At 40.8% G+C, this 62,582-nt stretch overlaps 2 protein-coding genes across 11 annotated transcripts in view; both read left to right on the forward strand.

Annotated features, from left to right (window-relative positions):
• The window catches only part of dtnbb (dystrobrevin, beta b), a 38,474-nt gene extending 34,622 nt beyond the window's left edge, over positions 1 to 3,852 (forward strand). For all 5 annotated transcript variants that reach the window (XM_080413714.1, XM_080413713.1, XM_080413717.1 and 2 more), the window contains 4 exons: positions 335 to 424; positions 706 to 753; positions 1,116 to 1,142; positions 1,586 to 3,852. In XM_080413714.1, the coding sequence (XP_080269840.1) occupies positions 335 to 424; positions 706 to 753; positions 1,116 to 1,129 (152 nt within the window). In that variant the 3' untranslated portion in view covers positions 1,130 to 1,142; positions 1,586 to 3,852. The remainder of the gene's footprint in view (positions 1 to 334; positions 425 to 705; positions 754 to 1,115; positions 1,143 to 1,585) is intronic.
• Positions 3,853 to 7,860: 4,008 nt separating this feature from the next.
• LOC308075068 (DNA (cytosine-5)-methyltransferase 3A-like) lies at positions 7,861 to 59,573 on the forward strand. 6 transcript variants are annotated; one of them, XM_080414663.1, is made up of 24 exons: positions 7,861 to 7,984; positions 9,532 to 9,729; positions 11,458 to 11,650; positions 16,360 to 16,470; positions 21,730 to 22,084; positions 28,786 to 28,832; positions 30,693 to 30,839; positions 39,152 to 39,640; positions 40,235 to 40,393; positions 40,597 to 40,704; positions 43,462 to 43,618; positions 44,110 to 44,256; positions 45,065 to 45,109; positions 45,466 to 45,545; positions 46,344 to 46,456; positions 47,604 to 47,787; positions 48,030 to 48,114; positions 49,619 to 49,764; positions 50,081 to 50,162; positions 51,245 to 51,393; positions 51,830 to 51,930; positions 52,904 to 52,973; positions 54,980 to 55,098; positions 55,730 to 59,573. In XM_080414663.1, exons 3-24 carry the CDS (start codon positions 11,570 to 11,572, stop codon positions 55,893 to 55,895), a joined length of 3,141 nt encoding a protein of 1,046 aa, XP_080270789.1. In that variant the 5' UTR covers positions 7,861 to 7,984; positions 9,532 to 9,729; positions 11,458 to 11,569; the 3' UTR covers positions 55,896 to 59,573. The 6 variants fall into 6 exon arrangements, with proteins under 6 accessions (XP_080270789.1, XP_080270791.1, XP_080270787.1 ...); XM_080414665.1 differs by having other exon boundaries at positions 51,830 to 51,915; XM_080414661.1 differs by having other exon boundaries at positions 7,863 to 7,984; positions 50,081 to 50,171.
• Positions 59,574 to 62,582: the final 3,009 nt, after the last annotated feature.

Here is a 62,582-nt window from a genome sequence, read left to right on the forward strand (position 1 = left end):
TTCCCTTTAACTCTAGCATCCCTAATCTGCCCTACAGTGTCCTATACAAATAACTGCATAATAACACAACAAAACAATTAACCCTAGCGTGAATTTCAGTGAAAGTTGCTGATCTACAAGTTTACAGCGCATTGCATTGTGAGCTTGTAGATCAGCTATTTTCGGCAAAAGGATTTGGTGTAGAGGGATACTAGCGGACCTCCTTACCAAATGTTTACATGTTACAGGCTCTAGGCCTAATAGTAACATCAATACAAGTAAAATGTATAGATAAACAGATATCTGCTATTTTGGAATGAAATCCAGGCGTTGAACATATCTCCCTCTGTTCCAGGTGTGCCAAGAAATCTTCGGAATGATCTGTTAGTTGCTGCTGATTCAATCACAAATACCATGTCATCGCTGGTCAAAGAACTCCATTCAGGTTAGTCTAGATGTTGTCCTTTATTAGTGTTAGCTAGTTGCTTTAATCTTAACCACTTTATACCTGGTATCCCAGTTTTAGATTGTATTTTTTTTGTCTCTGCCCATGTTTGAGTTTGAGGTTTTTTGTTTTGTTTTATTCTGCGTTTGCTTTTTTAGTCTGTTAACTATTTATATGATTAGGTTTTCTTTTTGTCAGATTCTTAGCCTGTTTGTGTTAAAGTGTTTTAACGTGGGTGCTAAAAGCAACCCTAACTGAAGTTTTGGGTTTTGGGTTTAAAGTTGATGTAGATGAAGAAGAGGCCAGCATGCGGAACGGTGGGGACCGAGGTAAGTCAGTCTGCAGATTTGCCAGACTAGATGCATGTACTATACAGCTGTATACCTGCTAGTTACTTTGTAGTTTTCTTAGCCCTTCTCACTCAGATTGGTTGATTAGGGTTCATGCCGCTTGCTTGCATCTTGCATTTTGTAAGTCACTCTAGATCTGCAAAATGCCTAAATTGTATAATTAGTTTCTTTTCTCTAAGTTACAACCATTCTAACCTTTAAAATGAGTCACATTTGATGAATGTCTCGTAATGTGAACTATGAAATCTGTGCATTTTGTTTTCTACATTTTTGTTTCATTTTCTCTCCAATGAAAATGAGTCATAGTATGTCTCTGAATATTTTCCTTCTCTGTTTTCCAGCCGAGGCAGATTGAACAAAGACAAAAAGTATGCACTGCATTTCTATTTTATATCATTAATAGCATTTTAAAAGTTTAGATATACTGTAATTGTTACTACTGATCAGGAATTTGTCTTGATGACTGATGCAAAGGCATTGACGGCTAACAGAGTTTCAAAGTACTCTTTTAAGTACTGTCCTATATATACAGTATATACATGTACGTATGTAAGTGTATGTATGTACTGTATGTATATGTATGTACAGCATGTGAGTATACAGATCCTAATGGTAAGACCAACAAATGTAAAAGGTCGTTCTTCGTCCATGACACGGTCTGAACACTTTTTGGTTCCGACCCACTGGTTGACAAACATGTTTTGAAAGGTCAACAACAGCTGTGTCTAGGGTTTAGATTAAACAGTCTGTAGTGCACAGAGTGACCGTCATGAGCACTAAACACAATCGTCTCTGTGCAATGTACCCATAGGCACAGTCACGGTATACAAGCACTGAGAGAAAAGAGAACTCCATTCCATCCTATGAGGAAATCCAGACCTCTACTGGAAAGAATCAGCATCAACAACAACAACAATCCCCTCTGGCGTTAGCACATAGAGTAATGCATGCTGTAACCTTTACAGGATATCACTATGTGAATTGAAACTGTTTCTTCACACCTTGCAAGGGAGCAAGATGTGTATAATTAGCGAGTGTGTATGTCGTTCTGTATACAAAAAAGAAAAAAAGATGAAAAAAAATCAACTGCTCTAAGTACCTAACAATTTCCCTCATGACTGCTAAGAATGGCTTGCTGTGCTTTCCTCTCCACCCCCAACCCTAAACTCTGTTTGATTGAAGCAGATCATTCTGTATAATAATGTAAAACATACACATGACTTTGGGACAAAGTCTTAGCTTTTTTGTATAATTAGCGTTAGTATTTGTTTCCTTTTTTTCTCCATTTGGGTTTCTTTGCATGACGTTGCACTCATGTCTGGATTTGTCACTGTTATGCCAGCTCTTTGTGGGGTTTATTGTGACTTGCTGGGGTTTCGGAAGTTGTCTAGCCCCAGAATTCACACAGTATGTTTACATGCACATTCATATTCTGGTATTACGGGGGAATGTCAAGAGGCGCATGTATGCACCACATCAAAGAACATCCATTTACAATAAGCTATAATCTTGTATCCCAATGATGAGAAAGATCTAAGATTTGTCATTATCCAGAAAACGATCTGAGGTGCGTAATCCCATCTGTGGCTTGTGTTAATTGAATTTCCTAATAATCTGCTTATTTCACAGATACTGGTTTATTTGTGGTGGATTTGAGGGAGATTAAGTTCATGGGCCTCAGGCAGGGCAACTCTGCTACATTCACCCTACCTCTGATGACCACCCTATTCGGAAACCTGATCCAGGTCACAGAACTAATGTAACCACCTGGATTCTAACCTGGGTCAGACATCTAGTGCTCATCCAAATGGGAATCCCCCACCGCATGGCCATGCGTATCCCAAAAAAGACCTTAGCCGTGATACAATAGTAATCCAGAATACTGTGTGCATGTGAATGTACTCGCTGAGTCACATACTGTACTGCTGCTGCTACTGTGAGCTCAGTGAGCCATCCTTGCAAATAAGAGGGCTGTTGGATCAGAGAAACAGAGGGGCTACTATCAACTCAATAACACGCTGACTCTCATCGTTTTGTCTCTGTGAAAATCTGAATGGACTTAAAAAACCTTGTAGAAGCACCTGTTGCGCATTTTAAAACTTGCAATGCAAGGTTCTTCCATCTGAATGCACTGACTAGTGGGTAGGTGGTATTTATTGTTTAATGAAAAGGTGGCAAAACACCTCAGGATGTTTAGATTAATATTATGAATTAGGCATTGAAATCTTCTGTTGAGAATTACAAAATGGGGACACATACAGTATGTGAGTAAGTGAGAAAATAAGTAAGTAGGAAAATGCATTTGATAGCTTTATTTAGTTAATAAAGAAGTGGAATATACGTATGTTTATGTGCAATGAAGGTAGGTGCTCAGGGATTGTAGTATTATTGTAGGTGAAAGGTCATGATTATGACCTTTAGTTAGTGGAAGTCATTGTCTACAGACTGGCTTTGCTCTGTTAAGAGGTCACAGGGCCAGTGTTAATACTGAAGGAAGGGTTTCATTCCAAAATGCGATATGTCCATTTTGAGTCAATCTAAAGCCAGTAATGACACAATCTTTTAAACAACAATCAAAGGTCTTCAGGTACTCAGTAATATTCCTTGGCGATATCTTACTTTGATATGAACACAAATAGGTTAAGACACAGGTTTATATCCCATTTTGGAATGAAACTCTCGAGATGTCTAGAGGGAAGTAACAGCAAGTAGCTAAAGGTTTAGGAATGTAGATTATTAAAGGGAGCAAACTTTCTGAAGTGCTTTTTGGTGCTGCATGTCAGTGGATACACAGTCTGTGTCTGTGAATTAGTGTGTCTGCCTTGAGGGGTGTTGGTCAGTCACTACAGGGACAGCTGTCGACATACACAGGATATTTACTTGAATCAGGAGGCGATCAGGTCTTAGTTACTTTTATTTGTCTTCTGGTGGAGATTTTAGACATTCTGGGTGGCCATCTCAAATACGCTATATCTGGCTATAGTAATGGTGACGATTTTCAGTGCAATCTGTCTAGTTTGTAAGGAAGTAATAATACTGTGTTGGACAAATCCATAAGGTTAGGGATGGTATATATATATATATATATATATATATATATATATATATATATATATATATATATATATATATATATATATATATGTGTGTGTGTGTGTGTGTGTGTGTGTGTGTGTGTGTGTGTGTGTGTGTGTGTGTGTGTGCGTGTGCGTGTGCGTGTAAAACCTGTATGTGAAATCTGCATCGTACTGTACCAACAACTGGGCAAAACAAACCAAGCTGTACTTGAGTCCTGAAGTTAGAAAAGCGTGAACTCTTATGTGAGATTTGTACAGTAAGCCTATCTTATAAGCTAAGTAAAAAGGTCTCAACAACCTATTACACTGTGTCGACAAAAAGAACAAAAAGACGCTCCTCAAATATTGTTGTTCTAAATGTTATGTTTTTCATCTTTTTTTTCCTTCTGAATGCTATTATCCTAGCTATTCATCTGATTTGTTAGTGGAGTTTGATCACTGTAATGATTTTGTCAAAGCACAGATTAACGTGCACACTTTGCACGCACACTGAGGAGTTGCCTATATACACAGTAAAATCCTCAGTGTTAATTTAACCACTTGGACCCTATCGTCCCTATTCTGGGGCAAACATTTGAAAATAGCCGATCTACAAGCGCACAACGAGTCGCAGCGTTGCGTGTTATGAGCTTGTAGATTGATTATTTTCAGCAAATAGATTTGGTTTAGAGGGAAATATTATGAGCCCTGGGACCCTGGTCCACAAAGCAGATAGGGTGTAAGTGGTTAACCACTTTAACCATGGCAGTTTTTTTAATTGGGCTGAAGTGGTTAACTCGGCTCCATTTGATTAGATTTATACAATTTCAGAGTTAAATTAACACTGAGTCTATAAAAGCAGGTGTAAAAAAGTACTGCTTCATAAAGCATGGAGCTCATCGTGACCAACACTGTCAAAAAAAGGCTCTACTGTCTATTCAACCTTGAACATCCAAAAATAGATTAAATGCTGAGGTAAGATTTTTATTTCTTTTATTTTTTAGAGAAGTTAATTTATTGTCTTCCCCTTCATGCTGGCCACACCTAGGAATGCAATGTCAAACTGATCTTTTTCTTTTTTTTTAGGTTGTGCCTATAGGTGTTCTGTAAAGTGCTGTATAAAAGTAAACATTCTGCAAATAAGATGATCTATCAGCCTTTATGTAGAAGTTTTAGTCTGTGACCTTGTGGAGATTTTTACGTTTTTAATTTATTGCCTTCAAGAGGGGAAGGAGGGAGAGAAGTGGTAAACCTTTTTTTGTTCTGCCTTTACATTTGTGCCAAACTGTTTGCAGACTTTGTGTGTCATTCAGATTACGTGTCACAGTATATCCGTATTACTATGTTGTTGTCGCCCATTGTTGATCACGAAAAATGCCTGTCGCTTTATCTCTCCACACTGAACCCTTTTTTTTCTCTTTTCTTTCTTTTTTTCAAAATTCCAGCATTCAAATAGCAACCAAGTAGTTAAAACATTCCAAATCTACTGACAGTCAGTCAGTGATGTCATTCTAGCCCTTGAGGAGGCAATACGGTATACACCATCTGACCAATCTCGGGGCAATCTGGGAACCCAGAGCCAAGATGAGAATGAAAAACAGCGCCCTCTGCTGTTTGTACTATCTCGCAGAGCAGAATCTGTTCTTGAGAGATTAATCTCGGGGTAAATACAAACACATAGACAGCCAATCATCACACCAGAGAGGGGCATCCATTGTGGTCCTTTGTTTTTGTTTGCAGAGAGACAAAATGTGCAAGCTCAACAACCTCAACAGCGCTCCTGTGTTGTTGTTGTTATTTATCTATGTACTGTATGTGTTACATTGTTATGCTTCTGGTATACACATTCGTTTTCATGTTAATTTTACAGATATTAAGATAGTTATATGTCACACAGCCACTGTCTTTTGTAAATAAATAAATAAATAAATTGTGAAATATATATTAAAAAGATTTAAAATATGATGCGTGTTTGTGTCTTTATTTAGATTATAGGTTTTTAGTTCATGGTTGCTGTTCTATACTTAACCATCATACTCAAATTATTTTGCAAATCAAGAGAGACAGGCTAAGAAGATTATTCAAAATAAAGAGGACACCTATATAGAATTCATAACTTAGTTATTAGCACAATTAGTTCTTAATGCTGGCATGCCATAGAAAACTATAAGAAATAAATTCCTCAATGTAATTTTTTCAATACTGATTTGTGCAAAAACATTTGCACAAAGGAGCCATAATACCCTCTAAGTCTAAAAAAACACGCATTAATTTGCTGTACAATACCCCCCCCCACACACACACACACACACGCACACGCACACGCACACGCACACGCACGCACACATTCCATCTATTCACTATCTGCTTCTTACCCATCTTTAGACAGAACAGAAACAGGCTTTTGTCAGTTCAGCTACAAACGTGCATTCGCTTCATATTGGCTGAGAAGACAAAACACAGGAAAGATGAAGTCAGCTCATTTTGAACCTCAGCATCCCCCCGTTGAGAAGCCTGGGGAAAGCTGTGCGTGTGTGTGTGTGTGTGTGTGTGTGTGTGTGTGTGTGTGTGTGTGTGTGTGTGTGTGTGTGTGTGTGTGTGTGTGTGTGTGTGTGTGTGTGTGTGTGTGTGTGTGTGTGAGAGAGAGAGAGAGAGAGAGAGAGAGAGTCTCCACTTCCTGGTAATGCATTAGTCTATAGGTTGTGTCATCCTTCTAGTACTGTCCTAACATGAACCACAAGACCCAATGACTCCACAGACAATGGAGAGAGACTGAGAGAGAAAGACAGAGGCAGAGGGTCAAGAGTCTCCACCTACCATTAATGAATTAGTCTAACTGTAGGTTGTGTCATCCTTCTAGAACTGTCCTCACATGAACCACAAGGCCAATGATAGCACAGATAATGGAGAGAGAGAGAGAGAGAGAGAGAGAGAGAGAGAGCAGATGAGAGATGAAAAATCTACATGACATCATAATCTCAATGTACACTAACAAGTTATGATTTGCAAGACTTATTTTCCCAAATACGGGTGGTTGGACAGGGATGTATAGCCTTGAGTCCTACCCTCTTCAACATATCGATTCATTTGTTGTTGAATCTATTATCTAAGACAAAAAAGTGAGGGCCTTTTACGTCATCAAAAAAAGGAACATCAAGTTGGACATCCCAATTCCAATCTGGCTCAAAATATTGGACTCCGTTATAGAACCAATTTCCCTTAATGGTTGCAAGGTCCAGGGTCCACTTCCCAACCAAGATTTTGCAAAAATCCCTTTTTAGGTGACGTACTGTAAGCGTGCATACAAAGTTTAATGCTAATCAGACCAGTGGTTTGCGAGATTAGCTACGGACAGACAGACAGACACCGTGATAGCCTTTCAGAGAGTTATGCTGTAAAAGGTGCTTCATAAACAAATATTGCACACACACACACACACACACACACACACACACACACACACACACACACACACACACACACACACACACACACACACACACACACACACACACACACACACACACACACACACACACACACACACACACACACACACACACACACACACACACCTCTGTTATCTTCCAAAGTCCCTTGTCAAGCCTCACAGGGAAATGCTCTCTTTGTACTAAGGCTATGGGGTCTTGGCCATGGATGTGGGCACTACTGAATCTAACCCTGACCTGAAATCCAAATGGCATCATGTCGCCGCCTAGTGGTCATGTATGGAATACATGTAGGTTAACAAATACAACTGTAGCAGTGTGGTCACGTTTGATGTAGGGGGTTTTGAAATGACAGCCTACCCTGCCTGTCTGCTGTTCCTGTTTCACCTAAACACGTGTTTAGGTTTCCTATGTTCGTAAGAAATGGAAAGGAGTCATTTTGTATACGTTTTGTCTCCAGCCAGGCCAAGACACATTCTACACAGGTAGAATGTAGAACTAGAGGTCCATAAATAATATAACCCTTGGCCTTTTTAGTACTCAATGAAGATGCTTGATCATACACACAATGACACAAACATGACAGACCTAGCCTGAAGAAAGAAAGAAGAAACGCGGCCATGCAACAGCATCATTTGGACCTCCAGGAGTTTCAACAATATGGGCTTTAAACAATTTAGCCAAAAACACAAGTAAACCTATTTGGTGAGTTTGTTTTTGAAATATTCAAATCGCAATCAGATCCAATTACTAAAATAAAAGGCTCTCCGTTATTTTCCACATGTTAACTTGGCAAAGTGTCACTCACTATACAATGCTTACAGTAGTTATAGGCGACTTGCTCAGTAAAAAGCAGATCTACAAGCTCACCATGTATCACGAATGTGACACGTGGTGAGCATGTATATCTGTTATTTATCAGTGGTGTAAAGTATCTAAGTGCATTTACTCAAGTACTGTACTTATATAGTACAATTTTGAGGTATTTTTACTTTACTGGAGTATTTCCAATTTTCAGTAATTTTATTTCTACTCCACTACATCGCAGAGGCAAATATTACACTTTTACTCCACTACAATTATTTGAAAACTTTAGTTACTAGTTACTTTGTAGATTTTGATTATTATTACAAAACAATAACATACATTAACCACTTCAGGCCTATATACATTTCGGCCATTTGAAAATAGCCGATCTACATGTCTGTGTTATGTAGATCTTGTAGATCTGCATAACGAGAACTTACTTTTGGTAAGTACATTTTGATACCAATACTTTTACTCAAGTACATTTTTGAATTCCGGACTTTACTTACAGTGTATTTATTCATTGCCTATTGATACTTTTACTTTTTTAAGAAAAAAATGTGAGTACTTTTTCCACCGCTGTTTACAGCATGCAACCATATGCAACACACCACCAGCGCAAGTCCATGAGCCAGAGCCCCAAAATTGAGCAATGATTATCGAAAGAGTGGGCAAAACCATACCTATATTAAATTGTTTATAGGGTCAATATAAGTAAATAAATATATGATAACCTTTCCACACTCCACAGGAGCAGCTTTTTCATATTTATCACACATTTTGTTATTTTCCCCATACGTGCATGACAGGTGAAAAAATGACAAAATTTAAAAAATAGTTATCATAATGAAACTTCCCCAGTTGATTACTTACATGAAGACAATGATTTATCGTATTACAAGTTTTCTGAAATTGTATATTTAAATATGCAAATTAGGCATTTAGTCCATGAGCCAGAGCCCCAAAATTGAGCCAGATATTGAATATTCCCTCGTTAAAAACCTTTGACTCCAACATCTTAACAAAATTAAATAAGAATGTTGACTCTGGCTTTGTCCAATGTTCCAATGTTGATTCTGGAAAGTTATGCAAATTCGGGCATATTTTCCTAATGCCCAATTTGCATATTTAAATATACAATTTCAGAAAACTTGTAATACGATACATCATTGTCTTCATGTAAGTAATCAACTGGGGAAGTTTCATTATGATAACTATTTTTAAAATGTTGTCATCTTTTCACCTGTCATGTACGTATGGGGAAAATAACAAAATGTATGATAAATATGAAAAAGCTGCTCCTGTGGATCATATATTTATTTACTTATATTGACCCATATAAACAATTTAATATAGGTATGGCTTTGCCCACTCTTTCGATAATGAAATCTTGTCTGGCTCATGGACTATTATATCAGGGCTTAACTCAAACAGACTGCCTTTAGGACCTGGTGGAGAAGCTCTCCGAGCAGACAGTCCTCGGGCCCCTGCAGTGAGGAGCGGAGCATCTGGAGGAGCGTCGGCCGGGCTGTGGGGAAGGAGGAGGTGGAGGAGGACGGCTAGAGAGGAAAGGAGAGGCTCTCCGGCGGCAGCACAAGCGAGACAAAAAGGGTCAGGCAGGCCTGGGACTTGGCAAAACCAGGGTAACGACTGAACACACCGTGACTCACTCGTTTAGAACCGTTAACCCCGGCACTTAGAACTGGCCGTTGAGCGAGAGTAAAAAACCTCTATCGGAACATAATGTGACTGAAAGAGCCTCTGAGAGCGGAAGGAAGACGCTCGGGGGTGGAAGAGGAAATGGAAATAGACAGCGATTAGGTTATGGTTGGTGCTTTTTTTTTTTTTGCAGATGTGCTGATGATTTCTCTCATCAAGTTCAAGTGCACATCGGCCAACCGATGTGCTCTTGAACTTGATGAGAGAATTTTACAGCAGGGGGGGCCAGGATTATAATAACCCGCCTCATCATGAATATAACGGGGTTTTATCCTTCAGTGGCCGTGATGGCCTGTAAAAGAGGTATATAATCCCTCTTGGGGTCATTATTATGTAGACTTTCCCCTGCAAAAGAGACATCTAAAACTTTGGCATTTTTTAATGCATAACGTATTGAATAATATGATTCAGATGATTTGATCGCAGTCGTTATAAGCGACTCGTTTTTTATTTTAGCCTGATGTGCATGAAAATGCGTGACACTAGTAAAATGCCTGTGTGGCCTATAATAAATTATTTCCCCCCCCCAAGATAACACGTTCAGGTTATAATAACCTGCAATAATTCTCAGGGATGAGATTAACACTCCAATTGCCTGATCCTAAATACATCAAAAACCAATTGGCAATAATCCCGGTGTAGCTTTTAAAGGAAATTAAATAGGCCTACAGACTTGGTTTCTGAAATATGTTTTACATTACAGTATGCGCATGGTGGGTTCCTTCCTACCAAAGTGCGTTACACTTCAGTTAAACCTGGCGAGTTATGACAAATGGTGCTGTTTAACGACGGGTTATCAATGAAAAAAAAAAGCAATTACAGTACAATATTGCCATCCAAATTGTGTTTGCATATTATGCCCTGTCGTCGCCTGGTGAACGCAGCAGGGCCATTTCTTGCTGTAGTGTATATCTGAATCCATGTGGCCTATAGGCCCTATGCTATAGTAGCCATAGTATTCTATAGCACCCTTTAAGACCCGCAATAGACCAGTGGTTCTCAATCTGTGGGATCGGGACCCCCAGGGGGTCCCCATGATGACAGTACAGTGACAATTTAAGGACTTTAAAGACGTTTTTAATACATAAAAAAGGACATTTCTGCATCAAAAGTAATCAACAAACTATATTATATAAACTGGTCAGACATTGGCCAAATTGTCAAATAATATAAGAAAGAGGCAAACATTTTAATATCTGTGGAACCAAGTCAAACTAAATGTAATGCCTCAACTCCTACATTCCAAGTGCTTATCAGGGTGGGGGTCCCCAGTTCACATATTATTTTGGGGGGTCGCGGCCTGAAAAGGTTGAGGACCACTGCAATAGACCAAGCGCATTTTCAAATATATGCAAGTTTTGGCTATACTATTAGATATTTTTTAAAGAATATGCAGTAGCCTATTCATGATTCATTATAGATCTTGTTTTTTGAAAATTTGTATTATGTTTCAAAACATGCAATGCAAAACTGTTACTGAAAGCCAATCATTGCAATACTGAACACTCCATGGCATGTAGACTAGCCTACTCCTCAAAGCATGCCAGTAACTTAATACTAAACCTTGTATCTGTAATGCCTCACTTATTAAAATGCTGGTTGTCAGATTATTCACCATATAGTCCTAATCAGGCCTGTTTTTCATTTTACAGGAGAGCAGCAAGAAGGATCATCAATTCAATTTTTTTTTGTTTTGTTCTCGTTTTGAGTTAAATTTCCATCAGAAGATTCCGTCATTCACACTGACCACAAGATTATTTTACAATGCCGTCCAACATTGGTACCAACATGCCCACCACCACATATAAAAGTGCAGATTACGGGGACTCGCCTGGACACAGAATGGTAAGAGAACAAAATGGCCATGTGGCAGCGATTCCCAACCTGTGATCATCGTGATACAGATAGATAGCAATTTAAAGTATACTACAACAATAGTTCCATTGATCCAAGCCGGAACATGATTGATTGATCATTAAAATATCCCTGATCCCTGGGCCCTGATTTAGAAAAGGTTGGGAACCACTTATGTAAAGTATTTGAGTACATTTTGTTTTTTTCACATTGTCATGACTATAGTTTTAGGTGGATCACATTGTCATGACTATAGTTTTAGGTGGATCACATTGTCATGACTATAGTTTTAGGTGGATCACATTGTCATGACTATAGTTTTAGGTGGATCACATTCTCATGACTATAGTTTTAGGTGGATCACATTGTCATGACTATAGTTTTAGGTGGATCACATTGTCATGACTATAGTTTTAGGTGGATCACATTCTCATGACTATAGTTTTAGGTGGATCACATTGTCATGACTATAGTTTTAGGTGGATCACATTGTCATGACTATATAGTTTTAGGTGGATCACATTGTCATGACTATAGTTTTAGGTGGATCACATTGTCATGACTATAGTTTTAGGTGGATCACATTGTCATGACTATAGTTTTAGGTGGATCACATTGTCATGACTATAGTTTTAGGTGGATCACATTGTCATGACTATAGTTTTAGGTGGATCACATTGTCATGACTATAGTTTTAGGTGGATCACATTGTCATGACTATAGTTTTAGGTGGATCACATTGTCATGACTATAGTTTTAGGTGGATCACGTTGTCATGACTATAGTTTTAGGTGGATCACATTCTCATGACTATAGTTTTAGGTGGATCACATTGTCATGACTATAGTTTTAGGTGGATCACATTGTCATGACTATAGTTTTAGGTGGATCACATTGTCATGACTATAGTTTTAGGTGGATCTGATTTTAAAAAAAGTATTTGGGTCCAGTGACAATGACTCAACCGCTCCATATCAACACCTACGCAATGCAATCCTTCCCCATGTCAGCTATTTTATGAATGGACTGATCACTTCAGCAATCAGTTAATTTCATGCCTTATTGATTCCGTGCAACCCACAGACCCACAGGAGAAGACTTTGGTAGCATTGATCCCTCTGTCCTTTTATTGAACTTAGGTCTCGCTACTCACCTTGGTGCACGGCCTGTAATACAGTCTGTCCCCCTAATCAATGTTACTGTTACATTTAGTCGCTGTCGGGCAGAAACCTTGTATCTTCATATTTCAACTTTTTAAATCAATGCCCTACTAAAGTGTATCTACTAGCTCACAACGTGTTGCTATTTTTGAATTGTTTTTTAAAGTGAAAGTATTTCAGTGGGTTTTATGAATATTGAACCAATGAAACGTATTAACAAGAGCTTGTGATTAAATAATAACTACATTGGATTCCACTGGAACACAGGTTCTTTTTTTAATTTCCTGAAAAGTGACGGTTTTTGGACATACAAGGTCTCCACCTGGCTGCCTGTGTGTGGTGATTAATGCACAGTACCGTAGGTGACGCCTGGTCTTTGGTAATGGTGGTTGATGACGTGGGCGTTGGCTTGATGTAGGTTGTGTGCGAAGCGGAATGGCTCTATGTCTGCTTTTTACTGGTGGGGGGTTGTTGGGGAGCCGGGGGGGGGGGGGGTCTGTCCTCTTCCTCTACTACGCTACGCAGCACTGCCCCTAGTCCTGTTGCCTAGCAACAGGCATTGCCTTAAATAACCGTCCGCCTAGACGAAAATAGTGCAATGATATTGATGGCATTGTGGAGTTCACTCCAGGCAACAACAAATTGTTTTACAGGCTGCTTAAAAATATTTTTTTTGGGGATGAATTCATGTGGGTAATACTTTAGATGTAGTATTTCCACTCTTTGTGTGTGTGTGGGTGGGACGTAGGGTCCCTCAATAGTGTGCTGTAGTCAGTCCACTGGTTTTCAGACGTTTTATGCCCAAGGCACACCAATGGGCAAGTCAAAAACCTTAAGGCACACCTGTAATCACGGTGAAATGAGCAGATCTACAAGCTTCTTCACGATATGATGGATTTTGAGCTTATAGATCTGCTATTTTTGCTATTGTTAAAATGTGTGGGAAAAATAAATGAATTTATTTAAAATTAAATGTAAAGTTTTCACCTATAATGACATGCCCAAAATAGGAAGGCCAGGTTGAAAGTGGTTAAAATATATATTTTTCGGTAAAGTAGTGAAGTGGATAAGTAGCTGCCCAGTGCCCACTACCGCGGAGTCCGTAAATTATTAAACCATTCACAACTTGTTGTATAGTTATAATAATATGTGGTTGTCACACAATTGCAAGGCACGCCTGGACTTGTCTCTCGCCACACCAGTGTGCCTCAGGGGGTCGGGGTCATACCTATGTTCCCCGGACCTATGTTCCCCCACTAAGGTTATGGTTAGGGTTAGGTTTAGGTTAGGTCCTACAGTATATTCCCCGCTCTCCTAGGACATAGAACATAGAACCTGGGGAACATAGAACCTGGGGAACATAGGTACGGTCCCGTGCCTCAGCACACCGCTTGGTAGTCTGTTCAGAAAGAGTGTCAAGAAATGGTGTTAAAGGGAAAGACCACTTTGGTAGAGGTTTGGGTTGTGTAGTTACCTTGCCATGATGTAACTCCAAAGGTGGGCAAGAAATAAATAATAATTGCTCCATTGATTAGAAATTGATAATTCAAAATATGCTCCTCATTGACTTACATTGTACGGTAAAACAGCTCTCAAAGTCACTCTTTTAGCACATAAACGAACGCAAACAAAGTTGATTCAGACAATATAGAACATCACCAAATGTTTAAATAAAAATGTCAACTTCCTGTTGATTTTGCCATTTTTAATAAGTAGAAAACCTGGACTGGATCCGCGGATCCGGATCCAGATCTTCAAATAGTAAAATCAACAGGAAGTTGAAATTTCTATTAAAAAAACAAACAGTACTGGGTTTGGTGATGTTTTATATTGCCTGAATCAGCTATGTTTGGGTTCATGTATGTGCTAAAAGGGTGACTTTGAGAGCTGTTTTACCGTACAATGTAAGTCAATGAGGAGCATATTTTGAATTATCAATTTCTAATCAATGGAGCAATTATTTTAGATTTCTTGCCCACCTTTGGGGTTACATCATGGCAAGGTAACTACACAACCCAAACCTCTACCAAAGTGGTCTTACCCTTTAATCGATGTGAGGATAGAAAATAAGTGGAAGACGTTTGCATCTTGGATTTTAGAAGATAATTTTTTGTCTTTTTGTACGTTTATCCCATTTTCAAATTCTAGAATGGGTATATTTTGGAGAGTAGCTAACATAATACTGTAGTGGGTGTAAACAATACATTTATGAGAGTGTAACTCTGTCGCTATAAAGCCACAACTCAATAATCACAGCTCAGATTACTCCTGTCCCAACAGAAGGCAGTTTGTCATTCTGGAATGTTGAGGATGGGTGTATTTTCTCCATTCCCCAGCCGGAACTTTCGGGACATAACAGCCTGACCTTTGAAATTCCTAGCTATTTTTATTGACATCATTTCCCCTTTCAGCCATTAGTATAGAGTTTGGGAATCTGTGCCTACAAGGATTTTCATGATATATCAAAATAAAAATATGCCATTTCATTTGGCTTTTTTGTGTGACTATTTTCCAATCCTGCCACCATTTTGCCTGAACAGCAGCAGGGCTTCAACCGAGTTACCTGCATTCGTTATTATTTCTAATTTATTAATTTAGATCATAGAATTATTGTAAAATGAGGTGATACAGTACAAAATGATCGTAAATGCTAATCAAGTCATCTGAATCCCAAAACAGACATCTTGAAATTGCTTAATATGCTCATCTTCAGTCAAAACACAACTTTTTATAAAAGGATAATGCAAACGTTTTGGTGAAGTTTTACAGTAAATAGCACAATAGACATTTTTACATGAAACATAAATAAAATGTTGACTGACCCCTAATAGCAGCAAACCAGCAGGCAGACTCCATATAGCATAGTAGAATAACTGTCAGTAAAGATATTGTGTTATTATTGAGGGCATCACCCCTCTGTACGGGGATTGCAATCTCATTTACATTCAGGCGTGGTGTTGCTGGTGGCCCTATTCAGTGAATACTGAAACCCCGGAACATATACATTAGTATCATCTTTTCTTCCATCAACCCCAGCGGATGCTTTGTTTGGGTGGACATGGGCTTTGTTCAGTTGGTGGGGAGACAGTTTTATTAATCAAAGAGAAAATTGCAGTGTAGGGGGTTGGGGGGGTAGCAGACGTCTTTGTAACGGTGTCAAGAAGGGGATCCTCTGTGTAAGGTCAGCTCTGCGTCTGCAGAGCTTTCACTTCAGCCTGCCTCAAGGAGTGTGTCATTCAATTTGCTAGCCATCTCATTGTCCACTGAGCCCCAAAAGGGGCTCAAGGGCCCTGTTGTAGACTGAGTGTTTGTGTGTGCGTAGGTGGATTGGTGAGTGTACAACAAATGCAATCTGAAGGTGGGCACATCTTTAGTTGGGTTCAAGCAGCCACTCAGCCCCTTGCATTGATTAACCCACCCCATCAGACCTGTACTGTAATACTGATATATCATTCTGTGCTTTACAGTACTGCATAATTACTACAGCTATTGAAGGATTCTGTGTGTCTCAGTCTAATGCTGGCTCTTTTTGGTTCACAGGGTGAACAATACACAACACTGGACAAGGATCTAATGACAGAAGAGAAGCCGGCCAAATGTAATGCCTCTTATAAAACTGGCAGGCCTGGAAGAAAACGCAAGCAGTTCCCAGTGAGTACCAGTGACTTTATGTGACAAGAATCCTGCAATCGCCCTTACTGTACTTTGCTGACAGTTATTCTACTATGGAGCCTGTCTGCCTGCCGCTTTGCTGACTACTCATATTACAGTTAACAAAAGAAAGAACTATTTCTATACCAAATTTCCCTTTATGGGCCAATGAAGCCTTGAACATGTGCAGTAACGTGAATAATCACTGCATGGCCTATTATGTCATTTCAAGATTAATACGGTTGGTATGCAATATGGGAAGTTCTACGGCTCCTTAACCAAAATGTTTCCTGTGCTGCACCTTGCAGTTCCCCCTTAAGAATAAAATGGAATTATATCTCACATAAGACACCTCCCTCTTTGTGAGTTTCCTGGTCCTACTACTTGCTATACCAGTATCAACTGACACATATTATGCACCTAAAAAGACCAAGCTCATAAATCAACTGTTCATTCTACTGAGTGCCTTATACTTAAAGCCACTGAAGAGTGTCCATAAACTAGATAAAGAACCCCCATGCTTGCAATCTGGGCACCTCTGGGAGTGTTTTCACAGCAGTTAAGGGTGACAGAGGCAGGGCAGAGTTACCACATGCATAAATGCAGGAGACTGGTAGGTGATTTAATCACAAGTCATGAGTCTTCAAAAGCATGCTGTAGGCCTTCCTCAGAGATGTATTGCACAGAGCTGTTGTTAGTATTGTTTGGGATGTTTGTGAAATATTCACAAAAATCTTTAATCAATATCAAACTTTATGATGTAAAAGCAAAGTATTCGAGCAATTATTGTCTCCGCCAGGGTGAAAGGCATGGCCGAGACTATGTTTTGCACCCTGTCCGTCCGTCCGGCCGGCCGTGTGTGTGTGAGCCCCAAAAGAAGTGAGCCCTTCGCCCTTTAAACACATACATTGGCTATTTGAAAATAGCCCGATTGCGGTGAAACTTTGCACACACATTCACACTACGTTTAGGAAAAAATGCCACCCTTTTAACTCCTACAAATTGTGTCCAAACATCATGCAAATCGGTACACAAGTGATCAAGAAGTCTCCGTCCGAATTTTCATATTCCATCCTGATTGGCGCATAACCCAACATTGCTGGCCCACAATAACCTACCTAACCTGGCGGAGACCATTTTCTAGTTAATCTTTTTTAAAGAAACAAAGGGAAGGCAGTCTAGTCGTGAACAAATCTATATATGAATCTAATTTCTAAGTTATTACTTGAAAATAGGGAATACAAAATAATAATTGAGCAATGAAGTAATCAATTAATTCATACATTTTGTAATGAATATTCGTTATTCATTATTTTGGGGTTTGCCTTAAGGTGGCCATAGACTAAATGACTATTGGCTCTGGTCTGATACTTAGTTATGTCAAAGCAGTGATGTGCTGAGTTTGCTGGATTGTGTTTTGACCTGACCTCTGTCTAATTGTCTGTGCTGCCTGATTGACTGGCTGTGAACTCTAACCTCTGGCAGAGGGCCACATGTGGATCAGTGTGTCACTCACTAAATGTGTTGCATAACACTGTTGCGTGTGTGACTGTGCGTGCATGTGTGTGGTGGGGAGGACTATGTTTATGTGGCTTTGTGTGATTGTTATTTGCCAGGACACTGTCTGTGTGTCTGTGTTTGCCTTCTGTGCACAGCTAATCTCGGAAACTGCTGGACTGATCAGTGTCAAACTTTCTCATGCTGTGTCATTTGAAGTTTTATGGGATAAAGAGACAGCCACAATTGATGTTTGAATTTCCTAATTTTTTCAATAAATCTTTACAATGCATTACATAAGTATCATACTCTTATAAAGCTGTTATTTACTGTACATCTATACATATTTGACATTATAAGACATTTTCTTCCCCTTTCTCAGGAATTAGTGGTGTTGTTCTTTATAACTGGCACGACACTGAATGATTTTACAGACATCAAGTGCTACAGCACATACATGTTCTAGGTCTTTAAAACCATGCTAGACCATGCTAAACCATGTAGACCTCGCATCCATTCAGTGTATTTGTGAGATCTACACCTGCCCTGCCGTTTTGCTTCTATCCTTCCTGTTTGCTGAACATCCTCGGTTTGAAGACAGAAAGTCTTTGTCGCCCGTCTGAATTACGGGTGGTTTAGATGTAAGCACTCTCTACCTGTCGACAGGAGATGAAGGATCTAGCGCTACTGTCGACAGCGTGATCTGATCTCGCAAGACATGCTCCACTTTCTGCTTTCACTGACCCAGTAATGGGATTGTCTGGGAAACTGGTTCTTTTTTTTTTCATGGCTATTTTTAGGGCAGGAACAGAGACGCCCTATCAAAACACCCCCCCCATTATTCCCCCCATCTCAAATTTCCTACACTTCAAAGAGTTGGAATTGATCTTTTCTAGGTCGACCCAAAAGAGAGAGAGAGTACATTTGGTGATCAAGGTGAAAGGGTTGTGCAAGTCTTTCTCATTTAAAATATGTTTCCTTTTTTAGTAATAGTATTGTCTCTTGGAGTTGGGTAAACGCTCTTCGTAGAATGAAATATAGTTTCCTGGGCGTTCCAAACTAAACAGACCTTAGGGGGAAAAAAGTCCCTCCTGTCAAATAGCCAGCATTCTTTTCATATTTGTGTCTTGCTGTAACAAAGAAACTACACGGTTACAGGGAGCTCCGTACTGTACTCTGTACACTGTACTGAACTTGTACATTATCCTTTATTTGCCTCTCACTTAATTGGCGTACCGCAGAGCTATGTACACAGCTTTGAAGTTTATGGCTTCCCATAAATGGAGCAAGGTGGGAAATTCCTCAATTCATTGACTAATAAGTGTAAAGTCGAAGGCACAGTTTTTGATTCTCCCCAGACACAGCTATGTAAAAAGAAAATCTCTATGAGATAGTTGCATATCGTTGCTTTCGGGTAGAAACCTTATGTTCAAAGCAGTTACTTTTCAGTAAAGGGAACAAATAGCCTGTGTTCCTATGGATCAAATGTAGTTATTATTTTGTCACAGCTCTTGAAAAAAAAAAAAATTCAGTGGTTATAAAACCCATTGACAGACTTATGTGGTTTCAACCTGGTGCCCCTATTTTGAGCATGACATAGGCGAATATAGCTGCTACTGTACAAGCTCACAATGCATCACGATGCATGCATTGTGAGCTCTTAGATCAGTATATTTCCAACTTTTGAGCGACTTTGTCATATGAGAAAGAATAAAATAGGGCTTAAGTGGTTAAAGGATGACCAATAGCATTAATTTATGAAAGAAAAAGATGAGAGATGGAGATACAAGGATTCTGCCCAACGGCGATGATATACAGTAAATGTACCACTTTCTGTCAAGCTGTCCATTTCCTCTCTCTCACTGTAGCATAAAGGGCTTACCCTGACACATCGTCAATGGGAATTTTCTTTCCCGAGCCACTCTCTCAGATAACATTTTTCTTCAAGGCTTTCTCGATGACACCTTGTAAATCCTGGGTTTGTGTACTACAAAGCCCGCTGCAGTAGATCTAATGATGTGTCATGACCGCTGGCAGCTGCAGCACCACTGCACGTCTTCTTCATTATATCAAACAGTGATTTACTGCTACAGCTATAATGATATGTACACCTGACAGATGGCCAAGGTACAACAAATCCAGCTTTCTCTTCTCCTGCCTTCCTGCAGGTTAAGTTAAAAGCTGAGTACATTAGTGTGGGCAACTCGTTAGAGAGGCCATCAAAGGGGGGCGCCGATAGCTGAGTGGTTAAGGCGTGTACCCCATAGGCTCTGATGCCTGACAGCGAGTCCTGGGTTTGATTCCCGAGTTAGTGTGGGCATCACACTAGTGTGGCCATCAAGTTAGTGTGATAGTTAGTGTGGGCATCACACTAGAGTGGCCATCAAGTTAGTGTGGGCATCATGTTAGTGGGCAGCATGTCAGTGGGCAGCACGTTAGTGTGGCCATCACGTTAGTGTGGGCAACAGGGTAGGGTGGGCAACAGGTTAGTGGGGGCAACAGGGTAGGGTGGGCAACAGGTTAGTGGGGGCAACAGGTTAGTGGGGGCAACAGGTTAGTGGGGGCAACAGGTTAGCGGGGGCAACCGGTTGGGCAACCGGTTAGTGGGGGCAACCGGTTAGTGGGGGCAACAGGTTAGTGTGGGCAACAAGTTATGCCTGATTTACACTCTTGGTTGCAGGTCGGCACACAACTAAGTATAAATCAGGCCTAAGCGTGAGCAGCAGCAAAGTGTGGAAGGGTAGTTACTGTAACTTAACTCTCTCAGTGCCACGCCCCGAGATATCCCGAGTTTTTCCCCGAGTACCCTCCGTGCCAGCACGAGAAATCCCGAGTTTTTACTTTTGACTGTGGTCGCGCTATACTTTTTATTTTTCATGATCACTTTCGCTTCCTGACTCCTTCAGACTCATTGGGTTCCGGTTTCATGACGCAGATTCCGTTTCCGGTTCTAATTTTTTTCCCGCGATCATTTTTGGCCAGAATAGGGAAAGTCACGGTTTTTCACAGGGTATAAAAAACAAACGGAGAGGTCCACGTCTACTCTCTTTGGTCTGGGTGACGATCAGTCATCGTAGTCGTGTATCACATCGTAATTTAGCCCGATCAACGATTGTCAAAAATGTCAACATCCGGTTATGACCGGATATGACGTGAGCCTGTTTGGGAGGGGGCGAGTGAGCCAGCGAGGTCATCAATGTGTCGATTTGTTGCTCTCTACTGGTAGAACTGTATTATGGGTTTAAAAACCCAATCAGATCATTTATTTGAATGAAAAATTACAAAATTAAGAAAGAAAAAAAAACGCAAATTGCTGGCACTGGGGGAGTACTTTATGAAAATACTCTTGGCACTGAAAGAGTTAAAGTATTGCAATTGTGTGTCTTTGCTTTTGTCTTTGAGTGTTTTTCTACATTTACACACTGCTGCTCAACTTATTGTTATGAATGTCAGAATACTATAGTCAAAGTCAGAATATTAATAGTGACTCAGCAGCAGGCTTGACAGTTATTTCCATTTATCACAACAAACAAATTTGCTGGAGCAGTGCTCTTTGGCACTTTTACTGAGCAATTTAGCACAGTTACTGAGCAATTTAGGATTGCATGGGAAGTGGGGAATTCCTTAAAGCAATATTTGGTTAGACTTTTTATTTATAATATAAAAAAGTCAAACTTTATTAATCTACTACATATACAGCATATATGTTAATATATACACCATCTATTATTGAGAAATATCTTCTTTCCCTGGCACTTGCAGGTCGAGGGCTGCAGCTCCTTTGCAGAGAGCAGGGGCCTGGGCAACAGCCATGCAGGGCTGGGTAGGCCGTCCATGGCACAGGTCCACAATGGAGGCGTGGGCGGGCACAGAGACAGGACGTCCGACGCCTGCTTCCCTAAACAGGAGAAAAGGGAAGTGGAGAATGGGCTGCCTAGAGACACTCCCTGCCGGGCAGAGGACGGCTCACAGGGTCAGCGCGGATCAGAGCGCCCTTCCCTGGAGAATGGATTCCTAGTAGCCAGCCGGGAGGAGCAGGATTCTCAAGGGAAGGACGACAGCCTGGCAACCCCGCACAAGAAACGAGGCAGACGGAAACTGGAGCGCCCGACAAAATGTGAGTTATTGGCTTGTTTTCTCAGCTCTGTTGTCTTCTGTCTGACAGTGTTTCCATTGTTAAAGCTACAAATGAATAGGATTTCCAAAATACTATGTATAGACTACATCTGCAGAGACCCTTCCCTCTGCTTGAATTTTCTTATTTTACTTAGTTGAGATGTTTCTGGGCGTCACCCTTTGGACAGTAGGGGTGGACTATGGTGTCAACAATCCAAGGAGGAGGGGCCAACGTTGAATGTTGTGTTTACAAGCCACAATCGACAAATCATACACAGTATAGTTTTAGGGGAGGGTGGGTGATGACAAATGCACAATGATGAACCATGAGCTGCAATTGAACAACAGACCTAGAGATCCTATATAATTGAGGAGACTTACAGTATTTGTGTGTCACGTACAACACCAGCGTTGCAGATCAACTTTCCACTGGGCCAGTATAACATATATATTCACTCATCATGGCATTAATGTTTTTGGATCAGTGCAAAAAAACAAAATCTTATTCGATTTTTCGATTTTTGTAGTAGAGCCATGGTGGGCTGAGTGGTTTCTCTCTCTGTCTCTCGCCATATCTCTGTCTTACATAGTCTCTCTCTTAATGAATCTATCACTCTCTCCATACTCGTCTCTCCTCTCTACTTTCTCCTGGTCAGCCACGTGTTCTCTCTCACTGCCGTGGAGACGCACAGGCTGTGACCTTGATGAGTGGTGCAGTAAATAAAACCCAGGGTAGAGCGAGGCAAGCCGTCTCCTGGCAACGTGCCTCCGTCGTTTGCAGAGTGCAGGGAGTCAGCAGGTCTCTCTTGTGGCCGCCACTTGGTTGCTGTCTGTGTTTGAGTGTGTGTGTGTGTATGTTCATGTGTCTGTGCATCAAATAGGATCGCGGTGGGGTGGGGGCTTCCAGGTGGATGGCACTGTGCCCAGAGCTCTTACACACCAAGTCTGCACTCTGTATTAACCTGATCTATGCATGCTGTGAGTGCTGTGTCTCACTGTCTCACACACACACACACACACACACACACACACACACACACACACACACACACACACACACACACACACACACACACACACACACACACACACACACACACACACACACACACACACACACACACACACACACACACACACACACACACACAGTGCATTGAGCAACTCTAAATTACTTCATTAACCCCAGAGCCCACTGCTCCTTGCAGACCACACTCTAAATTGGCTCCATGCATCCACATGGACACGCCACAGATTTACATATTTACCCAAAATGTAATCAACAGACTCATTAATTACATGTTCACATACAGTATATCACACTGCGCGTTCGTGTACAGTATGCGGGGCGATGTCAGTACAGTCACTAAATTAGTTTGTGTAGAGAGAGAGACAGCTAGCACCCCATGACAGAGAGAGAGTTGAGAGACTGAGGGGGCAGCATGGTGGATCGATAGCCCGCCATGCTGGGTTTCTGTTATCCATCTGGAGGGCACAGGAAGGATTTGAGCGCCGGCTGGAGTGGAACCGAGCGCTAGCAATACGAGAGCTGGAACGCAGTCAAACTGGCAAGGTATACTCTCTGTGGGCAATGCAAGCCAGCTCTCCTCACAAACCCAACGACCTTGGCAAGCCACACGTAAAGTAACTCCCCCCAACCCCCCATACACACACACATACACACTGCCTCAGCGAATTGTTATGTAGTCACTTATTCCCATTGAGCAGGGGGGGGGAGCAGGATAGAGGGATGGAAAAAGAGAGAGGAGGGTCGGACGGTGCAGGCTACACATGGAACAAACTAGAAGAGGCTGTTAAGAGAGCGGTCTATTGTTTGGACAGGCCTGTAGGGTGCTTCAATGACAGCCAGGGGTTGACTGCACAGAATACATGCTATCCAAAAAGTTTCCCCCAGCCTCTTAGAGCTCAAGTGTTATAATGGGGTTTGGTGATACAACTCAATAGATAGCAGCCATGTTTACCCAGACCATGCCAATCGTGCCAATGTGGGACACCGGCCTGCTTTAATAGTTGTATACAGTGTGCCGGTGTTGTCAAATCTCTGAGTTCACACAGTGTTAGAAACAGAATTTGATTACATTCAACCTGGTGTTGTATTTTTTTTATTTTCCAAAATGTTTTAAATAACAGATCTACAAGCATGCTGTGAGCTTGTAGATCTGCTATTTTCGTGGTATGATAAACTATAAAATAGCGCTTAATCGCTTAAATACTGTGAGCCGAGAGTAGCATAGGTGTTTCTTGGGCAGTTTGTGATAAGATGCGATTTTGGCTTCCTTCCTCCTGCTGCTCTAGGGGAAAAGGAAAGACGAAAAAAAAACGTTTCATGAATCATGAATCCTGACTGTTTGATAGTGTTTCAGTTGGGTTGTCTCCATGCTCCCTGGCTAACCTCTCTGCTCCGCTGAACACAGGAAAACAATGATGTTCAAGAATGAATAACATGCCTTTGTTGTTAGGGACCTCCAGAATCATGGCTTGAGTTAATAGGAAATCCCGACATTCTCAGATTTTATTGCGGTAAAGCCTTTTCTTTTTTATTACACTGCGGTTTTGGTGCAAATTTCAGCAGAGCCTGGAATATTTGCTGTTATTTTTGACGGTTTGTACACTCCCGCTAGTTTGTGGTTTTTGTAGCTTCCTGATAGGTGAAGCAGCACATGTTTAAGCGCCTGGCTGATATGTGCAGCCCCCCACTTTTGGATGGTTTATTAAACAATCTAAAACCTCAGATTGAGTCATGCATGGTATTTTTATAGTATTTTGGTGAGCTTTAAAGGTGGAAATCATTTTAACATGTATACAGGATCTTTGTAATATACAAAATGATAGGGTTATGTAGTAGGATGGCCTGTTTGATGGGGTCACAAATATTCACCTTGGCTGGTAGCAGGAATAAAGACCCTCCTACTCTAGTCTGTGCCCCCTCTGCAAGTTCAACACCAGTTCTATAAATAAATAAATCAAACAGACTATATTATAGTCTGTTTGTCAGTGGTTCCCAAACCAACGTTTTAGCTCGAGACCCAAAAGAGAAATTTGACGTCTCAGTGGGTCCCAAACTAGTGAAAATAGTAATTTATTCATTACATTATTTTGAAAAATGTTTGAATTTGTTTTTCATTTATTTGAAATCTTTGAATATCTTTTGAAATAATAATAATAATTCAAATGCAAAATATAGGGATATTTGTTTGGTTATTTTGTTTGGGAAACACTGGACTATAAGAGGCTCATAGCTTGATCCTGGTTTGGGAGATTGGCGTGGAGATTATATTTGGCCCCCAAAGTCACACAAACGAAGCAGTATGTTGTTGCCTTTTCTGCTCAGTGTCAAGGGTGTGTGGGAGGGACCATGCTAATGGCAGCCAGCTGCAGCTCTCGTGAAAAGGGGGATGTAGGGTCAGAGGTGTGATATTTGCCAAAGTAAACCTGGCCCCTCTCCACACTCATCATAACCTGGGCAGCATCTCCAAGCCTTCTGGGTTGCATCAAACCCTCAAATGGCACTCACCACCTAGTGTATACCTGAGTGTGCAATGTGATCCTAAATCCACTGTGATCAAGCAGAGTTTAACGGAGGATTTAGGACAGAGTAGAGGACATTAAGCCTACATAGGCCCTGCACCCGCGTAAGGAGTTTTACCCTGTCGGTTTCTCTTAGTGGAACCCCTTAAGTAACTTTATTTACTTATTTGAAATGTATTTAAACAGGCAGGACCATAAAGAGTAAATTGCTCTGGATTACAGTGTCTGCTATGTGCTTAAATTGTAAAAATAAAATAAAGAGATGCATGGTTAAAGCTACAATCTGGGGTTGAGAATTTCAATAAAGACAGACATTGCACCGGATTAGACACTAGATGCGCCACCATGTTTATTGTTTTGAAAACTTGTTTTGAGTGTCTGAGTGTCAACAATGACGGTCAGATGAAGTCATTGAAATGCGATGGTTGCAATGCTTCTTTGGTAGGCTACTCTGGACTAGAGTATTCTACACGCATCTTACACACAGGATAAATTAACATTCATTTGAATGCATTTCAAAAGATGCAAATGGAAAATGATCTTTGTAAATTAAATGATATCAGAGCATGTTACGAGTATGATTGAACGATGCTGTATCTCAATACAATAGCATATCACGTCAAAAGAAATGTAACTTGAGTCAATATAGAGTAGAATAATCTATATAGTCTAAATGTTGAAAGTTACTCCAAACACTGAATAACACGAATTATGGCACTGGCCCTATAGGTGACTGGAATGCATCACTGGGGGAGACCTACAAGTTCAAAATGCATCATGTGTGACCTTCTATATCAGCTTTCTTCCTCACATGACACAGACATATAGCAAAGCATAAATGTATCATGGATATTTGTTCTCATAGTGTTCTCATGGTGTTACACCAAAATACACAGTATATATCAACATAAATCACCAAACAAACACCATGATACAACGCTGCACATAAAGGCTCACCACATAATCCCCCAATGCATTCCCATAGTTAAAAAATGACAACAAACTCCATGAGCGCATCATGGGATAGCAACATGTAGAGATTCGCCCCCAGGAAAACTTGTCAACACTGACAACACAGCTGTTACCATAGGCAATTTTTAGGGGGGGCATGGGAGGCACTATTACTTGCCCCCCCTGGCGGCCGGACAATATTTTTTTTTACATATATAAACATATATAAAACATAAAAAATATATGTTCATATATTTCCTTTGCCCCCCTGGTGGCAGAGGCAAAAATCGCCTATGGCTGTTACTAATCGACAAATAGACAAGAATTAATAATTCAACCAGATTGGAAATGCTTGTAGGCCTATAAGTGTCATTTAAAGCCTATACCTTGTGTGTTTTACCCAATAGTTCAACTATTTTATTATGATCCAGTAGCACAAGTTACCTACTTTAAATTCCATTATCACTGAGAAATATAATGTTATATGCTGCTGAACTGAATCCAGACCATTGTTTAGTGGCAAGACGTGTTATAGCAATTCAAGATCACTTTAGGATATTGATTGAGTTTACATACGAAATCCTTATTACAAAGTATACAGTAGCTGTCCCACTTTTATGTCCCACATAACGTGAAGTCACCCTACCATTGAGGGGCGAGCCGTAAAAGGTGATAACCCTTTTTTTCTTAATCTTATATGCGAGAACAATGCACTAAAGTCAAATTCCATTAATGGCCAATAAGCAGATTCTGAACGTATTCTACCATTATCAAGTTAATTGTGCAGCCCTCTACTGTAAAGTAACTGCATCATAGCATGATGTTAATAGCCTTAAGGATGACATATAGACTGAGCTTGACCGTCCTGTATAATTGATGTGTGTCTGTTTACTAATTAAAAGGGTGGCTTCCACAGGTTAATGATCTAGAGCAGGGCTACTCAACTTAAGATGGCTAAGGGGCCACTCAGCAAAATACCAAAAGTCCAAGGGGCCGCCATGAAAATTACGGTCCTATTTTGGATTTTGTAACACACAATAAAATGTACATTTTGACATCATATTCAGGGGTGCACATAACTTTCCGTTTTGTCAACGGGGGGGGGGGGGGGGGGGGGGGTTCAGCACGGTGCCCACCGGGACAGTTTTGTCAACGGGGGGGGGGGGGGGGGTGCTGCGCGAGAAAAAAATGATTTTTCGCCGTTTTTTTTTCACTCACGCTGTTTGGTGAACCCCCCAAGGTTGGTGCCCTGTGCTGCGCTGCTTTTATCCGCCAAATTTGGGACGTTCACGGCATATTTTTGCACCATTACGGTACGTTCATCATCGGTGACTGACGAGTGCCTCTAACAGCCGCTGCGTGCAGCGGGCTGCGAGTCGCAGCCTGTCTGTGTGTCAGGATGCGAGGCTCACACAATCACAGCATGCGTCCCCCTGCGCCTATGGCTGTACATGGGGCCGACACGTGCTTTAGCGTGAGTGTGTGAGTGTGGCTTCAGGAAGTAAATCTCCAGGCTTTTATTTTTTAGTTTTGCTAAAAAATAAAAGCTTGGAAATTCCGGTCCCAGCTGTTGGTACGCAAAAGCGCCTCGCGTCGTCTGATGTGGTGCTCATTATTTATTTTGGGTGCGCATGCGCACCTGCGCACCAGTTATGTGCACCCCTGATCATATTCTTTTCACTGTAGTTTTTCACAGTTTATTTTGTGTGTATGTCCAGTGGCATCAGTTCAGCAAAAGCTAAGGTATGGCAAGGTTAGGGTTGCCAACTCCCAGAGATTGAAATAAGGGACACCTATCCTGGGCGGGAAAATGTGGGGGTCAAACCCCCCCAAAAACCCCAAATGCATAGAAAACTATGCATTATACCTGTAACAATTGACGCACCTGTATGTATGTCTGTCTGTTTGTTTTTGAAAAATGTTTTAGCAACCCATACATTTGAACGGAAATGTATATTTTTAAAATGTATATTTTTATTAAAAAAAAAAAAAAAAAAAAAAAAGTTTTTTTTTTTTTTTTTTTTTTTTTGGGGGGTTTGACCATCGGGCCGCCAAGACGCGGCGTGCGGGCCGCATGCGGCCCGCGGGCCGCGTGTTGAGTAGCGCTGATCTAGAGATTAAGTATAATTGATGTGACCTGTAGCTTCTCCAGTCTCTTATGAATGATTCAGATCAACCATTGTCTCACTGTCTTCCCTCTAGATGTGGAACGCAAGGAGGATGACGGAGGAGATGCGGTCAAGAACGAGGTAAGAATTCTCTTTCATTATGTCTTCTTTCCCTGGCTGATGCTAGTGTTAATATGCTGTCAAGGACAAGCCACCTCCGGGGTCTACATCCACCAGACTTCTGTTGTGATGCTAGTGTTAATATGCTGTCAAGGACAAGCCACCTCCAGGGCCAGTGTACACCAGCAATTACTCGTAATCTGTTTGTTTTTTTCCTTTCTCCCAGTCTACTTAGAATCTTTGTGCATGTCTTGTGATGGGTGGGTGAAGACGCAGAGGGCTAAACACACATTAGACAGTTAACAGTATACTTGGCAAAGGATGGTAGGAGGAAACCTACGTTTTTGGCTGACAAAATGACACTAACAGACTGGCATACTGTTATACATCATATCGATTTTTTTATCGATTATCAGTGGGATTTTGTTGAGTGTGGGATTTTTTTATAGTGATACACAGTTGTCTAAATTAATAAACGTTTAAACAGTAAGTCTGTAAACAATTGAGAATGTCAGTTGAAAATAACAGTTCCGTTTAATACTAAACATCAATGATATAACGTGATTTCTGATACAAGAGAAGATATCGTGATATAGTATTGATATTGAAAAGAATATTGTGATATACTTTTCTTCCCTTAACTTCATACTAACATGGTCAGTCCAAATATAAAAAATGCAGACGGCCAGGTCAGTCTTAAGGTCTTTACATGTATTTATGCCCTCTGCGCCCTCTGCGCCCACTGAACAGGTAAGCATAATGTATAAGCCTTATACATGTGCTATACATTACCTGTTCAGTCCAGGCGCAGAGGGCCAGGTCAGATGTTAAGTATAAAATATGTCATCTTTTATACTGTCTATATTGTTATACGCTTTTAATCACTGTTACTCTACTACTTATTCTGTACTGTACTTGTTCTCTACCCTTACCTGTATCTTTATTTCATCCTTACTGCGGTGCTGCTTCTGTATGACAACTGAATTTCCCTTAGGATCAATAAATGTCTTTCTATCTATCTATCTATCTATTTACTGTATATTCCCTAGATCTGGGCATTACTCTTTATACAAAGGATGAACTGGTAATGGTTATTGTCCATATTGGATATACTATATCATGCTTATTGTCTGATATGATGACCTAACCTGGGGTAGTCAGTACACAGTAATATCCTCAGTGTTAATTTAACTCTGACTCTGTCCTTTTGGTTCCATTTGTACACTCTCAGAGTTCGAATGTATAAATTAACAGAGGATTTGATTGTGTACTTACTTTTCACCTCAATTTTAAGAAGTAGGCCTGCTTCCGATTCTTCAAGCAAAATCCTAGAAAACGCTTGTCACTGTGTGGGTTTGTCTACACCAGGACAAGTGGAATCTGCACAAAATGATCTAGGTTGTGGTCTGTGGAGGACATGAGTACCTCTATCGCTTAAGCTGTGACATGACCTTGGACTTGTGAAAGAAATGGTACCTAATGGCATATAGATTTGAAATATCAAATACACTTGGGAGGCCCTCACATCGGCTGGCCCTGGTGACTTTGAGACAGTCTGTTGCCAGGGCGGGTGCTGTGAATAGATAATGTGGCCTTGCTCGTTGCCGCTTGACGAATCACGAGCTGACGGCAGCAGGGGGCCAGATCAACATGTGAGTCATCATCTCTTTACAGGTTAGACACTCCCCTCCAGCGCCTCAACCATAGAACAAATCTCACTGAATCTTTAACAAGAGTCTGCCTCAGCTGCTCCAGAGATAGCTCCAGTTTAGCAGCGAAACTCACCTCAGTCACAGAACCCTAGGAAAAAAAGATTCAGAAACCCAGTAGTTAATTTATTTTCTTATCTATTTATTTCTTTTTATTTATCCCTTTAAACAGGGAGATCGGGGGAGGCTGCGAGGGGGAGTTGGTGGGGAGATCAGCCTTCGTCAGAGGCCCATGCCCAGAGTAACCTTCCAGGCTGGTGACCCTTATTACATTAGCAAGAGGACCAGGGAGGAATGGCTGGCCAAGTGGAAAATGGAGGTGAGTCTGGGTCCTGGCCACTGTCTCAAGGGATGCTAGACAGTACTGTCGTATAACAAACATATTTGTTCCTCAGTGGGAAATAAGGATTAGGAATAAGAACAGTAACTGCACAAGTACCGGTACTAAAAACGGAATGGGGAAAATCGACCTCAAAGTTTATTTCCTATCCTGCAAAAAGGATTGTTAGCACAGAAGTGGATAGTATTTCATTGTAGAACATGTGGGTACAGGGTACAATATTATGGGATGTCATGTATACAGTAGAGTGGACTATAGTACTGTATACTGAAAAATCTAAACAATAGTTTTGACATCAGACCTTCAAAAACACAAAAAGCTGTTTGCTATTTGCCTTTGTTGGGCTAGAATAGCGCAGAAGGATTCTAGTTAGCCGACTGGCTGGCTGGTCATGGGTTGTGAATCACTAGGGTTAAGAGTACGGCACCATAGTGCATTTGTGTCCAAGTGTATTTGATGGGTCATTTGATATCACATGAAGGTACCATTTATTTCATTGGCTTTGTGTGGGGGCCTGGGTTCACTCGGTTCATGGGTTTCCTGTCTTTGTTTGTGCTATATCCATTGTTGGCAAATGAAAATTCATGGCAGCTGTTGCTCTCAGTCACCTTCACTTGACTTATGCTGTACAGATGAAAGTCTTGTAGTTTTTACACAGTGGTTCCATCCTATAAACCTCCCCTTGTTGTATCCTTCTCAATGACTATTTTTCTTCTCCGTGTGCGACACTAAGATGCATCTTCAATCCACAACGTCGTTCCCTAAAGGTTTTGTTCCTTTGCATCGACACACATGGCTTTCTCCACCTCACAACACATTTTACTGTGTAGTGTTGTAGCACTCACAAAAATATGTTTGCACAGCAAAATCAATAGTGTTAAATGCAATTGTGTAAAACAGGATGTGTCAGCACCAGTGAACAATAATATGGATCTTATTTTTTATCCCACAATGATCACATAGCCAGTCTTAGTCTCACTGAATATGGCAGCAAAGCCTGGTTTCATTTCAGACCATTAATAAGTGTTCCCAAAAACAACACGGTGTGTAAATCCTCGTAAATGTACCGTTTCCAGCCCGCCCGCCCAACCCCTCCACTACTTAGGCTAGTCATGTTAGATATTACTCCTGGTTGTAATGTGATGTAGAGAAATTATATCAGTGTTACATAATGAGTTGTCTCTATAGTAACAAGAAGTCTACCGACCCCCCCCCCCTCCCCCCACACACACACACACACACACACACACAAGCTTTCCATTGGAACAGGCTTGAGGAGAAGCCATTAAAGTGTCTAAAGGAAGGAAATATTGCCAAATTAGCAGGACATGCTGGGGTCTCACAAGTGAAATGTCGTAAAATACCGGGGGAAATAGGCCTTTCACATCTTCCACATAGAGAAGGATTTTCCCTACAAGCTTAATATCGAAAAGGGTTGTTTTTCAGTTTTTTGTTGTTGTTGCAAAGATGCAGATTCTGTGCAAGCTCGTCTGTTGCTTCTCCTTTTTGTTATTTGGCTCATTACACGCTTTCATCTAATTTGGACAAGGATTGATTTGTTTTGGCTTTGCAGCCCTTTTCCCGAGGACCTCGAAACGGTGCAGATTAAAGTTGGGTTTGATTCTGCTCTGTGCCTACAGAGCATTTTTGTTCTAGCATGTTGCTGGGGCAGTCAGGCTGTGAGGACATTTTGCCTGAAAGGGTTAGTTTAAGGAGGACTGAAACCCTGCTGTCTCGCGCCTTCCCTCCGGGAATGGGATCACTCTTTTTATGTGTCTTGTGTTACAGTGGACTTCTCCCACTTCTCACTCTCTCCCACCCCATTCTCTTCCTGACCCCTCCCCCAGCTATGGAAATAAACTCTGTGTTATGGATATGAGGGTGAAGATGAGGTTTGCAGCAAATTTCCAGCCCTGCTTGCTCTCGCAAGGCAAGACAGCCTCTTGGATCGCTGCCAACATTTTGCAAGTCCTCTCTAGCCAACCAGAATTCCTGTCTGGAATCACCTGACCCTGAATTCTCAGACAAAGAAATGTTCATGCTTTCTTTTTTTTCTGAAGCAATCTCTCCTACCCCTTAGGAGAGCTGAGGGGCAAAAAAAAATCCAATCCCGACACATTGGATTAGACGTGTCGCGCACCGGCGTGTATGGGTATGTGCAATGCATTGTTTGTTTGATAACACAGTAGGATAGTGTGCATGTCTGATTAGCCTGCTTACAGCGAGAGGGAGAATATGCTGACTTCAGGTATTTCCACGAGTTGTTATGGACCATCTGCTCTCCGGCTCCGCACGGCTACGGCTTAAAGGGAAACCGTCTCTTTAAAAAAAAAAAACAGAATGAGTGAGTGAGTGCAGGCGTTTGCAGATGTGCTGAGGGGAAAAGTTGCTTGCACAGAGAAAAAAAAATACAAGTTTTTTTTTCTTTTTTTTTTGGGGGGGGGGGGGGGGGTGATCCCATGGGGGGAATGTGCAGAAAGTATTTCCTATTTTACAACGGGGCCAAGAAATGTTGATTTCTTAGATCAAGTGTGTTTACTGCAAATATTTGTAGAGCAATCACATGATTTCATCTTACGTAACATAGGCCTATTTGTTTCTGAGATAACAGAACTGTAGTAGACTAACATTACATTATTCTTATGATTTGCCCTGTGCTCTATAGTCTAGTATGCTGAGGTGTTGAACACATGATAAATGCTTTAGTCTTTTGAACTTACGCTGACCTGGGTCTTTATCTGAAGTATTGATTATAAGAACTAGGAGAAAGTTCGCAGGCCTGAAAGTCCTGTTTTTTTACCCAGCAGTCACCGAAATCATGTAATTACCTTGTACTTTGTTCTCTTTGAAGAGTGAATGGTGTGTTTTTCCTTCTGTTTTTACATTAAGTAGGTCTATAACCACAGGAGCACTAAAGGGATTACTTAACAACCTTTTGAAAAGCTTTTGGGAGCCATATAGGCAAACTCCTTGGGGAGCTATTTTAACAATGCTACTTGTGGATTCATGGGGAATTATGTTTATGTATTCATGGCTGACCCTGTAATATTCCTAATTATCTCTTAAAAGGACATAACACAATGAAGACCAGATGGCCTCTTTTTCTCTGACCACCCCCCCACCCCCGCCCCCAAGGCCATAAATGAAATACGCCATGCCTTTGTGCGGACCAGTGCTTAAAATCTGCCTTAATGAATGCAATAGCTACACTGCTGCACAACAGATCTTGAGGAATGTTAGCCTATATCTTCCGCTTGAAAGAAGCCTTTTTCGAGACCAGCATTAATGGGTCTAATGAGTATTTCCAGTTTGTTAGCTCCACCTGTCATAACTTGAAGAAGTATTTGTTTGTATGCAGTTCTGTCGTAAAGACGAGCTTGGCCGTATGGAAGTGAATGCACTGAAGGCATATCTCACTGTACAATCCATCAAACAACCATACAGCCCCCTGCAGTGTCTTTCTTGTTTGATGCGCATGACAGAATACTGTATTCAAAGGTCAAAATCTTTTGTGAGGCTTCAAAGGCTGGCTGTCATATGGTATAATGAAGTAATGTTTAACATTACCTGATAAAGCTTTCCCCTTAAAATTTGTCTCTCCTTCAAAATATACTTTTTTAATTCAATATAAGAATATTCATGATTTGTCTTTCTACTGTATGTCTTTGTACAGTATACCTGCTGTCTTTGCTACATATAATGACAACTCTACCTTGCAGCCCTATGCTGCTTCTGCTCTGTAGCAATGGGGCTTTGCATCCTGCCCAGCAGCACTACAATCAGAGTAACAACTTTGATTGTTGCAAAAGTAACTGTTAGTGTAGTCAGGACAATGGCAATGAAATCAACTGCAGGTGTTCACCTCATTAAAAAGAAATAAGGAAAAAAAGAATGAACCATTGTGTTGCTATAGTCAACTCTATACCATTAAGCTTTGTGCATGAGCGGAAAGGCAATTTAGGGCTTAATTCAGCTCTGACTGGATGTCACTGCATCTTTTCCCCCCTATCTCGAACGTATTCCAAAATAACATGTCCCAAAATACTTGTGTTGAAATGTCTACACTCCACCAATTTCTCTCTTCTTTTTTTTCCACTGCCTCCCAATGCACTCCATCACCCCTTGAGCCCTCAGGGTATCATGCTGTACAGAGCTCTAAGTCAGATTAGCCCCTATTGTGCACCCAACATGTCTCTGCACTCTGCCAGCGGAATAGAAGACTTGTGTTTTCACTGTTCTTCAATCTGCTGCAAAAGCCCACAATTACTGTAAGTACAGTAAGTAGGTTTGGTGTTTCCATTGTAGTCATATCTAACCAAGCTCTTGTCCAGGAATACAAATGTGTTGGTTCGAATCTTGCGCTGTTTGTGACAACAGAGACTCTTCTGTATGTAATAATCCCAAGTGTGGTGTCCTTTTTGTTTGCCTTTGTCTTTCGACACAGAATGACAGGTTATGTAAGTGCTTGGTATTCCTGAAGCTGTCAGTGACAGGCAGGCGTGCGTAAATGATAAAGACGGCATTGTGTCTCCGGGAACCTCCTTTGCTATTTTCCCCCTCAGACCCAGAGAGCCTGTCTTGCTGGTGTAGCAGAGCTCACACTGTGAGGCCCCCAAAAGGGGGCATTTACAACTGGGAAGAAAGCCAGAGACAAATATCTGCTTCTTATAGCCACTGTACTCTCTCTCTCTCTCCCCCTCCCTCTTCCTATGACCCCCCCAGCATTTTCAAAGTCACTTTCCCATTGGTTCCAATAGTGGAGTAGTAACCGTAGGCTGTACCCCCAGAGTCAAACCCTTACACCAAAAAACTACAGCCACAGCAGTGGTTTAGCAGCTTTCCTGCTCTTCTTTAGCAGCTTTCATGCTCTTCTGAACACCCCTCCCTACCCCACCAGTTCCAATACCTCTATCATCAGTAGACACTGCAGATGACAAGCATCACTTCAGAGCAAACAGGATAATTTCTCCTACAATTAGTGTCTGTCAGCCCCTCTCCTTTCCAGCTTGTTGGTCTGAATTGCACAGCATGCCATAGCACCGCAGATCCGTTTCCCCTGTGATATAGCAAAAATACCACATTTAAACAAATCTAACTGACGTTGGTTAGTTTTTGCAGTTCGTTAAGCCATGTGCGAAGTGCACCATCCAAGCAGGGCTGTCTAACACTGACTCCAGTGTGGCTGCACTGGAGCCAAGAGGCCTAACACATATGGCCCAGGCCTTTGAACTTCCAACCAGCCCTACTGTACTGATATTTATATACCACAGTGGAGCCTCTTGATTGAAGAGCACATGTTTCTACTCTGCACGCCGTAACCCCTCCCCATGCTGTCTAGCAAGCCCCCCCACCCCCCCTTAAAGGCCCTATTGTTAACCAGACACACTGGAACTAGGGGCTGAGGGACTGGACTGTCTCTACCTCCCTCTTCCCCCTCTCTCTCCATGTATCTATCCCTCTCTTTACTCTATATATACAGTGTCTCTCGCATATACTATATACTGTATTGTATGTATGTATCTATCCCTCTTTCTCTAACCCTCTCTCGCTGTTCTTTTGTCTTCATTTTCCCCTCTGCTCTCTCTCGTGCTTCCACCTATATACAGTACCATCCATCTCCGCACAGTCAATCTGGCCCGGGCCAGAGAAACCTGAGAATGTTTTTGGGGACAGAGTAATGGCATGAGCACAGCTGTGCAGGAGATACACGTGGAGCCTATAGTATGAGTAGCATGTGTTTACATTATGTGACTGCGGGTATATACTCTAGAGAGCACTGGTTCTCAATGTCGGGTCCGGGGACCACTCTGAGATTGTACAAATGGACCCTTATCGGGGGTCCCTTGAGCTACTGCATATCAAGTTGGGGGTCCTTGAAATCCAAAAGGTTGAGAAACACTGCTCTAGAGAGAGAGAGTGTGTGTGTGTGTGTGTGTGTGTGTGTGTGTGTGTGTGTGTGTGTGTGTGTGTGTGTGTGTGTGTGTGTGTGTGTGTGTGTGTGTGTGTGTGTGTGTGTGTGTGTGTGTGTGTGTGTGTGTGTGTGTGTGTGTGTGTGTGTGTGTGTGTGTGTGTGGAGAGACAGACAAGAGCCTGGAGGGAGTGTGTGATAGATGAATAAAGTGAGTGTGCATGTGCATTTTAGAGTGTAGAGAGAGAGAGAGAAACAGAGACATCAGAATGAGTGCAGCTGTTGGGGATTTAGAGTGTGAGAGGCTTAAATCACGGCTGGGACTCGTCCTCTCTGATGCACATCGTGTCATGCATCAAAAATAGCAGATCTACAAGCTCACAATGTGTCGCACCGTGACACATTGTGAGCTTGTAGATCTGATATTTTCAATGCACCACACCAGCGTGCAACCAAGTATAAATCAGGCTTAATGGTTCAGTGTCAGGTACCACAAACCCAGTGAACTCGCTTCCAGCCAAGCCTGAGACACTATAGAGTTACTGTACATGCAGTTATTGATGAATAGGCCTTACAGTTGCAGATAAAGAGATGTTTACTCAAGGCTGTATTAGTCCCACTATCTTTATCCACCTTATACAGTAAAGACACACATACAGCAGGATACTTAATGGTGCATTGTAAAATCCTTCTTACTGTGGATTTTACTGTGTAGAAATGCCTCTTATATTATTAAGAAAACAAAAACAAGTAATAATAATAACGGTGAGTCTATGGCCAGTCTATGACATCAGTCATCATCTCCATATTTGGGCAGAGTTTCAGCCCAATCCGACCTACTTTGACTTATACAGGATAAAAAATGAATATTTCGAAAAGTATTAACACATGCAAGAAGTATTCTGGGATTTACTTCCTTGGCCTGTGGCAGCATGTACAGTACAAGTCGTCGGGTGCTGATCGGTCCAGCGGTTACCAAGATTATCTTTTTATGACATTGTTTTTAAACCCTGTAGCACTTTGAGATTTGTGAAAATGCCAAGTGTGTTACAAATAAAATGCATTATTATTACAGACACATAAACCCTCTTCTAGTCGGCTCAGCTCCTAGGAGCCACACTGTAAAAACAGGAGATTGTTGTGAGTCGGCCTGGTTAGCATGCATACTAAACGGGAACAGACCTCATGACATCATGGGTTCAAATCGGTCCAATGATCTGTGTCATACACTGTCTACCCCACAAACAGAAAGGCCTTTAAACTTAATCCTAAAATCATTACAGAAAACATTCATCCTTAATACAGTTTCACAGTCTGTGGCTAGCGGACACAGACCGACATGAAAAAAGTCGAACATCAACAGGACAGGCAAACAAACACTGGGGTTTAGATTTGTTAACCATTGAATAAATGTAAAAATAAGTGCTTTAGTTGGAGTTTTATTTTGCCATTTCGTTTTCACTTTGCCCCAGGTCTCTCTCTTTCTCTCCCTCAATCGGCCTCTCTCGCTTTCTCCATTTCTTAGTTTTTCCCGCCATCTCTGCATAACTATAGAGTTACTATATACATTGCTGCTGATGAATAGGTCTCACAGTCTGACAGAGATAAAGGAGTGTTTGCTCAGGCTTTAGTAGCTTGACATTCTAGACTGTACCATTCTGCTCTATGCCTTCTGCCATCTACACTCTCTATACACCTTTCAATGAGTCTTTTACCACACAAAGCCAAACAGGGAATTCATGGGTTGTGAAACTGAGAGAAAATGACTTCCAAGTTTACCTGCTGTCCCAGCAGAAATATTGTTAGAGCAAAGATGGGCATTTCACACAAGTAGCATTTAACGCTGTAATATTTGCGTGCATGCAAATCAAAACCATAGTCATGACTTCAGACCTTGAAAACACAGAGAAATCAGTTACTGTTGTCTTTGTTGGTCAGTGCTGTTGATAAGTCTTGAGGCAATTGTTCATGCAGCATGGGGGAAATGGCATCTTAAATTGCTACTTGTATTATGACTCAAAACATGGTATACTGTATCAATACAAATAACAGGTTTTGTAAGTGTGTTCAAAGGTAAATGGAGTAATGTTTCTATAATTTGAAAGCTAGCCTTTGCGCTATACATTTGTCCGCCGGTTTATATGAATGGCCTACATTTGCACAAATGAAGAATAAATTGCCTCTGATGATTTGTGTATCACTGCTAACAGTGTATGAACAGCGCATGCAACCGTTTTGATTTTGCATCTCTGAATTTACATTTCTGTTCTGATTTTGATATAAGAAACACAAGGGAAAATCCAGGGGTTGTTCCTTTTTTTCTGCACAGTTTCCAATCCATACCACAGCTGACACCTCTGTTGTCCATGGGATTGCTTTTCAGGCAGACAAAAAAAAACTGGTATCAGTGATGAACGTGATGGGAGACCATGAGGACCATGAGGAGATGGAAACAGAGCCCCAGAAAGAGGAGGTTTCAGTAATCAAGCGTCCCCTGCCACAGAAACAGCCCCAGTCATACTCTCAGCATCAACTTAAGTCTCATTCTCATCCTCAGTCTCAGCCTCATTCTCATTCTCATCCTCATCATCATCCTCTTCCTCACTCTCACTCTCAGCCTCATTCTTACCCGCAAACTCAGTCTCAACCTCAGTCCCATCCTCAGTCTCAACCTCAGCGTCAGCCTCAGTCCCATCCACCGCAGCAACAACAATCACAACCATCACCATCGCCACCACAACATCAACATCAGCAGCAGCAGCAGCCCACTGACCCTGCCTCCCCTACTGTGGCCACAACCCCTGAGCCAGTGGCCATTGGAGGGGGAGAGAAGACCTCCCCCAAATCTGCAGAAACTGAGGCAGAATATGAGGTAAAAACACTGTTCTGGTCTCTCTCTCTCTCTCTCTCTCTCTCTCTCTCTCTCTCTCTCTCTCTCTCTCTCTCTCTCTCTCTCTCTCTCTCTCTCTCTCTCTCTCTCTCTCTCTCTCTCTCTCTCTCTCTCTCACACAATCTCTCTCTCTCACAATCAGCCGTATGAGTTATAGTTTAAAAACAACAAATACAAAAAACACAGAGACGGACAGGAAGGTATTAAGTGAAGTAGCGGACAAAGATATTTATCAGGCATTGTAATAGACTAATGCAGTTTTTCAATAGAGATCTCTATTGGGAAAATGGAATTTAGTTAAGGCCAGGATTAAGCTATGTCAAAGTTCTTGTTCTTGTTTAGGGAAAATATTCATTTTGTTTTATGATTATCTCTGAAGCCCATCATTTTTGTTTTTAGTAAACCCAAACATGGGGATTGGGCTTCCCCTATCACTGAATCTCCGACCGACTATTTCATAATTTTCATAAATTATTTGTTTATTTGTTCATTTAAAGTACCATTTGTTATTTATGGCCTGTCAGAAACCCTAAGCCAACATTTTAGAAATGTATTTGGTTATGTGAAATTTCGCAGGATGGCCGTGGGTTTGGCACTGGAGAGCTGATTTGGGGGAAGCTGCGGGGGTTCTCTTGGTGGCCTGGTTGTATCGTATCCTGGTACATGACGGGTCGGAGTAGAGCTGCTGAGGGAACCAGATGGGTTATGTGGTATGGGGATCGAAAATTCTCAGTGGTGAGTGTGACAAAATATTTCTCATCTTTCACTCAATTTTTGTTTTCTTTTTATATTTGTAGTTCTACACTTCATCAGGCTATGTTTTTGTAAGATGGAATGTTATAACATCACCTGCACAATTGTCTTTTTTTTTTTTTTTTAAGGTACTTCCATGTTTGCAAATAAATAAAAGTTTAATTTCTCTGTACTCTCCCTCACAGGTCTGTGTAGAGAAACTCATGCCTTTAAGCTCCTTTTGCAATGCCTTTCACCAACCAACCTATAACAAGAAGCCGACATACAAGAAAGCCATCTTTGAAGTACTACAGGTGAGCATACGTTTATATTCGGTTTCAAATTCACTGAGAAAGAAGGCATAGCTTGTATAGTATACCATACACACACTGGGGCTGGGCAATACATCTATAAAATATATGTTTCTCGTTTGTCTTCTCTCAGTGTGATTATACTATGTATATATATATACATTATATATCTCTGCTGTCCAGCCCGAACCTGCTAACTCCAAAACGCTCATTGTTCAGGAAACGAAAAAACAAAATATACGTTTTTCAGGAAATGAAGAAAACCTTATATTTTTAAAACAAAGCAATACTGCCTCATCAAAGTTGGTATAGTGACTTTATATATTGTCAGATACTTGCATGTGTCATTATATTATCAACACTTTATCCAAATCGCGGGTAAATCAACACTTTACGCAGCGCAAGTGGAGTTAGTAGTTTCAGACGAGCAGAAATCAAGCTGAAATGGAGTTAGGTGTCCAAACAACAATAGCTCCACTCGCTGCTGAGGGAGAGGTTTCAAAAGGGTACAAATTCTCCAAGCTCACAATGCATCACAAGTTCAACAACGTGTGAATTAATGCCCTGATGCTTCATGACACTTATTATATACTATAGGCCTACAATAATAAACAGGACTTTAAATATTACAATAACTTCTGCAAAGAGGTAGTAGAACGAGCGCGACAGAAATGCTATGAACTCCTTTCTTCTTGTCACATTGCTCTCCAGCCTCTCCTCATTAAACACTTCATAGATTTTAGAAATATAATTACTTGTTTTCATAACATTAGCGTCAGTGCTAAGTTTGATAAACAGGTACACTGCATAGTTTTAACAGACTACGGGGAGTGTGTTTACGTGGTCCTCCTCCTGGCTCACTGCGCAGCGCGCTCTACTCATGCTGTTAAAAGGCAGCACTGGAGAGGAGAGGGGGGAGTTTTTGACGGACAGTTTGAGGATCCAATGGAGTTGGGAGTTTTTGTCAGAGGCGTTTTTTAATACTTTTCATTGGTTCAAATGTTTAGATTTTTTACACAGACGTAAAGGGTTTTCAATAGCGTTGATTTATGAAAGAAAAAAATATATATGAAAATGGAGTTAGCTGGTTCGTCCTGGACACCGACGATATACTAGACCATACCCGTCGGGGTATGGTCTAGTAGGGAGCACCACACGCGCGTCATGGTCCGCTTGTTTCACGGATTTGGCATCACTGGCGCTTGTTTAACGCACATGATTTGGCAACCCGGGAGCCAGCGAACACAAAAACGCTAGGGGAAATCAAAAAACGGCCTTCAGTGTTCCGTGCACATGGTAATAGTCAATGGCTGTGTGCAAATGATGCAGATCAATTGCTCCAGCCACTGAGGAGAACTGGGCAGAACAGATTTTGGGCACAGACAGACAGAGCTACAGACGCACAGAGCTTCAGACGCACAGCTTTGTAGAATTATAGGAGGATACATTACAGTTTCTGTTTCAAACTGTATCGCTCATGCCATGCTACTCATGAGTTGCCACTTGCCAGTGCCTGAGATTGAACCCAGAACCTTGTGGTCCTAAGGCGACCGACTGAGCCAACACATTTGTTGTAAAACATCCCTCACACTAGCCCGCAGAAGCCTCATCCAGTGGAAGCATAAAGTCACTTAATTAAAGTGATCCCAAAAGGGCCAGTTGCCAACTTGTTATTTCAACAAGACATATGCTACGCACAGTATTAAAATGAAAACAAAACTACCCTGGTGAGGGAATAACAGGCAACACCAAAGGGAGGAACAACAGCAGAAACCTTTTAAACTTGGCTGTGGCGAGCCAGAGATCATAATATAAAACGTTGACTCACTCATTAATGTTATCTCTGCTGCGCTGGTCCTTCTGTCCTGAATGGAGTCACTCAGCAATGTCATCAGTCTCCTACACCTGTTGCTGCTGCAAGATGGGTTCATCTTTATTGTTGATATAGCCACTGGTCTGTCTACATAATATGTATCCAAATCCTCAAAATCGTCCATGTCACTCCTTGGCCCTTGATGAAAAAGTTTGAGTTTTCTAAAGACAAAAGAAAAACATACTACCAATATAGTTGTTTGACAATAGGCATTTTTAACTGTCGTCTTCCATTCAAGAAAACAAAGTCAGGGTGTATTGTTCATGTTAGCTCACTGGAAATGCTCTGCTACACTGGAACAGAGCCTTAATTAATATCATTGGTGACACCTGTGTTTGTTTACCCTATAATTCCCTGTCAATATGGCTGCAGTGAAATAGGTCTATTACTGTAGCTCGCTTAAGAATTTGCAATCAATTTGTTTCTAGCTAGCAGTTATGTTTACCAGCTAGCTAGTGTTTACAGTGCAACTTGCAACCACACAACAGTCAGTTTCCACATGCGATAAACTTGACAAATAATAATGGTTGTCTGATAATTCATTTATGTATGTTAGTATATATTTTAGTCTGATCTGGAAAGACCTTAGGTCATGTTTGCGACTGGCTAGTTGTTTGTAATGAAAAAAAAAGAAAGAGAAAGAATATTTTATCTGGTTTCCCTGTATTCATTTTCAATTTACAGTATATTTCAGAAAGTTAGAAATCAGTTTGGTTTCCTCCTAAAGTTATTTAATCTATGGTTATTTTCTCATGTTATAGTTGCTGATAGGATAATAGCAGGTTGATGATATACAGATGGGGCCCTTTGATATGTCAGATTTAGATGATGAACATTTGATAGGCTAGTTAGTTATTTTTATTTATGTTGTATATATTCTTCCACAGGTGGCAAGCAGCAGGGCAGGCAAAGCCTTCATGGCCTGCCCTGACACTGATGAGACGGAAACATCCAAATCAGTGGACATGCAGAATAAGCAGATGATTGAGTGGGCTATGACAGGGTTCCAGCCCACTGGACCCAAGGGGCTAGAGCCACCAGAGGGTAAGAGGAAGTCTGCCAGATAATATAAGCTAAGATGATTTTAAAGTCATTTTTTAAATTGAGTTAAAGACAGTAAACAGGGGTGACTTTCATGCCAAGGTCTGTACACAAAGGTAGTGACTCAGTATCATAGAGTACATCTCGCTGCCTGGAATAATTTGGAAATAGATATATATGAAAATAATAAAAAACTAGCTTCTTTGCTGGTAGCAATTGTCCCAAAAACCTGCCGTGTTATCACCCATGCACTATGTTAAATAACTAGTAGCTGTTGAACTTTTATTGTAGTACTGCAAATATAAATTGCATTGGAGGAAAAGTAATAACACAATTAAAGTAATTAGAGAAAGAAAGAAAGAAAGAAAGACAGACAGACAGACAGAGAAATGAAGAATGAAACAAAGAAGGGAGAAATATAGATAGAAAGTCAGTATTAATGAATTAAAGATGTTAAACACATTATCAATTGTCTAATATTACTGCTTCACCAGAGGAGCGTAACCCATACAAAGAAGTTTACCCAGAGATGTGGGTGGAGCCGGAGGCCGCAGCTTACACGCCCCCTCCAGCCAAAAGGCCTCGCAAAAGCACAGCAGAGAAGCCCAAGGTCAGGGACATCATTGACGAAAGGACAAGAGGTAAGCTGCCTTGTTAATCGGGCTAAAACAGCAGTCATGAACCCTATATCCCGTCCCTTGGGGAGAACTCAACTGAGTTGTATGTCTGAGTGAGTGAGTGCAAGGAAGAAAATGGACAAGAGGCCCATTAGCTGGGCAGATTTAAAGGGGTTCACCACTCATTTGTGTGATGTCATCAGGTGTAATGTCTGGAGCTGCTCCGGTGAATAGGAGATTGATTGTGTTAACTGCATAGGCCCACCCAGTCTGAGTTTTTATTCACAGAGATTCTATAGAGTCCTTTTAACCAAGGAATCCTCTCAATTGTACTCTCCCAGTCACTTTTTCCCAGTGGATTCTATGTAGAGCTGTTCTATGTTTTAGACCTGATGATATGAATCTTTCAGTCTTTCCGGAAGGTTACTGTCATCCAAGATTGGGATATATTAGATGACGTGAAGAAGAAATAGGAACGTGTTCCAACTTTGACTTTCCCTCATTGAATGAGAGTATTTTGAAATAATTCTGCCCTGTATCAGGTCATTCGTCTTTGTATCCTTTGTGTCCTTTTAGCATAGTTTTATTTTTTTGACTGTACTGCTGTACTGTTTTCAAACTAATGATTAAGTATTAAATCAATCAAACAAATGTCACATCTACATCTAGTAGATTTATCAACAGCTTCATCTGTTGTTAAGCTGGCCGTTTTGCAAATATGTTAAAAGCTATTTCAAACTGTAAACCTCTGAAATGGGCTGTTGAGAGAAAAAGACTAATTGCGAGTGTTGTCCTCCGTTCCTCAATCAGTTGTCTTCTGTTGTGTTTTCAGAGCGGCTTGTTTGTGAAGTCAGACAGAAGTGCCGAAGCATAGAGGGTAAGTGATGTGTCCTCTGTGTGTTCTGGCTGCCAGTGGGCCCGCAGGGCTTCTCATGGGAGATAAACTCATAGATTACACTTGAGGTTGATGAACAGAACACTGCATGTGTGGCTGTGCTAATGTTAACCACTTTCTGGCGTCCCTATTTTGGGCATGTCATTAAAATCCTCAAAAATGTATGTATGCTTTGTTGTAAAATAGATCTACCATCTACAGTAGATCGGCTATTTTTGTATTTAATTATACATGTCTAATGAGATCTGTTCAAATAATTGTATTGAAGTGAGAGGATTTTCGTTGTGTGGTACGTTTGTGCATTGTCTGATATGCCCCGGTGCCCTGTTTATACACAGACATTTGCATCTCCTGTGGAAGTCTGAATGTTTCTGTTGAGCATCCATTGTTTGCTGGAGGAATCTGCCAAAGTTGTAAGGTAAGCTCTGGTGTAGTGGCTTTGAGCAGATATAGAGTCATGGATGGTCGATTACGTTTAGAACTACTGTTCCTTAAACATACTTGTACATACAAGGTGACTGCTATGAAGTAGAAACCTTTTTGCAGAAGGAGCAAGTGCATTTTCCGGCAGCGGCTGCTGCCGCGGAACTGCCGCGGAACTGCCGGTGGAGGAGCGGCAGCTGCCGGCAGTGACTGCCGGCGGTGGAGCGGCAGCAGCCGGCAGAGCAGCGGAACTGCCGCGGAACTGCCGGTGGAGGAGCGGCAGCAGCGGAACTGCCGCGGAACTGCCGGTGGAGGAGCGGCAGTCAACTTCTTTTTTCCGCCGATAAAGTATAGTTTTGGACCATGACGGAGGCGCGCCGACTCAGCAGACCTTGAGGCCAAGGCGTCGCGCCCGAGCGCCTCCAGGCGCGAGTGCCCGCGACGACCGGCCGATGGTCTGCTAGTCGACTTCAGCGCCCTCCGAGTTATGTACCGATAGGCACAGAATCGTAAATAATATACAAACGCAGCACACTCCCAAAGCTGGCGCCGCCGGCAGCTCCGCGGCAGCAGCCGCTGCCGGAAAATGCACTCGCTGTCCCTCCCTTTTTGAGCATAAAAAAGCCTTACAAAAATCTTTCACATTATATGCATCCTGTTTTCTGTATCTTTTGTCTAATATTCAGTGTACACTGGATTTTATGCCTTCCTGCAAACCAAATTTTCCATTTAGGGACAATAAAAGTTTCAACTGCACATTTCCAGCTGCCTTTAATCCGTCTCCCTGTTGCAGAACTGCTTCCTAGAATGTGCGTACCAGTACGATGATGATGGCTACCAGTCATACTGCACTATCTGCTGTGGGGGACGAGAGGTCCTCATGTGTGGAAACAGCAACTGTTGCCGGTGAGAGCTGGTTTATTATAATGCATAACGTAACACAGTTACTGCTTACTCTATTACAGTATGTGTTTAGATAGTCTGCATTTCTGTAGTGCTTCTATCAAAAGCACTTTAGAATGTGTATTACGTTCACCTATTCACACTGACGGCTAGGATTGTAGTACTCAAATCCGGTCTCGGTTTCGAGTCCGGTCTCGAGTCAGCATTTTAATTTACTCTGTCTCGTCTCTGTCTCTTGGACCAAGGGACTCGGGACTCTTCCCCCACCGAGACCACTCGAGTCCAAGTGCAATGCAATGCAATAATTTTTCTGTGTCCCTCCCATTACAAGGAGCCCATTCACATTCTTATTTTAAGAGAGCCGTCTGTGGAGCTTGTAGACCGCTGTCTTGTTAAGTTCTGGAGCGCATCTGACGCCTGTGCATGCTACCGTGCATGCACATGGATACGTTTATGTAACCACAACTGCTCTTCCTACTGTGGCAAGTTTGCATATATTAGTCCACTATAACCGACCACACGATCAAGCTGGCACTGACCTTATGAATAATTCCTCAAGTTGCATCTAAACATGATGATATATGAAACATCATGGTCATAGTGACAGTGCCGACAGACACTTTGGATGAAGATTTCTTTATTTTGTGTTGTAGCCTGTATAATTGTTTTCATAAACAATGTTCTAAAAAAAATGGAGATGGAGATGTAAGTGCGGCAGTGCGCTAATCAATGAAATCAGCAGAGGCAAACATTGCAAGGCACCAACCTACGCTTCAGGAGCAGTTAGGGGTTGCAGTTAATGTCTTGCTTTGTGACACGATGAGTAGATGTGTGTCAGCTTGTAGATCTGCTATTTTCAAGATTCGTTTAGAGCTTCTTAAATTCATGGAATTATTTAGATTTTTTTTTACATTTTAGAATTATAATTTTTTTAATGATTGAATTTTTGGGGAGGGGGGATTCCACAAAAAAAAACGTTTTTTTAAAGATTTTTGAGAATCTTTTGAAATACTTTAAATTAGTAATTGCCCCCCCAAAAAATCTCTACCCATAAAAATTGGTATGCGACCCAAAAATGGGTCCCGGCCAATTGTTTTGGAAACACTGATTTACATGACCATAATAATGAAAGCCCTTCATTTGTGGGCAGGTGTTTCTGTGTGGAGTGTGTTGATCTCCTGGTGGGGCCAGGTGCGGCTGTTGCAGCTATTAACGAGGACCCCTGGAACTGCTACATGTGTGGTCAGAAGGGTGTGTTTGGTCTACTGGAGCGCCGTACCGACTGGCCATGCCGTCTCCAGCATTTCTTCGCTAACAATCATGACCAGGATTTTGTAAGTGCTGCACCTTATTCTTATGCCGAGAACAGCCGATCTACAAGCTCACAACGTGTTGCGATGTGATGCATAGTGAGCTTGTAGGTTGGATATTTTCGGTGCACAATCCCATCGTATGACAAAGTATAAATCAGGCTTTAATCCCAATCATTACTTCATGAAGTTGTACCCTTTATCAACTTTGTCTGATTTCGTCTGATTTCTTTTCCCCTCTCCCCCTTCTTGGTGTCATTTTTCAGGCACCACCAAAGCTATACCCCCCAGTCATGGTGGAGAAGAGGAAACCCATTCGCGTCCTATCACTATTTGATGGCATAGCAACAGGTTAGACCAGAAGGAATTCCCCTCTGTCCTCTAACAAAACACCCTGCAAAAAGTCCCTGTCTGTACAACAGCTTCTCCCTGTATTAGGTTACTTCAAACTGCCCCACTTCTTACTAAATGCATAATGACACTGGCACATAAATGCACAGCATGAATCTATTCCTACTGCTCCCTTCCATACAATTTTCTCCCTACAGAAAAATTATTGTTTCTGACAGAATATTGCTGCTGTCTATTAAAATTATAATCTTTTGATGTTATTTGACCCTTGACAGACATTATGGAACACGATAATAATCCAAAGGTCACCAATATCTGTATAGACCAATTATTTGTTTACCAACATTGAGACTGGATGCACAGGTGATTGTTTCACACAATCAATTCTCAACCTGTTTTGGGGTGAGCTGGTTTCAGTGCATCCCAACCCCCTCTTGTGTGTTGGCTAGTGAGGCGTGTCCTAGCGAGACCTGATAGAATGGGTTTCATTGCGCGCATACTGGTTGCACGCATACTGGTTCTTATCAGTGTGACGTCGTCTGTTAAGGGGTCTATAACACAAGCAACTTCAAGCAACAAGCAACACCAGTAGGTGAAATAGCCAGAAACAATTTATGTTCAAGGACCTGTTTTTTTTAACTCATTGTCAGAATCTGCATTGTTTGTTTTTGTTTGTGCTAAAAGTTATTTTGAGACCTTTTCGAATCAGAATGGATGAAATCAAGTACAGTATAAAAACAACAGATAAGATGATCAACAATATTTGGACTTATATCTACGGGTAGTTATACAACCCAACGTTCAACAAAATGATAACTTTGCTTTAAACCTTAAAATTAAATAAAACAATCTAGACTCCTACACTGTAAAATCCTCAATGTTAGAGGTGGGGTAAGGTGGTCTATACATCGATAGTAATCATTGCCATAGAGTGTTTGCAATGATGGTAACAGGGGGATCAGTAACAGGGGTCTCCCCATCTCTCCAGCTAGTTAGAAAAACTAATGAGTAAGTGATGAAACAAAAACAAAAAGAGCAGAAAAAATTGGGACGAGAACACTATTAATTTAAAGCTGATAAATGGTCTTGGGATTCTCTCTTCTGATTGGATAAAATTGGTACTCCGAGCTGAAAATATATTTTCTGTTAGAGCTGGAGAGATGGTGAGGCCCATGTTACTGAGCAAACACTCTATAGCAGTGATTGATTACTATCAGTATATAGACCTTTAAAGGGCCTATATCATGAAATTTCACTTTTTCAAATGTTTTGGTATTTTTTAGGGTTCTGTGACGTCCCTCCTTCCAAAAGAAATGAATATAATGTATATAATAACAAAATGTATAATGACATGTCCAAAACAGGGATTGATTATTTATCGATTATAATGGATTAACGATTATTTCATATAATCGATTAATTGTTGCACTCGATTATCTTATTAAATTATCGATTACATTGATTGTTTCGATTAAGTGTTGCACCCTTATATTGATCCACACAGGACTGCTGGTGCTGAAGGACCTGGGTATCCATGTGGAGCGCTACATTGCATCCGAGGTGTGTGAAGACTCCATCACTGTGGGTATCGTCCGGCATCAAGGTCGCATCATGTATGTCGGCGATGTGAGGAACGTCACGCGCAAACATGTAAGTTTACACATGTCTATATGAAATCCATCCATCCATCATATGAAAAAATTAATATCAAGGAGGAACGAATAAGCGAATATCAATAAATCAGATCCTGTCTCCTCCGTCCCAGCTGAGATTATGACAGATATTATGTTTTAAAATAACAATTAAAAAAAAATAATTAAATAGCAGATCTACAAGCTCAAAGCGCTTTACATCGCAACGCACTGTTTTTGCAGCGTGACACCATCGATCGTACAAAGAAATATAAAACAGGGCTTAAGTGGTAAATATCACTCTTTCTTTGTTTCTTCATCTCCTGTCTCTAAAGATACAAGAATGGGGTCCTTTTGACTTAATTATTGGCGGCAGTCCATGCAATGACCTCTCCATAGTGAATCCTGCTAGGAAAGGTCTGTATGGTAAGTCTTGACAACCCATCACTCTTATATTCTATCGCCAAATTCCGATTATCTTTTTTCGGCCTCCTCACTTCCTCCGTCCTCCAGCCGTGACCTGGAAATTGTTTGCGACCCAAGTTATAATTTGCTTCTCGAGGACCCGTAAGAGATGAGAGAGGACACTCACGCAAGGTGCTTAATGCTCTCGCACGAGCATTAAGTACTATACTGTACCTGTTAAATTCATCACACGTTGGAACAGTCACATAACGATACTTAACCGAATGACTCTCCACTGCCTATGCCAGCAAATTATGTTAATTTGTATTCGGCAATATACTGGTATTCCAGTTAAAAAGGCATTTAATTGACGTTGCTTCTAAATGACACTTAGCTGAGTGAGGAGCGTTCACATTCTCAAGAAGCACCCGAATGATTCCTCCGTCCTCGCATGTGATCCTCACCTCCTTCTTCTGGGGAGGGACTATAAAAACAACGTAAGTGAGGGACACCAAGGCCATGCAGCATAAAGAAGGAAAAGGAAGGAAGGAAACATTGTACACCATGGCATGCACCATTGATGCACCTGGGAGGCAAACAATATCTTTTAAGGATTGCGACTCTTGTAAAATAATTGGTTCAAGAAGATAGTTAAGACATATCACTCATTGTTTTCTGATCTCTTGTTTTTGCATGCTATATAATTTTATTGAGGTATCTAAAGAGTACAGAGTATGTTTCTGACTGGGCAATATGGGCTGTCATGAGAATTAGCTGGCAGGCTTTTAATAATTGACAGTCTTACTATGGCAGCCCATATTTACCCCTCAGTCAGAAGCTTACTCATCAAGAGTCGCAATCCTTCAAAGATGTGTTTATTCATGCGCTTGTCCACAGGGCTCTCATAGTATTCAAAGCATTCCATCAAACTCTCAGCTCCAGTAGGCCTCCCAGTGCGTCGGACCAAGAAAGTGATGTTTGTGCCCTTTCCTTCTTTACATGGCCTTGAGGGATGTGAGGATGGGAAAAAAGATAATTGAAATTTGGCTAATGGTCAAGATGCAGTGTGTGAAATGTGTTTCTCTGTCCTGTAGAGGGCACCGGTCGCCTGTTCTTTGAGTTCTACAGGCTGCTACATGAGGCCAGGCCGAAAGAGGGCGACGACAGGCCTTTCTTCTGGCTCTTTGAGAACGTAGTGGCCATGGGCGTCAGTGACAAGAGAGACATATCCCGCTTCCTGGAGGTCTGCCGCTTTACTGATCATTAACAGCATCACCTTGGCAGTGTTCATAGGATGGGGCATTCCTTGATATAATGTGCTCATATGCACATTATGTGCATAACATTAATTATTAACACAATTAACATTGTGACCAATGTTTTGTTTTACTCCCCCTTGTGGTCACAATTTGTCATATTTATGAGTTCAAAGTACAGTGCTCATTCTTAGTGCTTCTTTAGTTTTATAGTACAGTATTTCCCTCAATAAATGTTTTACACATGGCCTATGGTCTTTAATAGGTTGATTAGACTATTATATCAACAACAACTATGCTATACTATTTATTATGCTAGTGTATGGTGTCATGCTGATATGTCATGGCATACCAAAGCTATACCATAGCATCTTCCTTTAGCTCTTGTCTGACCAGTGTATTTTTTTGTGTTCCTGTCATCAGTGTAACCCAGTGATGATCGATGCCAAGGAGGTGTCTGCTGCCCACCGTGCGCGCTACTTCTGGGGTAACCTTCCTGGCATGAACAGGTTGGTGGTAGAATGGTGAGGGATCCAGCAGGCTGTGACTTATAGAGCAGGCAATGGGAAGCAGCTAAACCCACAACCTGAGCATAACATAACACAACAGGCAGACAGACAGGCAAAGATCTTCATATATGGGCATAAAAAGGAGACAGAAAGACAGACAGACAGACGGGTACAGAAAAATAACTATAAAAACGCAAATCCCCATATGGAGTACCCTGATATCCTCAATATGACGTCATAGCACTGGCATCATAGACTGACCAGTTTGGGCATGCCTGACACGGAACTCCATATACAGTATTGGCATAAAAGGGACACAGGCAGATGGGTACAACGGGTGGTCTGACAACTGGTATTGCATAACTGGGTGGGGCATGCATTTCCAACTTGCATCGCTCCCGACTTGCATCGTTCCCGAGTAGCCCAACGGGCACCGGCTTCTCTAATTGGCCAACCCAACCCATCAGGTTCACGGATTGGCTGAGGGTTGTGTCACGTGCCGTTGCACCACTATAAGTGATAGTGTGCACAACAGAACTCCATTCTTATGCACAAGTTGTCTTTATCTGACTTTCTGTCTGTCTCCCATTTATGCCCATGTACAACACAACAGAAGTTTTGAATGACATTAGGGATAACCATATCTATATTTGGTCGATAGATCGTATGGTAGTGTGTACAGCACTGGTTATTCTTTCTGACAGCAGGTACAGCGAGTACTTTGACAACAGGTACAGCGAGTATTGCATAACCAGGTGGAGCATGCATTCCCAAATTTCATCTTTCCCGGCTTGCATCGTTCTCGATTTGCTTGGTCCCCGCGTAGGCCTACTGTAGTACCTTTAACCACTTGAACCCCTGCATCCCTATTCTGGAGGAAACATTAGCCAAAAATGTCAGCTTGTTGCGACGCGTTGTGAGCTTGTAGATTGGCTATTTTTGCCGCAGACATTGTTTGATTACCATTATTTGTCTTTCACCCCTCTAGGCCCGTGTCTGCATTGTACTCTGACAGGCTGGGACTTCAGGATTGTTTAGAGCATGGCAGAACCGCAAAGGTATATATAGCAAACCAATGAACTATGTCATTGGTTCTCAAACTTTATTGTCTCCGCCGAAGGTGGAGAATATGTTTTCGCTTTGTGTGAGCAAACATTGTTAGCCAAGCTAACATTGGGCAAGCTCCACGTGACACGTGTCAATTTGTTGACACCAATGCCTCTGATTGGCTAGAGGGACGCGTGACGAAATAAAATTCTATAAATAGGTGTGTCACTTCAAAAAGCCCCTACTTTTTGAAGTGAGGTAAAACAGGATCAATCAGACTTGATTGGAACAGTACCTTCAGTAAGTCCAAGTCACCCGTCTGTGCGTGTGTGTTTCCCTCTGAGAACACCTAACATTGGTCAAGCAAAGGCGCAGAAGGCCAAAGCTAAGAAAGCATACTCATCTACAATTGTAACGTAGAAGAGGACTAGAGTTGAAATGATCCCACAACAAAGCCGAACTCTTAATACGTGTCAATATGTTGACATCAATGTCTCTGATTGGCTAGAGGGACGCATGACGAAATACAATCCTATAATAAAAAGGTGTGTCACTTCAAAAAGCCGTTTACGTTCTTGAAGCGAGGTAAGACAGGATCAATCAGTCTTGATTGGAACAGTATCTTCTAGTCCAAATCACCCGTCCGTGCGTGTGTGTGTCCCTTTGAGAACACCTGACATTGGTCAAGCAAAGGCGCAGAAGGCCAAAGCTAAGAAAGCATACTCATCTACAACAGTAACACAGAAGAGGACTAGAGTTGAATTGATCCCACAACAAGACCGAAATCTTAATACGTATTAATATGTTGACACCAATGCCTTTGATTGGCTAGAGGAAGGCATGACGAAATACAATTCTATAAATAGGTGTGTCACTTCAAAAAACCGTTTACGTTTTTGAAGCGAGGTAAGACAGGATCAATCAGTCTTGATTGGAACAGTATCTTCTAGTCCAAATCACCCGTCCGTGCGTGTGTGTGTCCCTCTGAGAACACCTAACATTGGTCAAACAAAGGCGCAGAAGGCCAAAGCTGATCAAACACACCAATCAACTGCTGAAACTGTTCAAGACAATGAAGATGAAGAAGACAGACAAGTATTTGAACAAACCAGTCAATTATGACGACTCCCATATGATAGATTGCTTCAATGTAAACAGAGCATTGCTTCAATTAAACAGAGCTAAGAATCATAAAGAAAGAATGAAATTAATCAGAGACAAAAAATCGCTAAATGACAAAAGACGAAGACTAGCCATGAATGCTTACAATATGACACAGCAAAGATTGCTACAATCTCTGGAAGAAAAAGTAGAAGAGTCTGAAGAGAACATCGAAAGGAAAAAAAGGAAGGAAAAAGGAATTTTTTAAAACATTTTTTTAAACATATTTTTAAACATTAGAAGACAAAATATGATTTTTAAATCATTTTTTTTTAAATAAATATTTCTTTAACATACACCTTTTTATTTAACTACAGTATATATCTTTTACTCTGCTGTATCTCATTAGTTATTGCTATGATAATATAATTGCTATAGTCTGCTGGCGGAGACTTGTGCTCCGAGGAGCACATTTTCTAGTTTTTTATTGTTTTTTATTTAACTTGCCATGATGTAACTCCAAAGGTGGGCAAGAAATAAAAAATGGTTGCTCCATTTATCATTCAAAATATGCTCCTCATTGACTTACATTGTATGGTGAAACAGCTCTCAAAGTCACTCTTTTAGCCCGTAAACAAACACAAACAACGCTGATTCAGAACATATAGAACATCACAAAACCCAGTACTGTTTGTTTTTTAAATAAAAATGTAAATTTCCGCGAATCCAGTCCGTCTTTTCTTCCTAATAAAACTCAACAAAATCAACCAAAACCTCGACCAAAGTGTTCTTTAAAATGTTTTTAAAATATTACAACTTTTTCGCATTAAAATATTCTAAGCTCACATGAGCTTGTAGTTCCGGATTTTACAGTGCTATGTACTAATGTTTCCCTTGATATTTGACCTCTCTGCAGTTTGAAAAGGTGAGGACTATTACCACCAGGTCCAATTCTATAAAACAAGGCAAAGACCAGCACTTCCCTGTCTACATGAATGAAAAGGAAGACATATTGTGGTGTACTGAAATGGAGAGGTAAGAAGGAGGGCTGCAACTATTTATTATTTTCTTAGCGATTATTCTATTTATTACTTTTTGATTAATCGAATAATTAATACACTATTTTTATTTACATCTATTTTACATTTAAACTAATAAATGAACCACTTAAGCCCATTTTATACTGCACTAGTACAAATATAGTGACAATTGCCGATCTACAAGCTTGCGACACGTGAGCTTGTAGATATGCTATTTTCACTATTTTCAGTTTTCTGAAAAAAGAAAAAATATATATTTTCTCGGCATGCCCAAAATATGGATCGATGTTTAATCTATTTTATTCAATTATCGATTATCGATTAATGTTTGATCTGTAGGGCCACATCGGGCAACGGGAGAGTATTTAGATAACACTTCTAAAAAGGTTAGAAGTTAATTTCCCTCATTGGGACCACCACCCATGCTAAAAATTAATGCAGTCATGGTAGTGTAAAGGCGCTGTGGATAAAATTGCATGTGACTCAAAGCCTTAAGAATGTCGTCCCCTCTCTCCCGCTGTCTTTTTCTCTCCTTCTGTTTGTCTGTGTCTCTGTCCATCTTCAAATCTGTTTTGTCTGTCTGTGTTTGCTCTGCTCCCCTTGGGTCTGCTGGGTTGCCATGCCAGGATCTTTGGCTTCCCTGTCCATTATACAGATGTGTCCAACATGAGCCGACTGGCGAGGCAGAGGCTCCTGGGGAGGTCATGGAGTGTCCCAGTGATCCGCCACCTGTTTGCACCACTCAAAGATTACTTTGCCTGTGAGACAACGAAGAAGAGTACTGAGCACTGAGACACAGTGAGACGACTCACACGGAACCATTCATCATGACACCCAGCTTTGGCTGTGACCAGAAAGGAGAGCCTTGATATTCAGATTATACTCATCGTATAATTTGCTAAAATGAAACATGGACGTAGAAATGTCACATTATTTCTTGTATTTTCCAATGTAATTCTTATTCTATTTAATTTTTTGATATGTCATTTTACCTTTTAGCAGTGTTATCCAGTATTTGTTTTGTTTTTTATTGATTTATTTGTGCAAGCTATACTTGAGGACTTGCTTTCTTCTCAAGACACTGAGAAAGAAAAGTGCTATCTATCGGATTTAAAACGAGACGAAGATGTAAAGGAAGACACCAGAAATCCAGCTAGGGATTTTAAGATATGTTAAATGCTTTGGTTGGTAAAATGACATCAGCTGAACATTAGGTGATGGACTACAACATCAGAGGTGGACTACAATTCCCACCTAAAGTGAAGCCATGCTTCCATCTACTGATTCTCACAGAGATGTGGTGAAAAAGTTGATTCAGTATCTAGAGAGCCGTGTCTCTGAGAATCCAAATCACCAGATCACATATACCTCTTTGTTTACAGTTTATATACACAACTGAAGGTTATAAAGGTACTACTGTAATATGGTTACAACACCATGGTGCTCAAAGATGATAAGAAACATCACAGCCCATGTGGCATGACAACTTAGACGAGGTGCAGCTCTTTAAACGGTCACTTGGAAAAGGTTTTCCGTTTTGAAAAGAAACAAAACAAAAAACACATCATGCTGTTCTGTTTTACTTCAAAGAAAAAAGGATTGAAAGTAGACTGCAAGACGCTCTGCATATCCTCTTTTCTGAGTTTTACAGCTTTTATAAATGATTCTACTGGTGCTTATTTAATCATTCAGCCTTGCTATGCTCAGGCCCCAACTACCTGTGTCTGCACAAACAGAAAATGAAGCTAGCCACATGGGAGATGATGTTTTCTGTCATTCAAGAAAAAAAAAACCTTGAGATCAAAGTCTGTGGTGAACTACTTTTTTTCTAGTTTCATCCTGACCAGTGACATTACTGTACAACTGTTAGTAAGCGTGGTTAATGGAGCGAGTGTGACCGGGTGTTTCCAAAAAATCCAGGTGAACCTCCCCTGCTTCCACCTCTGCAAACTGAAAAAAACTAAACAAACAAAACTGTCAGGTGCAAATCTTCAATAATATGGTGCGGCTTCACAATTTTCTTCTACCTTTTTATAGCAATTTTGTGCTGTTTTACCAACAATTTAAAGCACTTTTATATGTATACTTCCTTTTTATTTCCTTGATATCTTAAGGGAAATCTTGGTTCTTGTGAATTGTTTTGTTTTGTTTTATGATGTGAACTGATCTACCCTTGTGTAATACTTTCTGTATACAGTAGGGCTGTGCCAATAGAAGTGAAAGATTGGATATTGATATGTGAAACATGTATTTGACGCATTGTACAGTAGATGGAATGAAATTTGCTGTCCCTCTGTTGCATCATTCATATTGTCCTCTGTGGTTAAGCAGTGACACACTGTTGCCACCAGATTGAAAGAATGTCTCTATTTCTATTAAGATTGTAAAATTTAAGGCAGAGTTTTAAGGAACTATGTAATTTGCTTTGTATTATATATTGTCCCCTTAAGAAACAGTTTGTCCTCTGCCGTTTCCCCATACATTTACCCCCCCCCCCCCCCCTCCCCACCCACCCATGAGTAGTAAAGAAAAATGTTTATATTTATCCAAATTTGGATTGCTTTCAAAACATCGCAATGCTCTTGATTGTAACCTTTAAGCTAAATATGGAGGATTTAGGCTGTAGTTTGTCAGAACTCAAAACTGGCAAGATGTTATTTTCTCAAACTTGGCGATCAAAACAAAACATGTCATTACTTATTTATGTGATATTTAAGTATTCAAAAGGACAATGTTTTGGGAAATTTAATTTCACAGTGTAATTAAGTTCTTAAGTGACCTTATTGACTTTTTTGTCCATTGCCCCTGGGTTGAACCTTGTGCTTTGGCATATCGTCGCTGTCGGGCGGAAACCTTATATGTCCAAAACTGTTACTTTCCGTTAAATGGAAAAGAATAACCTGTGTTTTAATGGATCCAAGGTAGTCATTATTTAGTCACAAGCTCTTGTTAATACTTTTCATTGATTAAATATTTATAAAACTCACAGACAGACTTAGCCAATTTCAACCTGGTGTCCCTATTTTAGGCATGTCATTGTAATCTGCATTTTTCTACCTAAAAAGAAAACGCTGATCTACAGTACAAGCTCGCAACACATCATTATGTGACGCATTGTGAGCTTGTTGATATTTGCGTTACTTTTGTGTGACACTGTCATACGAAGAAATATCAAATGGGGCATTAATTTATGAAAAAACAAAAGATGAAATATGGAGATACAAGGTTTCTGCCCAATAGTGACAATATTATTTTGACCAGATGTAATTTTCCCCTCTTCCCATAGTACAGAACATGCAACGGTTGCATTGCAACCCTCATAATTTTTTGTAAGTTATGTACATAGTTTTGCTGTTACTGTTTCCAATTTGTTTTTGTTTTTTTTAATTGTTATTACGTAATACGTATGAGATGTACAAATATAATTCTTTTGCTAATATATATATCATGAAATTAGAAATCTTAGATTCAAAATGGAAAATCAAATGAATGAAAAATTTGATTCAAAACATACTTTGAGTATTGATAGGTGAGACTCCACAAGTCTAATTCATTTTAGTACTGTTAAATTGATTTTCTCTTCTTTTATTTTTTATTTTTTTGTGATAAGTGAATCGTGGTTAAAATGTCAGCTGACCTTAATGGAGGCCTGCAGAACAGCTTTAAGGTGGACGGTTTAAACTTCACTGCACAGCCCTACATGGTGTTGTTTTATGCTTTTATTTCTGTTGTCAGTTTTAAAAGAGCGGTTGTAGGTGTTTCCAATGGTGCTAAACATTTTATTTAATCAAGAGGAAAATATATTTGATTGGAAGAGAAATAAAACTTGTATGGACAATGACTGTTTTTAAGTTCCTTGTAGTAAATGGGGATAAAGCACTATAATTTCACTCATAAAATATATTAACAAAGGCATTTTAACTTTGTACTTGGAGAAAAAAAAGTAACAATAACAGTTAATGAAAGGTTTCCTATATTGTTTTAGCCTAGAGATTGCTGTAGTCGGTGCTTATCTGTGGGGAAAATATTCATAAGGAAAGAAAATCAGTAATAACTTACTGTAGCATAATGTATTCTTAATACACATCGCATCTTAATCCAACATTCCATGCCATAATATCCTCCATGTCTGTTTTTGAAAAACAATTATTTTTATTGATGCATACCTTTTCTTTTTTGTTCTTATTTTTATTTTGTTTTTGTTTTTACTGACAACAACATTACATTTCACTGTTCAAGGAAGGTCAGTCCTATATTAAGTGATGCTGTTCAAAGACACCATCTGTGACTTCCTTTCTGTCATAACTGTTTATGACCTATCTTTCCAAGACCAGATCATACAGCAAATGTAGCAGTCATTCTCCACTTTTACCCCATACTTATGTTTAGTGTCCAGAGAGAAGATAAAGGCTCCTTATGTACTTGTGCTGGAGAACACTTGAATAAATGTGTTGTTTTTGTGCAAAAATACCATAGCTCTTTGTTATTATTCACTTTCATGTTAAAGGTAGGGTAAGTGATATTTTGTTAAAACAACAAGTGTTTTTGCTAAAAGGTTAAAGCTCTATATTCTAATAGTTTCATTGCGATAAGAGTGTGTGTTCAGTAACAGAGGTCTCCCTGTCTCTCCAGCTCATTTACCAGGTGGGGTACAAAATGTCAGCCAATCAGGAAAGAGTACTGATTTATCAGCTACATTTTATAGTGTTCCAGTTCCAATTTTGTCTGCTAATTTCTTAGTGCACTCACTTCCAATTTCACTTGTTTAATCTTTATCCTGTATGAGTTCTCTATCCTGATTGGATCAAATTGGTATCCCAACCTGAAAATTCATTTTCTGTTTAATTAAGAGCTGGAGAGACATGGACTGTTACTGAACAAACACTCTATAGCACTGATTACTATCAGAATATAGAGCACTTAACACTTATTTTAACAAAAGAAAATTACATACCCTCACCTTTAATTGTTTTAACTAATCTCTGAGTAAAGATTAGACTGTAGACTGTTGATTGTGGTCCCGCAGCAATGAAAAAGGTTGAGCATCAGTATTGCCATGTCTGCTTATTAAGCGACTTTGTTTTTTTTTTGCTCTTGTTTCTAGTGTTTCTAAGTGCAGTTGCTTATTTGGGCTTGTTTCCTAAAGTTGTTTAAACCAGTGGTTCTCAAACATTTTCATGGCAAGAATGGTTCTTATAAGAATCTTATAAAGAGCATTAATGAGCAACAATAATATTAAGATGAAAATGGGGTGAATGCTCCTTTAAGACATTTGAATGCAATTAAAAATAGTCACTAAAGAGCTAAGAAAATAGAAAAATAGATAAAAGTATGAGGATAAAATGACAGGGCAGGACACATTATGAATTAAAACCTCAACAGAAAAGTATTCGGCTTCGATTTAAAGGAATTCAGAGTTGTAGCAGACCTGCAATTTTCTCAAGATTCAAGATCTTTTTTGTTACATCCCATAATATACAGGTACTGTACATGAGAGTAAAATAAATTGCTAGATTTTTGGCTCCTTGATACTATAACAACAAACCAAATTAGGAGGAAAAAAAAGAAGCTCACATCCACTGATCCTCTGCATTGTCTGTACAACTCTCTGCAGCGCTTTGCAGTTGAGGGCAGTGCAGTTCCCATGCCGGGTGGTGATGCATGCTCGCGGGTGGTGCCTCTGTAGAAGGTCTTTAGGATCCTGTGACCCATGCCAAACTTCTTCAGCCGCCTGAGGTGAAAACGCATCGCTGTGCCCTTTTCACCACAGGACCAGTGTGCATATCCCAGGAGAGGCCCACAGTGAGTTGAACGCAGAGGAAATTGAACTGCTGATTCTCTACAGTTGACACATTGACGCTGATGGGGTCCCGCCTTCCTCCACTCTTCTTGTAGTCCACCATCAGCTCCTTGGTCTTGTCAATGTTGAAAGAGAGGTTTTACTTCTGGCGCCATCGTGTCAGGCTGTTGACCTCTCTCCTGTAGGCTGTCTCTCTTCACTGTAACGCCTATCATTGTCATGTCATCTGCGAATTTAATCACCACAACTAGGAGTTTGTTCCAGATAGTGGTGCATGAAAACTAAATGCTGCTTCTCCACCTTAGTTACGATTCTGGGTACAGAATACAGATAACAGTCCTGTCTCAGACGACCTGAGAGGTTAGGTGTGTGTGTGTGTGTGTGTGTGTGTGTGTGTGTGTGTGTGTGTGTGTGTATATATTATTTTTTTATTGTGCCCTCGAGCAAGGGACATACTCTAATCTCTAGACACTTCCTCCAACACCTCTGTTTCTTGCTGCCACACACACACACACACACACACACACACACACACACACACACACACACACACACACACACACACACACACACACACACACACACACACACACACACACACAGTAGATGAAAAAAAGGGTGGTTCCCTGCAGCCTCTATTATCAAAGCACTGGATCAAAGATGTGAAGATGATCCCACAGAGTCTGGGCATAAAGGGAACACCATGTTTTTTTTTAAAGAAAGGAGTACGCTAACTTGTACATTTACAAATATTCCTATTTTATATCGTTTAACACTTAACATAAACAATTAAAATACTAGATTAGGCTATTTATTTTTCTTATTTACTATCATTAATAGTCAAGCCTATGTAGCTTGCAGTTCACGTGACTAGCCCATACAGGAAATAATGCTGTTTGAATTAATACAAATATACACCTATATCATAGGTGTATATTGTATTCATTAAAACAACTATATCGCATTCAAAATAGATTACAAATGATTTATTATACACCCTCATTATGTTATTCCTCCCAGTTCACACCCACTTTCTCTAATAGTGGAACCACCTCTCAGTGGACACGCCCTGACTCCAAGGCAATTGGTTTCTCTGGCTACAGAGCCGGCTCTAGATGCTGGTGATTGGAGCATCTCTCTCCGTCTTGCAGCTCTGGGATGCTGCGATCGGCTGCTGGTCCCACGGAGGCATCTGCTGTGTATCCTTGTACGTGCTATACGGATTCTGTAGCATACTGTGATTGTCACACAAAGTAACCATAAAGACGCCTGGAGCAGTAGGCCCATAGAACAGGTATGTGGTACCCGGCATTGTTCTAGCAGGTAGTGTTACGTTTAGCTTGGTTTATTAGTCCATACAGCGGAGATCTCTCAGTTGCAGCGATCTGGACACTCTGTTACCCATTATCCTAGCCCTGGTCCAGAGCGTTAGTGAGTTCTCTCTAACGCCCTGCTATGCGCGCTGCTCTGCTCATAGACCGAGAATTCCACTGCCGTACGAGGTCTCCGTCTTTAGTAAAAAAAAACTACTTCGTTACTCACTGAAAAAAATAATATTTTGTGTTGTTGAAAGTCTATTCTCCAGGGTGGGAAGCGTCTCAGGACCCCACCTTCTCTGTGTAATACACTTTTTTTGGGGGGGGGGGGGAATAGGTCCGCCATACGGAAATTATTGTATT

This window comes from Gymnoscopelus braueri (genome assembly GCF_963280865.1).
Source record: "Gymnoscopelus braueri genome assembly, chromosome: 19".
NCBI classification, from domain to species: domain Eukaryota; kingdom Metazoa; phylum Chordata; class Actinopteri; order Myctophiformes; family Myctophidae; genus Gymnoscopelus; species Gymnoscopelus braueri.

Excerpts from the sequence above, each read along its gene's own strand:
- LOC308075068 (XM_080414661.1), top strand. The coding sequence starts at position 11,570 with ATGCCGTCCAACATTGGTACCAACATGCCCACCACCACATATAAAAGT. Across the intron at positions 45,546-46,343 it reads GAATCTGCCAAAGTTGTAAG|AACTGCTTCCTAGAATGTGC; the intron begins GTAAGCTCTGGT and ends TCCCTGTTGCAG. Across the intron at positions 47,788-48,029 it reads ACAATCATGACCAGGATTTT|GCACCACCAAAGCTATACCC; the intron begins GTAAGTGCTGCA and ends GTCATTTTTCAG.